The 50,592-nt window shown below is 47.9% G+C and overlaps 2 protein-coding genes across 5 annotated transcripts; one reads left to right on the forward strand and one right to left on the reverse strand.

Annotated features, from left to right (window-relative positions):
- Positions 1-17,604: 17,604 nt before the first annotated feature.
- ABHD4 (abhydrolase domain containing 4, N-acyl phospholipase B) lies at positions 17,605-36,207 on the reverse strand. 4 transcript variants are annotated; one of them, XM_053263512.1, is made up of 8 exons: positions 34,592-35,243; positions 32,322-32,490; positions 31,470-31,558; positions 29,646-30,021; positions 26,966-27,120; positions 23,651-23,762; positions 21,807-21,993; positions 17,605-19,606 (listed from the first exon to the last, which is right to left on the reverse strand). In XM_053263512.1, the coding sequence occupies exons 3-8, from the start codon at positions 31,507-31,509 to the stop codon at positions 19,517-19,519; spliced, it is 960 nt and encodes a 319-aa protein (XP_053119487.1). In that variant the 5' UTR covers positions 31,510-31,558; positions 32,322-32,490; positions 34,592-35,243; the 3' UTR covers positions 17,605-19,516. The 4 variants fall into 4 exon arrangements, with proteins under 4 accessions (XP_053119487.1, XP_053119488.1, XP_053119489.1 ...); XM_053263513.1 differs by lacking the exons at positions 32,322-32,490; positions 34,592-35,243 and adding an exon at positions 36,072-36,207; XM_053263514.1 differs by lacking the exons at positions 32,322-32,490; positions 34,592-35,243 and adding an exon at positions 35,549-35,593.
- Positions 36,124-43,417, forward strand: DAD1 (defender against cell death 1). The gene is made up of 3 exons (XM_053263515.1): positions 36,124-36,361; positions 41,059-41,214; positions 43,236-43,417. Exons 1-2 carry the CDS (start codon positions 36,124-36,126, stop codon positions 41,187-41,189), a joined length of 369 nt encoding a protein of 122 aa, XP_053119490.1. The 3' UTR covers positions 41,190-41,214; positions 43,236-43,417.
- The last annotated feature ends 7,175 nt before the right edge of the window (positions 43,418-50,592 follow it).

A 50,592-nucleotide genomic window follows, 5' to 3' on the forward strand; every position in this document is an offset into this window, starting at 1 on the left:
AAAAGGTTATTTATCATGAAATAAGGATTAGTTTTTAATTATGTAGCATGAAGTTGTATATGTGCACTGTTTAAATTTTTTGGAAAATGAATTCTATTAACCCATTCACAGTGTCATGCTCTTCCAACGATATCTGTAAGATTATTTTGGGCAATTTTTCTATCTGGAAGAGGACCAAAAAATTAACCTTCATCTGGTTGTCAATATTAACATTATACCAGCAAGAATGAGTCTTTATGTTAAAAAAAATGATTTAAGTCTAGTCTTACTGACTAGTGATTTAAATCAATTTGATTTAAATCAAATCCACCCTGGTTCTGAGAGACTTTCCACTACTCCATTTGTCATCAGAGCAGGGATATCCAGAAAGGACACTGATGAGCAAACCCATCAAAAATGATATTGCAGCTGAACGAAAATGCCAGAAACATTTCTTTGGGGACAAAGCAGCCACTAATTTTGGTCAAAGTTTGGTAGTGAAAAAGACAAAGCACAGCCAAATGAAAAAGAAGATGGTCTCTGGGTAGATTTGGGATAATGAGGTCATTAAAAAAAATACACGTCTGATTATTATGCATTACCAACATGGGCAGAAATACAGAATCACTTGTGGAAGCAAAAGGTCTCTGTAGAAAAGGCCCAATGGTCTCAGCAAAACAAAACTCCAGGGCTGAGGTCAAGGGCATAAGTTAAATCTTGTTGAATCAAAGGAAATGTATGTTTAGTCCAGCATCCAGTTTCCCAGGCAGATGCTCTGTGGGGACTGCACAAGCAGAAGATGAAGGCAAAAGTCCATCCATGCCGTTGCTCCTTAGTGATTATCAGCCTGAGGTACACTGCCTCTGAATATGGAGGTTCCGTATAGCCAGTTTGGCTAATCACTACTGACAAGCTTCTCTTCCTCCTCCATGAATCGCCTAACCCTCTTTTAAACCCTTCAAAGCTGGAGGATGTCACCACCCCATGTGTAAGCACTGTAAGATATTCCCCTTAGGGGATGGGGCTGCTCTGGGAAGAATATCTGCCTGCTTGCATGCAGACGGTTCCAAGTTCCCTGTGTGGCATCTCCAAGATAGGGCTGAGAGACACTCCTGCTTGAAACCTTGGAGAAGCCACTGCCAGTCTGTGTAGACAATATTGAGCTAGATGGACCAAGGGTCTGACTCTGTATAAGGCAGCTTCCTGTGACCCCATGTTCCACTCCTTGGCAGCATCTCCAGATAGGGCCAGGAAAGCTACCCGTCTGAAACCCCGGAGGGCTGCTGCCAGTCAGAGTAGGCAATATTGAGCTGGATGAACAAATGGCCTGACTCAGTAGAAGGCAACGAAGGTAAAGTGTGCCATCAGGTCGATTCTGATTCCTGGTGCCCACAGAGCCCTGTGGTTTTCTTTTGGCAGAATACCGGAGGGGTTTCCCATGGCCTCCTCTCGTGCAGTATGAGATGATGCCTTTCAGCATCTTCCTGTATCACTGCTGTCCGATATGGTACCAGTGGGTATTTGAACCGGCAACCTTCTGCTTGTTAGTCAAGCATTTCCCCACTGCGCCATTAGGTGGCTCTCTAAGGCAACTCCCTGCCTAGGTGTATATCTATGCAGAATTTGTCAGCCAAAGAAGCCAGCCCTGGAGGAAATTCAGAGACCAGCATCATGACATGCCTCACAAGGAAGTGACTCACTAAGCAGTCCCCAGATCACATGGCTAGGCGGAATCTGCCAGGTGTTTCTCTTTATTCCCCACTCCGGAAGCCCTGGAGAAGGTTGAGGTGGGGCAGAGGATGTCCTTCCGCCCTGATCATGCCGTCAGCCAGGTATCGGAGGGGGGGAGGGGGTGGGGCCCCCACGGCCTGATCCCCAGGCACCTCGTACCACGTGGGGGGAGGCAGATCCTCTTCTGGCACGGCGGAAGAGACCAGGTTCCCCATCAGGCGGTGGTAGCGGTAGTTCTCCTCCCGCTCGCCCCCATCTCCGGCCACCCACATTGTCAAGGAGGGCAGAGGCGGGCAAGACCTCTTGACCGCCCTGCGGAGTCTGGCACCTCGCCGTCCCCAGGAAGAGAGCATCTCCTTTGGAATGGGGTCCAGGTCCTGGTAAAATCTCTCACTGGGGGCGAGCGACAGGTCTCGGGGCTGGAACAGAAAGGTCAGAAGTCAAAAGCGATCCTGTCCACTTCATGCAGCTTCTGAAGTTGGATGGGCCCTTTTGCTAAGCAGGGTCCACCCTGGTTTGCATTTGAATGGGAGACGTGTGAGCACTGTAAGATATTCTCCATAGGGGATGGGGCTGCTCTGGGAACAGTACCTACATGCTTGTATGCAGAAGGTTCCAAGTTCCCTCCCTGGCATCTCCAAGATAGGGCTGAGAGAGACTCCTGCTTGCAACCTTGGAGAAGCCACTGCCAGTCTGTGTAGACAATACTGGGCTAGATGGACCTATGGTCTGTCTCAGTATATGGCAGTTTCATATGTCCCTAAGTCTTCCTCCAAGTGTCCCCATCTACAATCCTCACAACTGGAGAGCTGGTCATATGGTAGCAAGCATGACTTGTCCCCTTAGCTAAGCAGGGTCTGCCCTGGCTGCATTTGAATGGAAGACCACATGTGAGCATTGTAAGATATTCCCCTCAGGGGATGCAGCCACAGCTCTGGGAAGAGCAGAAGGTTTCAAGTTCCCTGCCTGACTTCTCCAAGATAGGGCTGAGAGAGAGAGAGAGAGCTGGTTTTGTGTTAGCAAGCATGACATGTCCCCTTAGCTAAGCAGGGTCCACCCTGGTTTCATATGAATGGGAGACTAGAAGTGTGAGCACTGTAAGATATTCCCCTTGGGGGATGGAGCTGCTCTGGGAAGAGCAAAAGGTTTCAAGTTCCCTCCCTGGCTTCTCCAAGATAGGACAAGATTATTTTTTTTTATAGGACAAGATTTTTTTATTGAACCAACAAACTACCAAAGCATACAGTACGTTGCCAAAGCACAATTATATATAGATTCCTGCCTGCAACCTTGGAAAAGCTGCTGCCAGTCTGTGAAGACCATACTGAGCTAGATAGACCAATGGTCTGACTCAGTATATGGCAGCTTCCTATGTTCTTATGTTCACCTCTGTAAGGTTTACCAAAACCAATATCCCCATTTTCCAGGTTGGGGTGGGTGGGAGGGCTGAGAGAAAAGCAGCTGTCTGACATACTGCACAGTGTTCCAGCTTTCTTTTAATTGAATGTGTTGATGGTTGCACAACAGCTCTCTGGTACAAACATGGGCAATTGTGCCAATGCAGCTTCACAACTGATGGCCCTTAGAAATAATGGTGTCGGTTGGTGCCACTGATTTGGTGCCATTTTCTCCGCATGCGCACAGGAGTGCTGTTGTACTACTGTGCATGTGGTCCGTTACCTGGCAGTCAGGACATTGTGCAGTATGTCAACCGCTAGTTTGACTGTTTTCTCTTCTACATTTGTTTTAACCTCATGCTGGTCGCTGCCCAAAATAAAGAAATTTGTCAACCACTGTGTTGAAGATCACCCAGTAAGTGGAGAGCAAGGTGAAATTCAGTCCAGACACTTCTGTGGAGCTCATTCTCTCTGCAAGTCTTTGACATCAAGCATTCACATGCACCACTTAAGAGTTACACAAACTTGAGATTCAGAGGGATGAATATGGTTCTGCCTAGGCTGGGGCTCTGTCTTATTACTGTATTTTCCTGAACTCAAGACTAGCTTTCCCCCCAAGTTCTTTGATGTTAGAAATCATGGGGTCATCTTAAGTCCAGAGTCTTCTTCCTTTGGGGGAAATATAGGTATACCCATGTTGTTGTTTTTTAAGGGGCTCGTCTTAAATTCAGAGTCATTTTGCATTTGGGTAAATAGGGTATTCTGTTTCTATGTAAACTGCTTTGAGGTCCCTCCACTCCCAAGTGGTATATAAATAGTAGTATTACCACTACTAGAGCCACCTAAATGGTGCAGCAGGGAAATGACTTGTCTAGCAAGCAAGTGGTTGCCGGTTCGAATCTCCGCTGGTATGTTTCCCAGATGATGGGAAACACCTATATTGGGTAGCCGCAGTATAGGAAGCTGTTGAGAGGCATCATCTCAGGCTGTGCAGAAGATGGCAATGGTCAACCCCTCCTGTATTCCACCAAAGACAACCACAGGGCTCTGTGGTCAACAGGAGTCGACACCAACTCGACAGGCACAACTTTACTTAACTTCCTACAAGTGGTAGTATCTCCCCCTTGTGGCATGTTGCTGCACTGCAGCAGCCTTGGAGTCTTTCCGTCCATATTGTGGCCCTGCCCACTGAGATCAGTTATTGGTTCTCTTCCCAATTAGTAGAATAAAAACTACCTGCCTTGGTCCCAGCCTTGCCTGAGTATCAAGGTTTTTTTGTTCTGATCTGTTTGGTTCTTCTTGGCTTCATAGGAAGATAGGAAGCTGCCATATACTGAGTCATACCCTAGGTCCATCTTGCTCAGTATTGTCTATACAAACTGGCAGTGGCTTCTCCAAGGTTGCAGGCAGGAATCTTGCTCAGCCCTATCTTGGAGATTACAGGGAGGGAACTTGGAACCTAGATGCTCTTCCCAGAGCAGCCCGAACCCCTAAGGCGAATATCTTACAGTGCTCACACATCAAGTCTCCCATTCATATGCAACCAGGGTGGACCCTGCTTAGCTAAGAGGACAAGTCATGCTTGCTACCACAAGGCCAACTCTCCTATTCCTTGCACTCTCTACTCAGCTTGACCTCTGGTGTGTTCCTGACCGCCGGCTACTCTTTACTCGGCTTGATCTCTGCTCTGCCTGGGTTCTCGGCTCTCCTGTTCCCAGCTTCTAGCCTTGATCCACCTAGCAGTTGCTGCCTATGGCTTTGCCCTGATCCAAAATAATGTGGGGACAGATAAAGGGGTGGGGTGGAGTGGGATAGGGGTGGAGTGGCTCCTGGCCTATGAGAGAAGAGTCTGGCTGTGTCTTATGCCTCACAAGTAAAGCAAAGGCAGCTTTGGGGGGCATGGGGGACAAGCACACCCAGTTTGGCCCCCCCTCCCCCCCATTTATGTTTCAGAAATCTGATATTCAGGGCACAGCTCACCCACCTATAATTGCACTTTGCCCCATCCCTGCCCCCACCCCCTAATTGTTTTTTCCCTGCACAAGTAGAGTCTGATGGACATTGGGTTGGATTTAATAGCTTCTGATTCTGGCCCTTCCACTTGAGGATTTTCTCCTCTGCATGGAAGGTGCAGTTCCCAAGCAGAAAACCTGGAAATGTTGGGCAAAACCCTGTGGCTAACTTACTGTCCATTGGCCTCTTGGAAGGAATTTCAACATGCCAAGGCCCTGACTTCCTTTGGTCGGTTCTGACCTGGGCTCTTCATCCCCAGGTTCCTCCAGCTTCTTCCTGGAGGCCCAGTTCCCCATTCCAAGGGGGCTCACCCCCTCCTGCTGGGAGATGCTCTTCTCCCCTCTTGGCCTGCTTTCCCTGTGCTACGGCCTTCAATGGAGATCAGTGGGTGTGGTGGGAGAGTGTCATTGTGACCTCAAGAGGTTGCTGCCATGGAGATGGGAGGTCCCACACAGCCCTTGAACACATTCAGGAGCTTTTCAAGATTCCATCCTTACTTTGGGGCAGTTCACATCGCCTTTGGGGATGGAAATCAGTTCTTCACTTTCCCCACCTCAGTGTCCAAGGAAGTACTGTGAGAAATTCCCAGAGTTCTGCATCCTCTTCAGTCATCCCAAATGGCTCTTGGTGAACACATGGATGAGAAGCACACTCTGCTCCTCATAGATATGTATTCACCAGAGGCCTGAAAAGCTCCCACACGTACCAATGTAGTCTGCAGGGGAGAGGTTGACACTATATGGAACCTCCACTAACACCTGCACATCCACTGAATGAGCTTTTGAATGCCCTGACAGAGTTCTCCTCAGCTCTGTTTTCCAGAATGGATATAGGCCACCATTACCGTGTTCTCTTACTGAGAACAGATGTTACCGATAGTGAAGAAAAGATGTGGAAAACACATATTAGAAAATTCTCAGATGCTTCCCCTTGGGAAGAACCTTGAAATTCCTCTTCAGAATTTCTAGTTCTCCTTGGAGGAACCATGGCATTCTCTTCACATTTCACATTGGAGAAATTTCAGTTCCAATTGAAATGCGGCCTAGTTCTCAATGACTACAGGGTATGTCGCATCTCCTCCTTGAATGTTCAGCTTCCATTTTTAAAAAGTAAATCTCCATCCTTTTAACTGTGGAGATATAAAACACACTCCCTCTGACCCAATTTCCCAGGAACAGTTGATATTTTCTGTGGGGCTAGGCCAAGTGTTTTTGGCTAAGATTTGGAATTGCCCGGTTCAGGCATTCTTCAGCACTTTCCAGGCCTTTCCCCCATTGCAGTGGCCATTTTGGAGGCCGCTGCACATGCGCAAAGGGCCCCTGCATGGCCAGGTCATGACCCAGGCCATGCAGAGGCCCATTACGCATGCATGGCGGCCTCCGAAATGGCTGCCGAGAGGGGGAAAGGCCCAGAAAGTACCGAAGAACACCCGAACCGGGTGATTTTTGGCATGAGGAAGGCTGGCGGGGGGGAGGGGAAACCTCTGTTGACACCCTCCATGACTCACGAACACCCCCCCCCCAATCAAACCAAATGGGGGGTATCCGATGGGGGGCAAAACTTAACTGGCCCAATCCAGTTTGGATCCAATTCAGTCTCGAACCAAACTAGGACAGCCAGTTTTGTGCATACCCCTAGTGGGTGGGTGGGGTTCCAAAAGCCTTAAGGTCCAGGCTCCATAATTACCTAGGTGCACGTCTGTCTACACTCCTCCACAGAAATGCCTCCTCCATAAAATTGCTGCAACAGTACATTTTCACTACCTATGGGTGACAAAAATGTGCATTTTGACAGAGGCTTAATTCTGGTCTCTGCTAAACCACATTCTGTATTTTGTCCATGCTTATGCCGTTGTTCGGATTCCCTGTGAGACTTTTGCTAGTGTGACTTGCTAAGGCTATCCAGTTTGCACAGTTTAGCTTCCACTCAGGGTTTCTAAAAGTGGAATCTCCAAGTTGGTGTATCTGGTTTCCAATGAAAAATTCTGCATGTAAATGGACACTTAGGCACTGTTTGTTTGTTTGTTTGTTTGTTTGTTTGTTTGTTTGTTTGTCACATTTATACATCACCCAAACTTTCGTCTCTGGGCAGTTCAGTGCTCATCTTGTCATTATGCACACTGTGGATGCTGAGAGAATACGTTGAACTGCTGATAACCTCTCATCAGTCAATTATGTTATCCTAATGATCTCGTCAGCTCAAAGAACAAGGCTTTTAAACTGGTGGAGGGCAGACTGTTGCAGAGTAAAGGAATGCTACCGATGGAGTAAAGTCTATATTAGAAGAGAAAGTAGGCAGGAGGAGAGCTGGCCTTGTGTTAGCAAGCATGACTTGTCCCCTTTGCTAAGCAGGGTCCACCCTGTTTTGCATTTGAATGGGAGACTACACATGTGAGCACTGTGAGATATTCTCCTTCAGGCATAGAGTCACTCTGGGAAGAGCACCTGCATGCAGAAGGTTCCAAGTTCCTTCCCTAGCAGCATCTCCAAGATAGGCCTGAGAGAGACTCCTGCCTGCAGCCTTGGAGAAGCCGCTGCCAGTCTGTGTAGACAATACTGAGCGAGTATAAAGCAGCTGGGCAAGAACTCTCTTGTGCAGAACACAGGAATTGTACAAATGGAGTTGTGTGATGGACAGCCACTGGAAATCATGTCTGTCCATTACACAAGTGCTTTTGCTAATCCATGAGGCTAGCCTCACGACCTCCAAAAATGGGGCTAAGGGAGCCCAGCCCGGTTTTCGGACGTCATGTAGAACACTGGGAGCCGCATAGCTCCTGGCTGCTAGCCCTCTAAATTGCCATCCTTAAATGAGGTTAGCGGAGCGAGCGCTCTACCAACCCCTTTTGATTGATCATGAGTTGGCATGGTGCACCTCCACGCTGTGGTGATGTCTGACCGAGAGGCTACAACGCACCTTCCAGCCTCGGAAGTCCCCCCAGAATGCTCAGCACACTTGTGCGGGGCATCCTGGAACTTCCAGGGGCCGGCTGGCCCCCCGATCCCCACTGCCCCTTCCAGCTCCGTGACAAAGACCGTAATCGAGTGGGCAGCCGATCCAACCATCCAGGGCTCACCGAATGATCCTCTGTGATTGAGCCTCCATGTGTTTTGTAGAAGAGCACTCCTGTGCCATGGGGTGCACATTCCATTATGAGGTAGATGGAACGTTGTGCATTATGTCAAGCAATACAAATAAATTATGGACGGGTCAAATGCCCCCCTCCCAATTTTGTGACCTGATTTACAGGTGTGACGGTGGGGGGGGGTGCAATCGATGTGAGGAGGCAAGAGAGATTTCCAGGAGTGAAATCTCCACTCATCCCTGTTGGCAGCCTCCATTTTTCCCATGATGCACTTGGGGGAAACGCTATCTCATGACAAAGCATTCTTCCAGATGGGGGAACAATGGCAGGGAAGAGCCATCCATGAATACTGCTCTCCAGAACTACTCCCACTCCTGAAAATGGTCATCCCTGAATGCTTCTCCTCCATTCATCCCACTATTTTTTTTTAAAAACACACAAATGAGACTTTATTTACATTCTGGCTGTTCTGCCCCTTACAGCCCCTCAGCACAAAATGTCTAGCTCTGGGCAGACATTTTAAACCTGTCTTTTAAAAGCAGCCATGTAATCAAAATTTCCTGGAACACCACCTTAGCACTCAGATCTTTATTCCCCAGCAAAAGAAGAACAATATAGGACTCCCCCCACAAACGTCCCCCACCCCACCCCAAAGATCCTTCAGTCCACCCTCACACATTTCCGCTTGCACTTGACTTCGGAGGTGGCATGATCCTGGCACGTGACATCACTGAGCCAACACTGAAACTTCTCCCATTCGTGGAAATCCTGGAAATCCTGACACGTCAGCTCCAAGAGAGAAGCCTCCAGTCTGCAGAGCATGTCACCAGACAGGAGGAGGTTCCGGTAGCGGAAATTTTCCTTCCAGCTTCTTTTAGGCGCTGGGGGTAATCCCAAGCCGAAGCCGGCCAAGTTCTGGTCAGGTGTCTGAAACGGGACAAAAACCAAGAGTTTTCTTATTGTAGGTTCCAGACTCATATTTAGGGCCTGTAAACAGGGCCAAGGTTGACTCTGATGGGCATTAACCTCTGTTAGCTGCGTTTCCATGTTGGGAAATGCTTCATCACTCAGTGGGACAATTTTGCGAAAAGTGGCCCACAGGGGTTTATTTTATTATTTCTTTAAAACATTCCTACCCTGCCCCTCCAACAGACTGCAGTTTGGGGAGGCTTACAATATAACCCAAAGAAAACAATGAACCAGAAGAAGACAGGGCCTTCTCTGTTGCTTCCCCCAGACTCTGGAATTCTCTCCCCTTGGCTATTCGCTCCTCAGGCTCCATCACAGTGTTTAGAAAGCATGTTAAATCTTGGCTTTTTACCCAGGCTTTTATATAATTGTCTCTGCTACTGCTTCTTTGTATTTTGTACTGTTTTTATGCTTGTATTTTAAATCTTTAATCAGATTTTTTTTATATTTTAGCTTAATATTTTAACTGTGTTATTTTTATCATCTTGTTATATTCTGTGTAAACTGCCTTACAATATCCTGTGTAAACCATCTTGGGATTGTTTTTAATGAAAGGCGGTATATAAATTTAACAATCAATAAAATAAAGGAAGAACATAAAAAAGGAACAGCAAGACGGGAGAGCAGACAGGGCTAAAACTGGTTAAAACTGAAAACCCAATTATTAAAACCAATTTTAAAAGGCTTCTTTTTAAAAGGAGGGTTTTCAGATTCTTTAAAAAACTAAGCAAGGAGGGAGACCAGAAAAGCCCCTCTGGGAGATAATGTCAACTATGGGGGCCGCTACTGAGAAGGCCCTGCATCTGGTCCCTGCCAATCAGAACTTCATCAGTGGCAGGGTCCAGAGCAGAGCCCAAGATGCCTATCTAAGGTGATGATGTGGCTGGTCTTTTAGTCTTATGTATCTACACTGATCTGATACACACACACACCTTTATCATAGGTTTGCATCTACTAATTTGCTATTAGTGCTAGAGTTAACAACGTAATGCCAAAACCAGGGGCTGACATACAGTGTAAGGAATGGAGCATTTGCACAGTAATGCAAGAGTGCTCTTGTGCGTGACCGTGCAATTGTGCAAATGCAGCTCCCCGATAGAGGGCCATCAGATAAAGTAGCCCTGTATCGCACAACTGCATTCCTAGGCAGATGGAGCCTTGCACTCAGCACGTGAGATCCAAAGTGAAATCCAAGATTTCAGGATTCTTCATGCCAAGGAGAAGACATCTGAGAATTTTTGAGAGGAGGCAAAGAAGTTTCTATAAAACAGAACAACTTTAGCTCTCCAGCTGTTGTTGAACTACAACGCCCGTCACCTCCAACCACAGTGGCCAATTGGGGTAATGGGAGTTGTAGTCCAACAACAGCTGGACGGCCCAAGTTGTGCAGCCCTGCTATAAAAGAAGTGAAATTTCTTAGATCTGCTCCTCCTTGGCACTGTATGAGGCAAGGGCACAATGGATTCTGATTTGATTTTGGCTGGGAGCAAAAGGGCTCTTTAGGCTTGTTCACACAATCAGTCAAATCTAGGTTTAATGCAGGTGACCGACTTTAGCATGATTGTGTGAACCCACCCCTAGATGTGTTAATTTCAGATTCATCTCGGGCCACAAACCCTCTTGAAATGGGTTCATGCAATCATGCTAATGTCAGCAACCCACTTTAAACCTAGATTCAAATGGTTGTGTGAACCGGTCCGGTTTCTGCCTGCCATGACACCCAGTGGAAGTGGGCCCCACATAATATTCAGCTTGAAAAGACATTCCTCCCCATTCACAAGAAATGGTCCCCTCATCATCATCATCATCATCACCACCACCACCACACAGGGCGTGCCTTTCCCCCATCTCTCTTGCTCTCTTTTCTGCTCTTCCCTCCCAGCCCTCACCGCACAGGTTCTTGGCTTGCAGCAGTCAAAGAGATTCAGTTGTTTCTCGGCCGTTCTGGAGCTGCAGAATCTTGCCAGGCTGGACTCTGCTTGGGAAGGACCACTCCCCATCAGCCCCCCAGGTGCTAGGTGGGGCTGAGGCTCCCTAATGCAGTGCCCTGAGGAATGAAACTAGCTCGCCCCAGGGGGTCTTCAGTCAGATCAAGCAGGCCTTCTGACTTCACAAGGCAAAGATGACCACATAGAGCTGGCCTGCCTAGCCAGCTCCCACCAACTTTAGGCTTCAGCTGTCAGGGCCCATGGTCATTCCTACTAAATCATTCCCTGTGTCAAGCCCAGCACTCAACTCAGACCTAGAAGGTTCCACGTCAGCTTGTGGTAATTGTCTTCCTTTCCTATATTCCCGCCCGGCTTTTCGGCCAAGGTTGGCTTTCAGAGAGGCTTCTAATTAAAAACCGGATATAGGGCTCCTGCTAATAGGGCACAGATGCACCTTTTAGAGTGGTGACCCGCTTATATTTAGCAGGGGGAGAGGAGGTAGCTGGTGCAGCATTATGGAAGCAGAACGCTGCTCCCCACAGCCGATGCAAAGGCAGAAGAAGCCCCGATGCTGCCGAGAAGCAGCAAATGATGCTGCTGTGTTACCCCATTGTTGCAATTTTTTTGCCGAAAGCGATATATAAATATCTGCAGTAGTGTCGTGAAAATTTTCTATAGAATTGGGTATGGGCATGAGAGCCAGCTCAATGTTGAGATGTTTGGCTCAACGGGGTTCGGGTTGAGCTGAACTTCTGGACCCGGTTCAGCTCGAACCAGCTCGCAACATACTGGTAAAGGGGAATCCAGTAAGCATCCTCCTTTACCAGTAAAGGGGGTGGACCACCAGGGGGCTTAGCTAAAAAGTGCTGAGGCAGGAGGGGAGTTAAAATTTATCTTAAAGTTGCCACTGGCAGTGGCTGTGGTGACTGTGGAGGGTGGGCGGGGTGGTAGTGGTAGTGGTGGTAGGGACTAACCGCACCCCCACTGGAGCAGGCAGTCCCATTTCGGGCCACTGTGCATGTGTGGAGGTCAATAAAATGGCCTCCACACATGCACAGAGGCCATTTGCGTGACCATGCAATTGCTGGACCAGACCCAGTCTGGCTCGATCCTAGCTGAGTTAGATTTTCTGGTTTTGTACACACCCCTAGAATCAGGATATTTTGGACAGTGTGACGGGTGCAACCACTTCTGACTCCTGGCAGATGGCAATAGAGTCCAAGTCGCAGGTTCTTTTTTTCCAAAGAAAGCTGGTAGAGGGAGTTGCAGATGGACTCAAAGGCTGCTTGCACCAATACATGCATTATAATTGAACAGAGTATTTCTGAAAATTGTTCTATCCATTCTATTAAATGCATTGGCGAATTCTCTTTTCCAAGTCTAACCCCCCAAAGAAGCCTCCCTGCTTACCTGCATAATCTTCAGGCCTCAGGCAGTCGAGGGCATCATCATCCAGATTCCAGACCCTTCCCTCCACAGGAAGAGAAAGGAGGGGGCTTCAGATAAACCAAAGGGTTGGCTGACAGCAAAGATGGCGGCCCACAGAAGCAGCCTCTCTTCTCAGTCTGCTTTCTGTTTTCCGGCAATTGAGACGCGGTCCAAGTTCTAGGCTCCTTGGAGGGAAGAGCCTAGAACGTGGCCTATGTCATCAATGGCCTGAGGTGGAGGAGAGGTGGAAAGCGCTGCAGATAGACTGCCAAACCGACCCCACATGGTTGAAATGGGGATGCGTCAAGAGCGGGTACATCTTTGCCTTCCTGACATGGTGTGTCCCCACCCCAGTTCGGGGGGGACTGAATTGGCCCAAAACGTCGTTCTGAGGAGGAAATGTGGGATGCAAGTCATGGCAAGCATTCCACTGTTCTCACCAGGAGAAACGCAGCTGAGTGAAGTGGGTAGTGACATCATCAAGCAAGCTGGGGTAATTTTGCTGACCTTTTGTCTCACAACCCTAGATTCAAGTAATGGCCTTTAAAGCCCTACTCAGCTTGGGGCCGGGGTACCTGTTGGACCGCATTCACCCATATGAATCTGCCAGGGCCCTCCGCTCATCATCTCAGGCCCTGCTCATGACCCCACCACTAACAAAGATCCAATTGGCGGTGTCTAGAGACAGGGCCTTTTCAGTTGTGGCCCCTCAGCTTTGGAACACCCTCCCTGAAGAGCTTCACCATACGCCCTCCCTCAGTGTTTTAAAAAATAAATAAATCTTAAAACACACCTTTTGAAGGAGGCTTTTCAATGCTCTTTTTTGTTTTTGTTATATATGGTAGGTTCTTTAGCTTTCTATAATTTTCAGTTTTAATTTAATTTAATTTAAAGAGCCCCTGGTGGCGCAGTGGTAAAACTGCCGCCCTGTAACCAGAAGGTTACAAGTTCGATCCTGACCAGGGGCTCAAGGTTGACTCAGCCTTCCATCCTTCCGAGGTCGGTAAAATGAGTACCCAGAATGTTGGGGGCAATATGCTAAATCATTGTAAACCGCTTAGAGAGTTCCGGCTATAGAGCGGTATATAAATGTAAGTGCTATTGCTATTGCTATTGCTATTGCTAATTTGAACCGAATAATGATTGTGGTTTTTAATGGGACAACTTTGTTTTGTTTTGTTTTTGTTTAATTTAGTTAATTTTATTACTTTTATTGTATCTTGTGTCTATCTTATTGTTGTGAGCCGCCCAGAGCAGTAGTGCACCGGAGGGGCGGGGTATAAATATTTTAAATAAATAAATATAAATAAACCCCCCATATGTGAGAGAAAGGTTTCCACCGAGAAAGTTCTGCTGAGGCCTCATTATCACCAAATGCATCCCCTCAGATGAAAATAGCTCCCTGGTTTGTGATAACTGAGATGGAACTCGGATTCTGTCACCAACTGCGAGGAGTCAGAAGTGACTCCCCCTTCACATACCCCAATATGTCCCAATCACATTGTGCCTTTCTACTACCACTGCTACTGATAATTATGTACCTCTTTTCAACAACAAAAAGTTCTCAAAGGAGGTTTGCATACATACAAAAAGATGATTTCCCCCTCCCAACAGGGATCATAACCATAACACCCCCAATTCTCAGACTAATGATCATTGCTCAAATAAAGTGAAATGGATTAAGAGTTGTGCTTCTCCACAACGGCCAATAGATGGCAGGATATGATTAAGAATGAAGACCAACTCAACACAAACAAGACAGGAGTGCTCAGATATGGGTCCCCAGCAGAGCTCCCTGTAACAGGGAAAACTCCCATCACCTCCAGCCAAAGGCCATTGCAGCTGGGGATGATGGGAGTTGTAGTCAACAAGACCTGAGAATCCCTGTTGCAGGGAACACTGGTTCCCTGATGCCATTCGACTAGAGCCTTCCATCTTCCCCAGTCACAACAGCCAAAGACCAATGTGGTTGCAGACGATGGGAACTGTAGTCCAACACCACAGGGACCCAAGTTTGAGCATCCCTGAAGTAAGACAATATAATGCATGCAGACAGCTAGCTTCCTGGTCACAATGATTTAGAGTAGCTAATCCCTTTGACAGCCTTCTGCATTCCTCTCCATCTGTGCATGGCCCATTGCTATGGTCACCCACCTATCCTTTAGGTTACCTGAACTACCTGGGGCTGTGAGAGAGGCATGAATGCCCACACTTCTGCTCTCACAAGGAGAGCTTGGTCTTTGGAGTGCCCTTTGCATCCTCAGCAGAGGCTCTTCCCTAGAGGTGAGCTAGGATTGCCTACTCTTACCGAAGCCATTCCTGGAAGTTCCTCCCCTCCTACCCAATATTACTCACAATATCAAGTCATTAAAATGTCTAGGGTTGCTTTCAGGAGCCACCTGAAGACAGAGGCCAGTTTCTGAAGATTACCAGGCTCGTTTGGGAGGATTGGCGACTCTAAAGTGAGGATGAGAGATGCTCTTTCAGGGCAAGCATTGCTCAAGTGGGGAAGCATTCTCCGCTGTATTCTCTGGTCGGCTCCCTCCTACAGTTTGAAGCTTGACATGGGTATGGAGGAAGCCAACAGTCAATGGGTGGGCAGGTGGTATTTCTCAGGGCCTGAACTCAAGTTCTAAGGAACACAGGATGCTGCCCTATACAGATTATTGGTCCTTCTAGCTTAGTATTGTCAGCACGGACTGGCAGTGGCTGTCCAGAGTTTCAAGCAGGAGAGTCTTACCAAGCCCTTCATGGAGATCCAAGGGGTTGAACCTGGGACCCAGAGGTGTAGCAGATGAGTTCAAAATACCCATTGAGCAGATGGGTTCAAAGAACCCCGGGCCCCTAGCTCCACCACTCCCTATTTTCTTCATTATTTCCCTCACTCCAAGGGGCCACCAGGAAGAAGGGCAAACATGGGCCCCTTCTCCCCTAGCTATGCCCCTGCTGGGACCTTCTGTATATAAAGCAGAAGATCTATCACTGAGTTATGCCCCCATCTTGAGTCACATCATTTGTCCAACTTGCCAGTGTTGTTTACACTGACCGGCAGCAATTCTCCAGAATTTCAGACAAGGGTCTTTCCCAGACTTACCCAGAGATGCTGCCCAAAATTAATCTGAGATCTTCTGTGTGGGTTAGGTAGGCATTTTAATTGTTAGTTTCCTTTCTATGCTGGCTTTTTTCCACAACGGAACTCAAGGCTGCTCAGACAGAATTCCTAGGGAGTCAACCATCCAGGCCTTAACCAAATCCTGATTTGCTTTGCTTCAACAAGCTTACTGCATTGGTTGCCTTCTGTTTGCCCTTATCCAGTGAAGCAACATTTGTCTGAATATGACTCTTATGTGTGGCCAGATCTCAGTTCACAGAGATATGGCCACATATAAGTTTGGTCGACTTGATCACGGATCGAACTGGACTTGGTTGAGTTTGATCACGGATCGGACCGGGCTCATTTCAGTTCATGATCGAACTGCCAAAATTGCCCAGTTCAATATGAACCCGTTCTACATTGAGTGGTTCATGGACACCCCTAGTACACAGGTACAGTCATTCACATGTTAAGTTGAATGCAGGTACAGCAGTATACTTCCTATCTGTACCATGCATCTGCAGGGCCTGTATCGTTTCACTTTTAACATGAACACAAGTGTAGTCGTTCACACAAACAGATGTATGTGTACAGTCAACTGTCCACTCGTACAGCAAAATGTCTGAATCAGGCTTTAGTTAAAACACACACATTCCATCCCTCACGTAGGACTGTGTCAGATGTTATGCTCCAAGGCAACCATTCTTGGGATTGCTATAAGAGAAAATTTCTACTTGGACTGTGATTTATTTATTTTGTTAATGGCATTTGCCTATAGGACAATATAAATGACGACATGCACACTTGATTTTTATATTGCCTTAACCAGATGGCTCAAGGTGGTTCACAAATATAACTGGTTTAAAAAAAAAAACCCCACGCTCATTAAAACAAAATTAAAACCAGTTTAAAATCATTTCAGTCCTCACTAAAGGCCAAGCTAAAATAGTGAGATCATTCACACAACCGAAAACTGTGTTGTACCCAGGTTTGGGAACTGTGTGCACTCCAATTTTTGATTGTGTGGAAGCAAGGTTAGAGGAAAACCTGGGTAGCTTTTTCTCCTACCTTGCGTGCACACAATCACTTCTACCCAGGTTTTCCTCTAACCTTGCTTCCACACAATCAAAAATTGGGAGTACACACAGTTCCCAAACCTGGGTACAACACAGTTTTCGGTTGTGTGAATGACCTCGGTATGTTTTTAGGGCTCTTTTAAAGGCTGCTAAAATTCTGAAGCCACCAATATCCACAGGGAGCACAACCCAGAGCCCATGAGCAGTTACAGAGAAGGCCGGATCCTGAGCGGCAGCAGCCGGAGACAGACCTCTCCTGATGACCTTAACGTGTAGTGGGGATCCTGCAGAAGGCGCTCTCCCAGGTAACCCAGTCCTCAGCCATTTAGGGCTTTCAGGGTAATTATCAACACTTTGTATTTTGCCCAGAAACATATTGGCAGCCAGTGCAGCTGATCTAAAATAGGCATAATATGACCTCTCTGTTAGTTCCTGGTGGAACTAATATTTCTGAGCCCTGGAAAGGAGCTAACGGGCTAATCCTCATGGAAGATGAGAGCAAAGTGGTGTCCTGTCGGGGTGGAGGATAGCACCGGGTGCTTCAGAGTGGAGCCTGATGAGACATGGGGTGTGTAAACAGTAGCTTTTGTACCTGGCCCCCTCACTCCAAGCATTTACTCCTTCCCTGGAAGACCCCAAGAAGAAAATTAAATTCTTGATATTTCACCTCCAACCCTGGAGACTTGGCAGCTCTTTCTGTGTTGGCATCGAAGAAAACGCAGCTTCCAGAGGCAGTGGCTAACATGTTACTTAAAGTAGTCCCATTGATGTTAGATGGCAGGGCTTAACTTGTCCTTTTAATTTCCAATGGGACTACTTGGAATAATTCCCCTCCTCCTATAGGCCAGCAATAGCCACCAGACATGGCCAAGGAACACGTCCAGCAAGACTAAAACACAAAGACTTTGGTTTTTTAAATAATTTTGTTTTCTTTATTAAACATACAAAATCTAGTACAAACCAAGGAGAATTTTATACAAAGCACAAGGGAGGCAGACAGGGCCACACATGTCCTATGTTAGAGAGGATGTTAGTATGGCACCTCAGAGCAGGCGCGCGCACACACGCAGTAAGAAAAGAGAAGCCCCAGCTCCCCAAAAGGCCCAAGGTGACAAGACAAATCTTTTTGCGCTGCTGTTAAATGCGTCTCCGCCGACCTCAGCCAAGGCCTCATATAACAGGAGAGCAGAGGATTCGGCTACCCTGTGGAAAATGAGATCTTCCATGAGCAAAGAGAAATAAAGAAAGCATAAGGAGACAGGATTTCTCCCCCACCCCCCAACATCCAAGATGGTAGCTAGGTGGTGTTCCATGTGTGGGGTGTGAAGGATGGATTTCCTAGGTGGGAACACACAGCATGGGAAAAAGCAGGCTGAATCACAAACCTCCTCCAATAAGGCTTTTGTCATCTGTTTTGCAACCACTAGGTGGAGAATGGAAGAGGTTCTACTACTCCGTGCTGTGAAACAGCCTCTCTTTCAATAGCAAACTCGGAATTCTGTTGAAATTGAGCTTTTGATTTTCCACAGTGGGGTTTTATATGAGGACTTGTCCAACAGGTTCAAAAGGACTGCAGTTAATTTCAACAGAATTCTCCATTAAAAAAAAAAAAGTGGAATTCCGACTGGTGTCAGTGGATTTTCCATGGTGGTGAGTGAAATGTAAGTAATGGTGGTGTCCAAGAGTTGTGAGAAGTTCAAAGGTTAGCAGCTTGGTACTTGATGAAGGTGGTGAGGCTACTGCCAGGCTGCCTCCTCAGCCCACAGCAGGTAGGGCCAAGATGTTCATCTCCTACTGGGATGCTCTGACCATTTCCTGGTTAGTACGGATCTCCAAGCTTCCAGTGCATCAAGAAGGATGCAGCTGGACCGCAGATCAAACTTGAGGTGCTATTGACCTTCTTACTTTCTTGAGCCCAAGTGAAGCTGGAGGTCAGAGTTTCCTTTTAGGCCTTTCTCCACCCCACCCACTAAGCTCTCCTTGCAGATGTCCATGGAGTTATTGCCTTGGCCAACATTCAAAATCATGGTGGGCACAGGCGGTTGTCAAGCCTCCTCAGCCAGACCCTCATCATGATGTGATCATGCTCTCCCTTCAAACAAATGTGACATACCCCAATGGTGTTCAAGATGGTGTTGATAACAGAGAAGAGCAGCATCAAAAGAAGAAAGACCCCAAATTCCATGCCCCCTCAATCCAGGCACTCTTTTTGATCTGGGTAGATTAAGAATGGCATCCACCAGAAGGAAAGGCCATGGCATCCTATCCGGCTTCATAAACCAGTTAGTTTTGACCGGTTGGATCAATGATAGTACCTCCGGTATAGAAGAAAACCAACCCTACTAGAAAATCTAGTTGCCCACCCTGGGGCTGTAGGACATTATTCCAGCGTGGCTATCATGGTAGCAGTGGTGGAACACAAGTGCTGTGGATGGTGTTACAGAGACACCATGGACCGGAAACGAGGGAAGGAACAATAGCCAAAGGAGAGGATAATCTAAAAGAGGAATGAATTGTAGGGAGAGGTTACATAAAGCAAACCAGGAGACATAGGAAATTCATAGAAAATAAAATGATTAGAGCTTAGGTTAACCCAACGCAGGCGGCCTGCAACCTTTAAGTAGAGTGAAGATTAATGGGGAAGTCAAGGAAGGGAAGCAGGGCAAGACGTCCTTCAAGACCACATTGCAACCAACTCAGGGGGAGCTTCAGTCTCCGCTCCTTTGGTGCGCAAAGGGCGGGTCTTGTGCATGTCCCAGCAACCAGATGGGGGCTGGAGAGCCGGGCGTTTCTTTCCTTCTCTGGCTCACATGCCGTCAGTCAACAGAGCTGCAGATCTCTTCCACGGCAGCGTTAAAGGCATGGGGCTGGTCGGCATAGACGTGGTGAGAGGCATGCGGAATCGCCTGAGGAAAAACAGAAACAGGAGCAGTGTCAGACTGGGGTGCCTAAGTTCCGGCCCACATCGTTATTTGCAACCCGTTTTCAGTTTGGGTTTTGACCGTCTTCCCAGGGAAAGGCAGATTAAGTTCGCTACTGGCGGCAAGGGGTCTGCTTTCCTCAAAACATACCTACCTCTGGTTTAACTTTAGCCCGATTCAGACATTATGCTGTACAAGCATATAGATGTCTGTACACTTGTTTGTGTGAATGACTGTACTTGTGTTTGTTTTAAAAGTGAACCTGGATACAGGCCCTTCAAATGCATGGGTCAGATAGGGAGTGTACCTATGTTCAACATAACATGTGAATAACTGTACCTGTATACAGATCGGTACCTGTGTACATGGTACACTCATTGTGCAAGTGTTGAACATAACGTGTGAATGGATGTTTTCTAAGGATGCTTTCCCCAAAAGGTTCCACAGAGATGAATTTATTAAAATATTTTCCAATTATGTGGCCCGTAAGGCAGCTAGTGATAAAAGATACACAGACAGATCTCTCTCTCTCTCTCTCTCTCTCTCACACACACACTCACACACACACACACACACACACACAGCATTGATGAGCAAAATTTTAAAAGACAGGTATGGAAGTCATAAACAAACCATCTAAGAGCATCAAACAGGTAGTCAGTTACCACCCAGACCCAGACCCAACACAAAACATAGCTTTGAGCATTTAAGTGAGTGCCTTCTTTGTCATGAACTCTGCCGCTTACTGAGAGCACATGGGGAGGTACAGTTATGGCTGCCACCAGCTGACGCAGGACTGGGCCTTCTCTGTGGCTGCCCCAGAGCTTTGGAATGTGCTAACTGTCCATATAATATAAGGACTTCCCCATCTCTGGCTGCCTTCAAAAAGAAAGAAAAAAATCACTCAACCCCCATTTGTTCAGGCCTTTTGCTAAGACTATTTTTAAAGTGCTTCCTGTTAAAACTATTTTAATTTTTTTTATTATTTTAAGTTGTTTTTATGCAGATTTTTTTTTAAAAAAAATAAGTTTGAGATTTAACTGCCTTGAGATTTAGGTGTTAGACAGCCTATAAACAAAACACCAAGACACCAACAAGTCACCCCCCCACCCCCACCCAAACAAACATGAATAGTGACACTTTAATAAAATGTCAGAAGAGTACAGTGAAACAACCCGCTGAGTGGAGGACAGAGTGTGGTGTAGTGGAGTTTGAAAGGGGAGATTAGAGTTCAAATCCCCACTTGGCAATGCCTAATCCACCTCACAGAATTGTTGTGAAGACAAAGTGGGGAAACCCAGATCTAGGTACACCACCCGGAGCTCAGTGGAGGAAAGGTAGATGAGAAACAAACAATATCAACAAACAACGTTTCAGACTGGAGCCTAACTATGGATAGAGTTAAAAGCTGATGAACTGGTCTGGGGAGAAAGTTCTACAGTTGGAGCACTGGTACCTCGACCGCCACTGAGAAGGCCCCGAAAGCCACCCACCTTTGTTCTGAAGCTGTGAACCCCACAAAATGAGCATCACTGGCTCTGGAGAAGGACAGATGTTTGCAGAAAACAAACATTGAGGCGAATCTCGCGATCAGAGAGACTCACCAGGAAGGGGTTTGTGGGGAGAGCGGGCTTAGTCCATTCTCCCCACCGACGAACAGGAAAGCAGCCCTGCCGGCGGGGCACACGGCTGCCGGCGACATCACAGAGCCGGTGGGGGCTGCGGGGATCGGGGGCCGTGTGGCCACCGGAAATGCCAGGATGCCCTGCGCAAGCGCACGGGGCATCCTGGAGAGACCCCCAGGGCCGGGAGACTAGTTTCAGCCTCCTGGAGGGGGGTCTCCTCGTGTGTTGCCGCGGCGCAGTCGAAAAGAAGATGGGGTAACCTCGTCTATGGGGAGGCGGAATTGGGAGGGTTTGCTGCCGGGAGCCGCGCCGCTCCTGTGGCAGCAGACAATCGGGCAAAAGCGGGCTAGGCTCCGTCAGCCCGATCATGAGAATCCCCTTCATAATTTCCCCATGTGAGCATGACAGTCATAAAGGCTATAAGCTGGCTTTTAAAAAATAAAGTCCAGAAGTGCCGAGACATTCAGGATGCTAGATTCTGTGCCAGACGCCAAGGCCTGCCGCTCCCGGGGATGGGTAGGACCACCCTTGCCCCCTCCTCTCCACGCCGAAGCTCCTACCATGTCAGAGACGTAGCTGCCCGGCCGCAGCTGCTTGACTTTCTCCCCCGTGCTGGTATCAATCCAGGAATTGGCACCATAGATGAGGGTGATCGGCAAATCACGCCGCACCAGGTGGATCCGATCCAACATGGGGCGCCGGGCCCAACCGAACGCCTCCGACATGGCCTTGAACCCAGCCTCGCCACTGGAGGGGGAGGAAAGAGAGCACACCGAGGGATTATGGGAAAAAGACACACACACCTGGACCTGTTAACCCCAAACTATTCTTTAAAAATAAAAATTATTGGTTTTAAAGATACAAAAGTGAGAAAGAAAAATGAAATTAATATAAAATCAAAAGAATAGAATGCATCTCCAAACTTACAATATCCACAAATCCAAACAGTGTTGCATACTTGTTTGGCAAACTTATTATCCACAAATAAGATACAAGCTTATCATCAGAGTGGTCTAATCCAACCAAACGTCCTTTTAAAGCAAAATCCAAGGAAAAAGGTATAATGACAAAAAAAGTGGCAACTCTATCCGTTATGGGCTTCAAATTAAACCTGAATCTCATTGGTTTTTATATCATTCAGGTATCTAGCATATTATCACCCAAAAAGTATTGAATGGTTGCATCAAGGCAAACCCCAAACCATTCTATAAGCACAGCTGCATAGAACCTGGAGTGGGGCAGACCTGGGATTGTGAGGGTGGATCCATCGGCCACCACGGAGAGGGCTTTTCCCATTATAGACAAGCCCCGTTGGGCCTGTGAGCAACAGGAAGCAAGGATGAGTGACACGGCACGGGTGGGACTTTCTCCCCCTTTGCCCTGCTTCTCACGGGTACGGCAAGCTTTCAGACTCATGTCTGAAGGGGCCTTGTGTGTCAATAGGTTCTGCGGCTGTCTGAATTCTCCGGCCCAGTGGGCTGTACTGTCTGTGCAGCGTAAAGTGAAATCTGTGAAAAACAAGGTGCAATGTTTCCACCTGACTTCGCCTGTCTCCCCTTTTTGTCACATTGATATCATAGAGGCAAATCCTACTTGGTGCTGCAGAGAATTCTGGGTGATATTCTCTGGCACTCACTATGACTCCAATGACACATTAACTCATCACATCAACAGGAGCCATGGCTTGAGCCCTCTGAGGTTGCACACATGACCAACTTACCGGGGGTCGGGTAAGGTAAGGGCTCCTCCCTGCACACGATCAACCGTCCTCTCAGAGCTCTGCCGCTCACATGTCAGCACGAGCAGCGTGGTGACAATCGGCAGAGCCAGGAGTCGGAGGAGGAAGTCCTCCGGCATCCCATAATGCACCACACAAGGAGCATGGTGCATTGGGGCATTACCCCGTTGCCGGGCGCTCTAGCTGCCCGGCTCGGTGGACACATGACATGAGTGTTCACATGACCGGAAGTGGGGTAGGAGGCATCCTAGCATCCTACCTCACTTTTAACCCAGAAAAAAAATAGGCTACCTAGCTGAGGATCACTGGGATCAGGACCAATCCCAGCTGTTCTTACAACCAGCCCTACCCAGGGTACAACTCTCCTACGCAGGTAGGGCTGGTCATGAGAATGACCTCCTTATGTTGTACGAGCACAGCAATGTCAGTACACTTGTCCATGTTTTTGTGTTCATTTTGAAGATGAACATGGGCAGAGGCTCCTCAAACACATGGCACAGGTAGATAGTGGACTGCTGTACCTGTGTTCAACACAATGTGTGAATACTTGCACCTGTGTACAGATCTGTACCTGGGTACACTGTATACTCACTTTACGAGTGTTGAACGTAACATATGAATAGGGTTTCGGACAGCGGAGAATTCTCAATGCTGGGATCCCCTCACCTGGGTGTTTGGGCATTGCAATGGTAGATGTATTCTGAGATGGTATCGTCGTCGAAGAAATCAGCAAACTTCTGCCTGAAGTCTGGACGGAAGCGCTGCACCAAACCGGGACCTGGAAGGATGGAATGGCAGCGCAGGTGAGTTCATACCAACTTTCCCTCTGAGCTTCAGAACAACAGAAAGCCCTCTTGTATGCCATCATGGCCATAAACTCTCAACCCCCAAGATCAGAGGGAAGTCTGTTTCAAACTCTCTCCCTCTCCTTTTTTGAGGTCATCTTTGCTCAAAGAAACTGACAGAAATACAGATTTCCTCCTCATATATCCACCCATTTAACATAACATGTCCACCCATTTAACATCGACCATGATATCCTTCTGGACTGCCTGAGTGAGGTGGGATTGGGTAGCTCTGTTTTACTGTGGTTCCATTCCTACCTCTCTGGTAGATTCCAGATGGTGTCACTTGGAGACTGTTCAGCTAAGCGAGAACTAAAGTGTGGAGTTCCACAAGGCTCCATACTGTCTCAAATGCCTTTTAACATCTACATGAAACTGCTGGGAGAGATCATCGAGAGGTTTGGTGCAGGATGTTATCAATATGCTGATGACACCCAGATCTATTACTCCATGCCAACCTCATTAGGAAATGGCATATCTTCCCGAAATGCCTGCTTAGAGGCAGTAATGGGCTGGATGAAGGATAACAAACTGCAGTTGAATCCAAATAAGGTGGAGGTACTGACTGTGAGGGGTTGGGACCTGGGAGATGGTTTAGATATGCCTGTTCTGGATGGGGTTACACTCTACCTGAAAGATCAGCTATGTAGCTTGGGAGTGCTCCTGGACCCAAAGCTCTCCCTGGTTTCTCAGGATCAGGCAGTGGCCAGGAGCACTTTTTATCAACTTCAGCTGATACATCAGCTATGTCCATTTATAGAGGTGAATAACCTTAAAACAGTGGTACATATACTGGAAAGCTGGTAACCTCAAGGTTTGACTACTGTAGTGCACTCTATGTGGGGCTGCCTTTGTACATAGTCTGGAAATTACAATTGGTACAGAATGCGGCAGTCAGATTGGTCTCTGGGACAACATGAAGGGACCACATAACACCGTTTTTAAAAGAACTGCACTGGTTGCTGATATGTTTCCGGGTGAAATACAAAGTGCTGGTCCTTAACGGCTTGGGTCCAGGCTATTTAAGAGAGCGCCTCCTTTGTCATAAACCCTGCTGCCTGTTACAATCTTCTGGAGAGGTCCAGCTACGGTTGCCACCAGCTCGTTTGGTGGCGACCCAGGACCGGGCTTTCTCAGTTGCTGCCCCGGGGCTTTGGAATATGCTCCCTGCTGAAATAAGAGCATCTCCTTATCTGTTTGTTTTCTGGAAGACCCTCAAGACTCTCCTGTTCTTGCAGGCTTTTAATCGGAACTAATTTTAATAATTTGTTTTAATAACTGTTTTATGCTATTGTTTTTATTTTGTCTTGTATTTTAATCTGTGTTGACTTGTAAATATTTTAAATTTTGTACACTGCCTAGAGAGGTACATATCAGGCAGTATAAAAATATGACAGATAGGCAGACAAAGGGGGAATTGAGGCAGAGGGACGAGGTTTGAAAGAACATCTGGAAAGTATGTAGCCATAATTTTTAAAATTTTGTGTTATTAATGTGTTTTTATCTATTATGATTTTATCTTTTCATAAATTTTAAATGTGTTATGTTTTATATTTTAATTCTGTACACCACCTAGAGATTTTTATACTAGGCAGTATATAAATTCAATAAATAATAATAATAATTAATAAATTATAAAGCTTCCATCTGGATCTCAGAGCAAAGTGGACGGGCAAGTTCTCTCTCCGGCATGCAGCCTAATCCTATCCTTGTTGACTCCATACAACATCTCCTTGCTTCTAAAGGGAATTACTCCCAAGTAAGTCTGGCATAAGGCTCCACCCTTAGGGTAGGTTTCACCACATTATGCAGTTGCCAAATACAGGTTTCCCTCTGTTGGCTCTGCCACTGTCAAACGCAGACTGAAAGCTCCTTGCATGAAGCTGTCTTATGAACTGAGTCAGACCAAATACAGGTCCCTCTAGCCCAGGCCTGTTTGCTCTGACTGGCAGCAGCTTCCACATGGAGACGGCAGGGATTGAACCCGGGACCTTCCACATGCAAAGTGGGTGTTCTGCCACTGAGCTATATGCTCTAGATTCCCTGTTTTCACACCACCCTCTCACTACTGTCTTCTCATGAGTGTGACAAGTAAACTGCAGTTCTCCTCCCAACCTTGGGGCTGCAGAGATAGATGGGGACTCTCCAAGGCTGGGCGGAAGGCTGGGGAGGTTGTGCTAACCAGCAACCCCTTTCAGCTCTGGGAGATGTTTCTGCTGCTTGGCCACAGCGGTTGCAGACCCTTGGCCAAGTGACGGATGAGTTCTGCACCTCCCTTCCTTGCAGGAGGTGGAGGAAGGAGAGATGGTCTTGTGGTAGGGAGCATGAATTGCCCCCTATGCTAAGCAGGGTCAGCCTTGGTTTGCATTTCGATGCAGGACTACATGTGAACACTGCAAGGTACTCCCCTCAGGGGATGGGACCATAGCTCAGTGGAAGAGCATCTGAGGTCCCAGGTTCACTCCATGGCAGCATCTCCAGGTAGGGCTGGGAGAGACTCCTGCCTGAAACCCTGGAGAGAAGCTGCCAGTCAGTGTGTAGACCAGGGCTGCTCAACTTCAGCCCTCCTGCAGATGTTGGCCTACAACTCCCATAATCCTTGACTATTGGCCATTGTGGCTGTGGATTATGGGAGCTGTAGTCCAAAAACAGCTGGGGAGCCAAAGTTGAGCAAGCCTGGGGTAGACAATACTGAGCTATATGGACCAGCAATTTGACTCGGTACAAGGCAGTTCCCTACATTCCTAGCGCCCTGCTTGGATGAGGTGCCCAGAGTGTCTCGGTCAAGCAATGGTTAAATATTTCCATGGACGAGGGGACTCAAGGCATCCTTTGCCATTGGGTGTCCAAAGCAGGGTGAGGGCACATCACATGTAAGCCATACTAAGTCTCAGGGTGAGGATGATAGCACCATATTTCTAATACTGATAAGCATAATCAATTCTACCACCACCAGTTCCTGAACCTCTTCCTGCTTCCCCTTGGTGGACTAGCTTTTTATGTGCAGGGATTTATTGTTGTTGTTGTTGTTGTTGTTGTTTTGTTGCTGCTGAGGTTGCATCCAAAGATGTAATTTATGTATCATTAATCCATTACCTCCCTACTCAAATTTAACCCACAGGGCCATTTTACTCACCCCACGGTCCAGCAACCCTCAGAACAGCCAGTGGATTGGAACGCCCCAGCACAGTCGCCACAGCCTTCACCCAGGTCGGGGGGTTACGGATCTGATTCGGGTCAGTCGGCCGCACGGGGAAGCCCCAGGGGTCTACAAGGATCAGATGCTTCACCCTGGGTTAGGAGACGCACAAAAAAAGCCACTATAATTGCAGCAGACCCATGCAACAAATCCAGATGACAGTCGTCATGTGTCTCAATTTGTTCTTCACGTTTAAAACAAGAAACAAAACATGGGCAAGCTAGCACGTCAAGGAACTGATCTTCTAAACCAAATTTCTCCCTGATGGGTTAGCTTTCTGCATGCAGGGTTGTAAAAAAGTGTTGTTAAAGCATAAACCGCCCTGAGCCATTTTGGTAGGGCGGTATATAAATCAAATCAATCAATCAATCAATGTTCAAATGTAAATTTATTCATCATTAACTTATTGAAAACAGTTATATCCAGCCCTCAAGTATGAAGGCTATTGTGGCAGGTAAGAATAAAATCAGTGGGAACAATAAATTCTGGTAAGAACTAATCTGCCTACTTTCCTTTCAGTATAACTTTCAGAATTACCATCTTCAAATGCATGCACTTTTTGTTGTTAAAAGTGCATGCATTTGCTGTTGTTATTTTTTGCATTTTTTGTTGTTAGAAGTGCATGCATTTGCAGGGTACAGTAGAACCGTAGTTGCCAGAGCCTCATCTGTAAGAAAAGGGTGCTTCATGCATAGCAGGAGGGTGGCAATGAGAGAGTGACATTCTGGAATTCATTTATGGGATATCCAGGCTTAATGTCCTCTGTCATCTTAACATGTATACCAAGCTTGGTGCAAATCGGTTGGGTGGTTCAGATTTTAACCCACTTCCACCTTAAAAGGTTTCATGTCTGCCATCTTGAACTTGGGTGGGTGACATCACAACAAAATTTGCCATTGAGGTGTTCAATGTGGCATGGCAACTGTAACAAATTTGGTCCAGGCGTTGCAAAGTTGTAGGGGAACACACACACGGACACACAGATCTCATAAGACTACGTTCCATGTGGAAAGGAGACTAACCATCCACAATCGAAATTAAAAAGCAGATTTAAAAGCACAGCAGTGGATCCAATCGAATTTCAGGTCAAAACCAGCCGTTTGAGTTGTGCTTGGAGATGGAGGAGCCTGGGGAGCTGTTTAAGCACTAGCAAGGTATGTTGCCTGAAGCTGGTCCCTGCCAGCCATTTGGCAGTGATTTCTGAAGTTTATGGAAGTCTCCAAGGGTGGCCCCAGGTATAACACATTGCAGTAATCTAATCTGGATGCTATCTGGACATGGGTAACTGAGGCCAGGCTATCACTGTCCAGGAGAGGGTCACAGCTGGCATGCTAGCCTTAGCTATAGAGGTGAAGACTTTGGCCTTCAGTTACCAGGCTGGGATCAAAGAGCCCACCCAAACTGCACACTTGATACAGTTTGATACTTGATATAGTCACGTCCAGAATCAGACAATCACCGCTGCCCAGGCCAGACAAACCACCAGCAGTACCTCTACCTTCTCTCAATCATGCTTCACGTAAGGCGTGATCAAGATATGCTGTATCCAGTGGCACAGTCCAGCAAAAGCTGTACAAATGATTCCTTTCTTAATGACAGCCTTACTCCACAGGCTTGATTATAGCCTCAGAGATGCAGGGATGAGTTCCAACGAGAACAGTAAGGACACCCCTCTGTGTGTAACCTGACGCACAGGGAGGCGTTCTTGGTGGCCTGCCTCCTGCTTCCCGCACTTTTTATTTTTACATATATAACCTGCTTTTCCTACAAGGAGCCCAGAGCAGGGTCCATGGTTAGGTTTCTCCTTACAATAACGCTGTGAGGTAAGTGATTGACCCAGAGTCACCCAGTGAGTTTTATGGCTGAATGAGGATTTGAACTCAGGTATTCCTGGTCCGAGTCTGTCACACTCTAATCACTACACTATGCTGGCTGAAACTTCCTCCCACTACAGACTCTAGACCAGGGATTCCCAACATTGGGTCCCCAGATGTTATTGGAGTTAAACTCCCACAATCCCCAGACCCAGTGGCCTTTGGTTGGGGATTATAGGAGTTGAAGTCCAACAACATCTGGGGACCCAAGATTGAGAATCCCTGCTCAGTCTATGGTTGTCTAGAGCATGGATCCTCAACGTTGGGTCCCCAGATGTTATTGGCCTTCAACTCCCATAATCTCCAACTAAAGGCCACCGGGGCTGGGGATTATGGGAGTTGAAGTCTAAGAACATCTGGGAACCCAACATTGAGAATCCCTGGTCTAGAGCATCTTCTAGAAGTGTTGGAAGACCTACCTCTTTGGGCTGCTCATTCTGGTTTTGGGTCATGCTGGTGGAATTTTTTTTAAAAAAAATTGATACACTTTTATTCTGCTCTCTTGCAATTTTCGTTACCCCAAGATTTCAGGGTATAGTGGACTAGCAGTCTAAATTAAGAACTGTTGACTCACTGGGTGGATCTGGGCCTATCACTCATCTCTCTACTAACCTTCTGTTGTTGTTAGGACAGGAAATTAACAGAATATCCCTCAGATCACAAGGGGAAAAGGCTACGGCTGGAACAATTCTTACTCAACATACCAGAGCCAGCCAGGTATCTCTTGTGGTCACAGCACTCACCTCTCCGGGTACTGCAAGCTGTAGGAGGCTGCCAGGAAGCCCCCAAGGCTGTGGCCCAGCAGAATCATGCTAGGGATGCCCATCTCCTGGCGCCAGGCCTCGATGGAGCTCACAAACTCCTCCTCGGCCCCTTGGGCATCATGGGGAAAGGGGGGTCGGGAGCTCCGTCCGAAGCCGAGGAGGTCAAAGGCGTGGAGAGGGCGGCGGGCACTCAGAGGATCCAGGTTGAGGATCCAGAGACCGACGCCCCCGCCGAAGCCGTGCACCATCACCAGAGGAGTGCGCCCCCTGCCCCGTTCTGGGGACAGGGATACCGTCCAAATCTTGGCCTGATTTGGGAGGGAGATGTACCGGGCCACAAACCGGTTCTGGAGGCCTGGGAGGCAGAAGGAAAGATGAGGCAATGGAGAGGTGAGTGCTTGCTGTCTAGAAGCAGGGAAACACACACACACACACACATGATACTCCACATATTGTGGATTCCAGGATGTTGCAGTAGGCACGAGCATAAGGGATGTGCACGGAATCGGTTCGGAGGCCCTTTATGGGCCTAACCCTTTATGGGCGTCTGAACCGGACGCGCACAGGTGTGTCAGAGACTTCCAGTGACATCAGGACCAAGAAAGCAACGAGGCGGCAGGGAAGTACGCTGCAGCCCAAACAGTCCCTTTCCAAATGGAGCACCAGCGGTGGGGGGGCGGGGAGCGGAGGGAAGAGTAAGTGCACCCTCCTCCGCAAGTCACCCCTCTGCCTTCAGACTTCCCCCGCCCGGTTCCATGCACATCCCTAACGAACCTTATGGGCTTTCAAAAAGGATTTGATAAACCCATGGCAGATAAATCTGTCATACAGTGATTAGCAGATCTGAAACACTCGGCCAATTAATTAGAGCAGAGGTTCCCAAGCTGTGGTACAATTTATCATGGCTGAGGGTGGTGGGAGCTGTAGTTCATCAACTTCTGGAGTACCACAGGCTGGGAACCCCTGAATTAGATTAATCAGTTTATATTTATATTTATATTTATATTTATATTTATTTATTTATTTATTTATTTATTTATTTATTTTTTGATTGATTAGCAAGGCAACATTTTTAAAAAAGAAAAAGACAGAAGAAGAGGATTCCCAGCAGGAGGCATACCACAGGTTCCATACCTGGGTACACAAGTGGAAAGGTGCTTAGAACACAAGAACATAAGAACAGCCCTGCTGGATCAGGCCCAAGGCCCATCTAGTCCAGCATCCTGTTTCGCACAGTGGCCCACCAGATGCCGCTGGAAGCCACAGACAGGAGTTGAGGGCATGCCCTCTCTCCAGCCATTACTCCCCTGCAACTGGCTAGTGTTTCACTAGCTTGTGCTAGTGAAACACTAGTCTGGAACACAAGTTGCCGATGTAGCAGTGCTAGCTAGCACAACCTGGTTGCAATCTGACCGCAGCCAGAATGTCACCAGCCATTCAGGCCCGGGGTGGAATTATTTCTAGTCCTTAAAAAGGCGACTCATGGCACCTTGTCTGGAAAGTGTCCGTCCACCAGGACTAATCCCAAAGGAAATGTTATCGCGGGGCAACAGTAAACTCCCTTCCAACGTTATAACTTCAAATTTGGTGGTCTGCGGGGCTCAAAAGGAAGGAGGCAAAATCATCGCACTCCTTGGAGGGTCTTAAGTGAAGCACAAGAATAAAACCCATGCATTACTTGGAACCACTAACATTTGTTCCAAGGGATGTGTCTCTCAAGGGAGACACATTTGTAAGGCTCTCGCGTGGCAAAAGGGGAGAGAGAAACGCCCTCTCCGCAACACACACAAAGGCCCCACTTACACTGTAGGATTCGAGCTTCCACATTCTTGAGATGGGACATGGAGGTGGGGCGCCAGGCAGGCAGCCAACCACCCAGCCAGCCTTGGGACCTATGGGTCAAAGACAAACATTAGGGAATATCAAAAGAAACACTGTATCACACAAAGAGTTAGAGCAGGTCTCCTCAATTTAGGTTCCCCAGCTGTTTCTGAACTACATCTCCCATAATCTCCAGCCACAAGTGGTCAATAGCCTGGGATTATGGGAACTGTAGGCCAACATCTGCAGGCGGGCCAAAGTTGAGCAGCCCTGACTTAGAGAGAGGGAAAGGACCACAGAGAGGGCTGGCTAGTTGAGCAAGAGAGAGCTACCTTCTGTGCCAATTCTGTGACATCCAAAGGCCGATATGGATTTGACAGAGGAGAAAGAGCCCTCAAGTAGTTAGGGGCTCTGTTCCTAATAGAGATCAGTGACCATCAAAGTTCTCCTGCACAAGCACAACCCTCATTTTATGAAGGAGAACTCTGTGTGGCTCAGTTGTACCCTGTGGGTCCCAGCAACTGGATTCTCATTCTGCCCCCTTTTTGTGGCATCTAGAATGGGGCTGTCGCTCCATGGTAGAAGTAACACAGATGTTGCTATTTTAGCTTGTACGTGCAAGTCATCACAGTGTTTGGTTCATGGGGTGCAATACATAATTGGCTCCACCCACTAGCCCCCATTTAGCATCAGGCTCCACCCTCAAGCTCCTATTTTACACCCCAGTCTAATTGTGGATCTTGGGATTCGAGGGTGGTTGTTGTTGTTTTGTTTTAAGTACTACGTAGAGCAAAAGGAGCCTACTTTCCACACCTTTTAACATATGATTCTTACCTAGGACACCCTCTCAAGTGCTGGGAATTTGCTTTGTATCCAACCAACAGCACATGGGTTACAAAGGGGTGTTGTTTGCACTTTGAAGGGCTGCCATCTTGAACAGCATGACGAATTGGCCAAAAGCAAAACACCAAAACACACCATCAGGGTTCCATACGATCTGCTCCTACATGTGAGAATTTGGTTTGTATCTGACTGAATGCACAAAAGTTATTACAGGGAGACACACACAGATCCTTATCTCATAAGCCTTCTTCTCTTCAGAAAGCGGGCTGAAAAGTAGATCCTACAGCCTTGAAGTCTGGCTGCCTACCTGGGTTCTAAAGCGCTTTATAAATGCTAAGTGCTGCCATTCATGAAATTGACAACCAGTTGTAACTAGGGCATAGTGCAGGTCACAGCATTCTGATTGGCCACAAGTGCCAGGGAAGTGGAACAGCTTTTCAAAAGCATGGAAATGGTTACATCAGAAATATTTCCAGCAAGGACATCAGCTGCCCTCCTCCCTGTAAAAAGGAGCCCTTTGCAAACAAAGCTATGCTGTGTGATCCTGTGTCAGGGACAGGCAGACAGACTGCTGAGTCACTTCGGACGGCCAGTATGGCAGGTACAGTGCAGACAAAGAGCCACAGACTCGCTTCATGAGCTTGCTTACAGGAACAGAGAACCAAACACCCTTCCCCAACACCTCCCCTAACTTTGCACAAGTCCATTGCTATGGCTTCCTCTCCTTCCTTAAATCACAAATATTAATAGATCTGGGCCAAAAGGCTATTACTTATTATATTTTGCAACTTTTTTGATACACCGATGCCCCTGACCAACTACTCGCTTCCAAACAGTGCTTATTTCAAGAACCTTTTGATCCCATACCTCAGCTCTAGAATGTGCACAAACCTCAAGCCAAAAACATCTCCAAGCATGTGCAAAAAGGGTTTACCCCAGATCATGAAGTACCTCCCCGTGTGCATGGCACACACACAAGAACAGCCCTGCTGGATCAGGCCCAAGGAAGCCCATCTAGTCCAGCATCCTGTTTCCCACAGTGGCCCACCACATGCCTCCGAGAAGTCCACAGGCAAGAGGTGAGGGCATGCCCTCTCTCTTGCTGTAGCTCCCCTGCAAGTGGTATTGAGAGGCATCTTGCTTCTGAGGCTGGAGCTGGCCTATAGCCACCAGACCAGTAGCCATTGATAGACCTGTCCTCCACGAATTTGTCCAAGCCCCTTTTAAAGCCATCCAAGCTAGTGGCCATCACCACATCCCGTGGCAAAGCATTCCATAGATTAGTTACGTGCTGTGTGAAAAAGTACTTCCCTTCGTTGGTCCTGATGGCTAGGAAATTTAGGACCACCAAAAAGGAGTACTTTTTCACATTGTGCATAATTACACACCCCTGGAATTAGAAGAGACAGACTCTGGCACTCTTCATTTAGAAGTTAGCCACTGCCTCTGGTGCAACAACTCATAGTTTGTCGACTTCAAAGGAGATCTGCCAAGGCATGGAAGCAGCAGTGCCTTCTAAACCACAAGCCTTGCTCCATCGTCCTAGATGCACAGGAGATTTGTTATGGTTTGTCAGCGGAAAGGAACAGACCCTTCACACATCCTAACCATGAGCCTAGCATAGAAAACAGCTCAGGAGCTAGAGTCGGACTGAAATAGATTCCCAGTGATGGATCTGCAAATTTCACAGCCCTCATTTCCCCTGTTGTGCCTTGTTTTCACATACTTCCGGTTTGCTGTTAAATAAGACCTGCCTGCTCCAGCACAGGCATCATCATTCTCCCTCTTACCCTGCCCCCCGTTTTTTAACCCTTTCATTTCTCTTTGCAAGATGTTTTTCACCAGCCCTGGCATGTGTAGATCTGCTTTCTCGCCTTCTCCTTCCAGGGTTTTATATAAAGCCAGCCGCCTCCCTCATTCCTAAGGAAAACTTCATACAGACATAGCCTAACACTTCCTCAACAGAAACTAGGGCAAGTCAGCAGCTCCCTTGAACTGCCTCGATAAGATTAAAAGAAAAATGATCCACCCATTGGCAGAAACAGTTTTCACTTCCAATCCACCTGTAGGAGCAAGCTGACCAGAACTCCTCCCTACAATAACAACCCTTTCTTTTCTTTTCTTTTTCTTTTTTTTGCAACAACAAAAAAAATAAATAAATCTTCCTTCCGTTTACAGTAGAAATCCAGCAAAGATCCAACAAGCCCAGACACAGAGCACAGCTCCACGAAGCAGCAACATTAAAAGCAATTGAGACTCACGAATGCTCAAGGTCTTCTTCCTCCATGACTCCCCAAGAAGGAATACATCACAACAGCTGGAGAGGAAGGCGTGCTGTAAGGCGGGGGGGACTTAGAACGTGGGGTCGGGGTTAAGCAGGCGAGAGGAGGCGTGGTTACATTTTATGAATGGCTTGGGGTGGGCGGGGGGAAGGCCGGTTGTATAACCTACTGCCTGCGGGGTTATGCAAGGGAAGCGGGGGACTCCCAAAGAGAGCGCGGCAGCCCTCCCTAGGCTCCCTCCGCTTGCTGGATAGATCCAGGGGAAAAGAGAGAGGGAGGAGGAGGGAGGGCTCCTTTCCCCCCCTGATGTGGGCGTGGCATCATAAAGAGGGGAGGAGCCTGGCTGGTGGATCGGGGACGGGGTGATTGATGGCTGGGTGGGGCCTGTTAGAAATGGGGGAGCAATTAGTCATTTCGCAAAAGCAACAAGTGTGAACTGCAAAATGCAAATAAATGTTGGTTGTGGCAGCACCAGAAAAACAACACAGGGGAGGAGCCGGGGGGGCTTCCTGGAGCCGACCCTAATGTGTCGGATTAGAGGAAGAGGGTTCCTGCTGCGTGTCTCCTCAAACCGAGGGTGGGCTTGACGTAAACGCAGAATCCTGCCCCCATAGAGCTGGTGTTCAGTGACAGAGTGAATGCATTCTGACACAGCAGCAAGCCTTCCTCTGTCTCTCTGCGTTTTCCGATGACTTGGCAGGGAGTGTCTCTGAGCACATGCAAAGTGTCCTATTAAGAGAATAGTACTGAAGCCACATTTACAATGGTAGAGGGTAATTTATGCGGTCCTAGCATAGAACAGGCTATATTATGGGATAGTAAGGTAATTGCATAAGCATTTTAATAAGATGGTGGCGGGTAATAGCGGTTTGTGCATAGCGCCTTGCTTTCTACTTTATGGTTATTTTAGGCCAAAGCTCTGTCCACTGCTGTTACCTGAGAGCTGGGAGTTGTCTTTGCGCATGCGTACTTATTTCCCCTGTTTATCACGGCAGTTCACTTTTATTGAACTCCGGGGTGGAGGGTTAAATAAATTTGCGCGTGCGTATTGCTCTGATTACGTGTACACTCTAGCATGTTCGAAACGCGAAGTAATGGCTACGCAATAATTTCCTTGAGTTGCGAAACCCGTTTCTTGTTTGTTTGTTTGTTTATTTTGAAGGTCAATCACACCTCTCCCCACTTCAGTAAAAGAAGCGTGCTTAAGAATGAATGTACTACACATGCGCAAAAAACAGCCCATTCCCACCATGGGTCTCTGGCGGCATCAAGAAACGAACGGCGCATGCGCCTTCCAGGGCCTTTACACATGCGTATAATGAAGTCCTAAGGAGAAACGTCCGCTCGGACGCAAAATTATCACTACGCATGCACCCTCCCAACAGCCACTCTCATGCGCATGCGCACTGGGCACGGTGAGGTGACCCGGGAAGTGATTGCTTCCTTCCGTCCAGCTCACCTCCGGCTCCCTCCGGGTCAGACTGCGAAGCGGTTCAGGCTGTGCTGGTGTGATGTCTGGCGCGGCCGGCTCCGGGGCGGGCGCCAGCTCGGTGAGCTCCGTGGTGCGGCGCTTCCTGGCCGAGTACAGCAGCGGGACGCCGAGCCGCCTGAAGGTGCTGGACGCCTACCTGCTCTACGTCATGCTGACGGGCGCGCTGCAGTTCGGCTACTGCCTCGGCGTCGGCACCTTCCCCTTCAACTCCTTCCTCTCGGGCTTCATCTCCGCCGTGGGCAGCTTCATCCTCGGCGGTGAGCGAGCAGGCGGGCGGAGAGGGGGCGCCTTGCTCTGCCGGCCGTCGCCGTGGCAAGCGCACGAGGCCGGCGAGCGGTCAGCGGTCTCGCCATGGCAAGCGCGCGCGGGGATCATTGCGGCGCCCAGCTGACACTGTCCCTTGGGGAGTGGGTGCAGGCCCCCGTGTCGCTATGGCAACCGAAAGGCCACCGCGCGCATGGGGGGAGGAGGGGGGCCTCCAACGGCCGCGGAGAGGTGGGCGGCTATTGGCTCGCTGTGTAAAGGGGCGGGGAAGTTTAGCATTCTCCGCTGCCATAGTAACAGGCCACCTGCCCCCAGGTTAGATGCAGCTCCGTGGGGCTCAAGCTGTGACCCCCGAGGGGGCTTTAGGCCTTCTCCAGACTCAGAGGCACGATGCCTCTCAATACCAGTCGCAGGGGAGCCACAGCAGGAGGAGAGAAGGCATGCACAGATCTCTTGCCTGTGGGCTCCCCAGAGGCATCTGGTGGGCCACCGTGCGAAACAGGATGCTGGACTAGATGGGCCTCCTTGGGCCTGACCCAGCAGGGCTGTACTTATGATGCACTGAATCCTCATCAGGAGAGGAGAGCTGGTCTCGGGGAAGCAAGTGTGAATGGCCCCCTTTGCTAAGCAAATCCTGCCCTGGTTTGCATTTGAATGGGAGACAACACGTGTGAGCAATATACACAGGAAGCTGCCATATACTGAGTCAGACTATTGGTCCATTTAGCTCAGTATTGTCTACACAGACTGGCAGTGGCTTATCCAAGGTTGCAGGCAGGAATCTCTCTCAGCCCTATCTTGGAGATGCTGCCAGGGAGGGAACTTGGAACCTAGAGGCTCTACCCAAAGTAGCTCCATCCCCTAAGGGGTAAGATCTTAGAGTGCTCACACATCAAGTCTCCCATTCATATGCAACCAGGGCAGACCCTGCTTAGCTAAGGGGACAAGTCATGCTTGCGACCACAAGACCAGCTCTCCTCTCCTGAGGGGATGGGGCTGCTCTGGGATGCTTGCATGCAGAAGGTTCCAAGTTCCTTCCCTGGCAGCATCTCCAAGATACTGGAGACTCCTGAGAGAGACTCCTGCCTGCAACCCTGGAGAAGTCGCTGCCAGTCTGGATAGACAGTACCAAGCTAGATAGACCCCAATGGTCTGATCGGGTAGAAGGCAGCTAGATAGGATAACTGGCCCTGTCCAGCCACTGTACCCTCTAACAGGGATTCTAGATGTTGCTGATGGCAACTCCCAGAATCCCCAAGCAAAAGCCATTGCAGCTGGGGATTTTGGAAGTTGTAGTCAACAACTTCTGGGAATCCCTGTTAGAGGGAACACTGGTCCAACGTACAGAGGGCCTTTTGATTTCCTCGAATGGAAGGGTTTTTAAGCACTTCTGAAAAAAAGGATTTGTAAAGATGCCAGCGTTCAGGCCTGGTAAGCAGTGATGAGGGCCTGAAAGGAAAGAGCACATCTGGGCATTTCCGGAGTGCTTTTTACACATGTGAACTTTGCATGAACTTGTCAGTTTTGAAGTACGACAGTTTGGGGTTAATGAACACTCAGGCTTCGAAGCCTCTTATCAGCCGTATGAATTGTACTCAAAGGACGGAGGGAAATGGTGTACAAGAGCTGGAATATCCTGGTGTGTGTTTGGCTTTTGGCCATGTTCTATACCTTCCATCCCCTCTCTCTCCATGGATTGTTTGTGTATTTTCATTATTTAAACAAGTTATATCCCACTTTATAATCCAAAGCAGCTATTCTCACATGTGGCTAAAATTGGGCTAAGGAAGCCCAGCCCTCCTGTCAGTGGCTCGGCGGCAAACCCAGGTTTGGGGTGCGAGGGCTCCTGAAAAGAAGGTTAAGTGACTGTGTGTCAGTGCGGCTTTGCACCGCACTGACTCAGAAGTAGCAGCCCCCCCTTTTGAGGCCCCCAAACCCCGCCGCTCTCACTGGCTCCGTGACGGAGCCAGTAATCATCTTGGCAGTCAATCCGGCTGCCCAGGGAAGACTGAGCGATGGTCTGCAGGGAGAGCGGGTCAAACCCACTCTCCTCGCAAACCCTCTTTAGGCTCTTCATGCTGCTCGTGTGGAGAACCTCAGACTATCAGAATGGTTCTTAGTTAGACAAACATTTTTATCGTTTGAGCAATAAAAATAGCGAAAGAACAAATCCAATGGTGAAACAAAGAACACTCAGATAGACGTGTACAGCAATTTAATGGAGTCTGGACAAACAACAAAATCTAAAACTTGGTAAATTAGGTCCCACATAAGCGTTCTGTTTGGATAATTGCCCTTCCGGTCAGTAGGTAAGCATATAGTGGTGATCTGGGTAACATCACATTGGGCTGGTTCAGGTTGGATAAGCACTGGCCACAACATGTGAACAGGGCAGGTTCATTCAAAGTGTGCCTGCTCTGCCCATCACCGGAGCACATCCTGATGTGCTGTCAGGGCATCCCTTAATCGTGTGAGAGGAGCATTTATCTGGATTGCCTTGCTCAAAACCCGTTTTAACAGAGTTTTGGAACAGCTGTAGAGGGATGATTCAGATGAACACCCCAATAATGCACCGGGGTGCATTGTTACCTCTAAGGTGTGCATGTGTGCACACCCTCACATGGTTTTTGATGTCTCTCAATTGATTTCATATCTCACTCAGGTTGAATAAGGAAGACCCCTCTCTGAATGCACACACTGCCTTGATACTGCCGTCCAGAACAAAACTCATTCTGCACCCAGATGAAAAAAATTAGAACACTGCTAGGGTGTCATCTGAACTGGCCCACAGATTTTCCGAGATATCCCAAATGGCTCTCCAGCCCAGTGCAACGGTGGCTTCGTGCCAGCTCAAGGAGAATGTGTTTTCTTTGTGCTCAGCCTTGGAAAGGTTTGATTCAGTGACAGGGAGATCCCCCACCCTACTTTGCTGTTTCCCAGAGCTGGGACAAGGCATTTGTGTGCCCTAGGCAAACTTTGACAATTACACCCCCAATGAAAGTTTAAAGTACACACTTTTACCTCTCAAAACTGGTTTCCGTGCCAGTTCCTGACTTCTGCCCGAGATGCTCCACTGAGTGATTTCACCAATATCTAAAGCTGAGTGGAGAATCTGGGCCAAAAATCAAGCAGAAGTCAGGAACTGGTGTGGAACCCAGAGGTTGGTGGGTCCAGACAACAGGCCCGCAGGGAGTGTGTACCTCATCTTTCTTTTGTGGGGTGGTGGTTGTGTGAACCAGCCCTATATATGCTATCCCTTCCAGATATAAATATCAATGTATTGGTTTCTTGAGAAGCAGTCAGGTTGTGCATACATTTCAGGCTGTAGGATTAGTGAATTACTGTTGAAAGGAGGGTGAAATTCTTCTTTCATGTTGAAGCGATGTATCTGCCTTTTGTAATAGTTTGGCTAACCCATGCTGCAAATCGCCAAATATCCATGTGGTACTGTCCACTGAGAAGTCTAGAGTTTTCATTTTAACACCTGCAACTTGAAGCATAACAAAACATATGCCTGTGATGAGCCGTACCCTGCTCACCATTCTGAGACACTGCTAATTATTATGTACATTTTATATCCCGCTCTTCCTCCAAGGAGCCCAGAGCGGTGTACTACATACTTAGGTTTCTCCTCACAACAACTCTGTGAAGTAGGTTAGGCTGAGAGAGAAGTGACTGGCCCAGAGTCACCCAGCAAGTCTCATGGCTGAATGGAGATTTGAACGCGGGTCTCCCCGGTCCTAGTCCAGCATTCTAACCACTATACCACACTGGTTCTCATTTTGTTGTTCAAATGTTGCTGACTACAACTCCCAAAATCCCCAGCTGCAATGGCTTTTCCTTGGGGATTCTGGGAGTTGAAGTCCTCAACGTCAGGGAATCCCTGTTAGAGGGAACACTTGTTCCCCCCTCCCAGAAAGTGCTGCTTCCTCTGCAGCTGCTGGCTCCCAGTCGCTTCCCTTCCTTCCCACCCACCCCTGATTCTCCCTGCTGCTTGAGCTCTTGTGTGGGGAATCGCTCGGCTCCCTCTTCCCTTTGCTGCCACCGCATGGACTCTTGCAGCGAACAGGACTTGGGCAGAGCTGGTTCCCCACACAAGAGCTCAAGTGACAGGGAGAAGTGGGGAGGGGGATAGGAAGGAAGGGTAGCAACTGGGAGCCAGCCAATACCACCAGACACTGGCGACTGGCAGGCAAGGGGGAAAGGCTGCGGGAGGAGGGGGGAGCAGCAGCCAAGGGGATACAAACTGGAGTGTCGGATGACAGAGAGAGAGAGCTGTGTACACTGCCTTGATACAGCTGCGCAGAACAAAACTCTAAATTCAGTGTTAACCCTGAAAAAATCCCCTGGTGTTCTCCCGGCTTGCCAGGTTCTTGTTTTCCTCTTTAAAAATGCTCCTCAATGGTAATCTGACAAAACTGTTTGTGGATCCCTGCCTGTGGTAGTTAAACCAGTAGAGTATGCAGTTAAATCAACCAAGTACAAATGATGAAGTAGTTTCTTTGAAATGTGGCTTACCTAATGCTATGCTGTTATATCAACATCTTGATTTACCTATGTAGTCCCCGGTAATGCCTATCTACAAGCCTTATTTAAGAGCATTATCTTTAATTATAATCTTCTACATATGCTGCCTGTTTCTCCTCCAGCAATCCATTACAGTATGTGTGTTTCTCTCTCTTGCCTCTAGTTTGCTTGAGGATCCAAATCAACCCACAGAACAAAGGGGAGTTCCAGGGCATCTCACCCGAACGGGCCTTTGCCGACTTCCTCTTTGCCAGCACCATTCTCCATCTCGTCGTTATCAACTTTGTGGGCTGATAAACAAGACTGGCCAGTCTCAGAGGTGCATATGCCAGAAAGGAGTCATGAGCTTTGAAAAAGAGAGAGCAGTTGAGGCATCATCATGAATGAACTGTACAGGCAGTCCTCAGACTTGCAGCACAGTTGGTTCCAGAAAACTGGCTTAAGTTGAAACATCTTAACTCAGAACTGATTTTCCCATAGGAAACATTATTGCAAATGGGGGGTTGGTTTGTGAGCCAAGGCCAACAGCCTGTATTTTTCTGCTGCTGTCAGGAAAGCAGTCCATGCAGACGTGCAGCATAGAGGTTGATGCTGGAAAAGCACTGTTGCCGCCCATGGTCTTCCCACCTGCTGCAAAGCCTGCCTCTTTTGGCAATGAAACACTGAGGCTCTACACACAATCCGTGTCTAGATCCTAACTGGGTTCTGCAGGGAGAGCGGGCTTAGCCTGTTCTCTCCACAGATGAGCGGGGAGCTCACCCTGGGCAGCCTGATCAGCTGCCCACATGACTATTGGCTCTGTCACAGAGCCGATAGGGGCGACGGGGATTGGGGGTCACCTGATGCCCCACATGAGTGCGCTGGGCATTCTGGGGGAGACTGCCGAGGCCGGGAGGCTTGCTGTTGCCTCCCGGTTGGGGGTCTACTCATGAGTCACTGTGGTGCGGAGCCGCGCCATGGCAACTCGCAATCAGTAAAACGGGATTAGCGGAGCACTCGCTCCAGTAACTTTGTTTAAGGGGAGGGGTTGTTAGGTGGGCTAGCTGCCATTGAATCACCGGGCTCACCTGTGAGCCTGGTGGTGCTCAGGACGGTGGGGGGGAACTGGGCTGGGCTCCCTTAGTCAGGTTTTCCCCCCGTCATGGGAATAGCCTCACTGTGCAAAGAGATGGCCATTGAGCATGCCGCCCACCACTCCTCCCCTCTAGCTTGGCAGCATTGTGGCAGCAGCGGTGAGAGCCCAGTCCGCTCACAGCCCACATGCCGCTTTCTGCTCACCCCTCCTTCCTTCCCAATCTAGCCATCGCCGAGGAGGAGGAGGAGATGCAGGCAAACTGCCAGTTGCCTGCCTTCCTGGCTTTTCTTGCTTTTCCTCTCTCCATCACAGTACAGCAGCTGAACTTGGAGGAGGAGCAGGAGCACTGACGGTGGGGGCATCTTGGACTTGCAAGTCAACCAGTCCCCCTGCAACTCCAAACATAGCTGCTTCCAGGCCTGCCAGGCTCAATGACAGTTTGAGCTGCCATTGTCAACTGCTCCTCTACTCCACACACCAGCAGCTGTCTTAGCAGAGCCTTTCTCTCCTGTGGCAAATGTCATGAAGTTGAAGCATAGTTGTAAAGTTGAAACAAGTTGGCAATTTGCCAGTGTCTTAAGTGCCATTCATCTTCAGCATTTTAAAGTTGAGGACTGCCTGTTCTAGAAAAAGTGGTTGATTCTGTATGGCTCATATGCTGTGTGCTTAGCTTCAGACAATTTGATTCCCGCGTAAGGCTTCAAATACTGATGAGTTCGGGAAATGTCAAATTAGTGTAGCATGAAAAAGTGTGTCCTCTAGTTGGCTGGCCCTTACAGGTATTTAGTACTGATTACTGTTATTATTGAGACACATTTCCTCTGATGTGGCCTCTTGCTGACTACCTCTCATACCAGTAAATCTAAAATGATTTTATCGTGAGGTGTTTTGGGAGCAGAAGCATTGAGACTTTGAGGTCACAACATGAGTGGCTTTCTCAAAGTGATGGACGGCACATTTAGATGATATTGGAAATCAGTCCTTCAGTGTGCTCTGTGGGATTGGGGTATAGCCTCTTAGCATCTTCATTGTGACGCTCCGTAATAATTTGGATACAGGATGGAATTTCCACCCCAGAAGAAGAATTAGCTTGTGATTGGGTCAGTGAGTTTGCTTTTTTTGTCAGCTGTTTAAAGCTCCAGTTAGACTGATGGTCATAGGCCTAATGTGGGTTAGTGTTGGTATACCAGATGCATATTTAACTTCTTAGCATTCCCATCTCTCAAAAAAGGGTTTCCTTCACTTCTCTCTGTCTCCACATGTAGGTCCTGGACTCTTCTCTTCTGAAGGTGCCTCTCCTGACTGAACAGGCAGACCGTGCATCATGGCTTCAAGATTGGTTCCTTCATGGGGAAAAGGGATGGCGACTGAAGAAATCCCTTGAAATAGATGGCCACTGCTGTCCATTTATGTGACTCTCAATAAACATTTTTGTTCTTTTTTGTTACATTGTTGCATCTTTTCTCTCAAAGTTGGATGGAGTGGGTAGCTGAGTTGGTGGTGCTTGGGGTGAGATCATCTTCCTACCCCATGAAAGGGCATCCTGGAGAATCTCCTGGAATATTGTTCTATCAAACTTTCTTTAGGAAGAGAGAAACAGGGATGGGACCAATTTGAATGTTCAAATATATCTCAAGCCAACACACATATCCTATCCTCCCATTTTGGCTAGCACTGCTGGACAGGCTAAATCATGGCCTCCTGGTTTCATAACTTCTCAGTCCTGTTGACTTATATGTAATTTAGACTGTTTTAAGGTGCTTCTTTGTGGCTGTTTGTAGCTTTGCACACCTGCCCTTGCTATTACTGTGCTAATCTGTAGCACATTAATGATGATGGCAGCTTTAATCCTGACAGCTGGATTACTTCAGTAGGTAATTAACCCTTGGTTGGTCGGGCAGGAAAGCGTGTGGTGATATAGCTTTGCATGGGAACCAGTTTTCACTCTCCATGGGTAACAACCAAGCAAGTGCTTCAGGACCAAGCTGTGGTGCTATGTTCACTTTGCTCAGTCCAGACATGTGGTTTCTGCTTATTGGTTCTGCATACCATCAAGGGGTGTTCCTTACATCTTGCTTGAAAGCTCTGCCCTTTGTCTTTTCCTTTATTCTGCTGCCATCTGGTGCCTGCCTCTGTGAATTGCATTGGTAGACCTTTTCTTAATAAGTACATAGGAGACTATGTATTCGAATTTTCTCCCTGGAATACACATCTCTATTTATTCCTTTAATATATATATACTACCTTTGCTTTACAAATGTTCAAGACAGCCTTTCAGCAAAAATAACAAAAAGAATTACAAAGGAGACAAATCGGTATTAAAAAATCTAGTTCAGCTTTCCCTTAACTTGCTTAAGTCTGTACATGTGGAGGGATGTTAACATCAGGAAATGTTCCATCATGTAATTCCCCCATGTAAATATCTTGAGAGAGTAATTTCCTGCATCTTGTACTGTGACCTGCTGAATACCTCAATTGGCTTTCCTTGAGTATCTCTGGCCAATAACTGTGCTTAATTTAGGGTGGGACTCAGTTATCTGCCTTCTGGGAAACCAAGGACATTTTGAGATGGATTATTAATTATGGCCTTGCTGTGCAATGTGTGAGAGGAGGAGGACCACCAAAGCAATAGAGCTCTATTCAAGAAAGCCACAGATCCTTTTAGGATCTCAGCCTTCAGTCAAAAGCAATATACATTTGGTACTTATTGCTGCAAAGATAGACCTGATAGTATGTGCACAGTTAGTGAATGTGCATATATGCTGAAATCTCCAGCTACAAGGGGCTTGGGATCTAGTGGTCATGGGTGGGGTAAGGTTTCAGTGGCCTCTTGGGATCGGTACTGAGTCCAGTGCTCTAACTTGTTCATATATGATCTAGAAGTTGAGGTAAGCAGCAAAGTGGCCAAATTTGCAAATAACGTTAAACTATTTAGGGTAGTGATATCCAAAACATTGTAAGGGGCTGCAAAAAGATCTTCAAACTGGGGGAGTGGGTGACAAAGTGGCAAATGTGGTTCAGCGTAAGCAAGTGTAAAATGATGCACATTTGGCAAAAGAATCCAACTTCACATATATGCTGAGCAGTTGGTGACTGACCAGGAGAAAGATCTTGGGATCATGGTGGACAGCTCACTGAAAATGTCGACTCAGTGCGTGGCAGCTGTGAAAAGGGCTAATTCCGTGCTAGGAGTCATCTGGAAGAGGATTGAAAATTAAAATGCTAATATAATGCCTTTTTACAAATCGATGGTGTGGCTAAATTTGGAGTACTGTGTACTGCTTTGGTCACTGTATCTTAAGGATATCATAGAACCAGAAAAGGGGCAGAAGGAGGCAACCAAGATGATCAGGGGCACGGAGCACCTTCCTTACTGAGGCTAGGCTACAGCATCTGGGGCTCTTTACCTTGGAAAAGAGGCGACAAGGGAGACATGATCAAAGCGTATAAAATTATGCATGGAGTGGAGAGAGAAAATTTTCTTTCTCTCTCACAACACTAGAACTAGGGATCACCCCATGAAACAAAATCAGGAAATTTAGGACTGACAAGAGGAAGTACTTTTTCACACAGTGCATAATTACTCTATAGAATTCCTTGCCATGGGATGTGGTGATGGCCACCAGCTTGGATGGCTTTAAAAGGGGTTTAGACAGATTTATGGTGGACAGGTCTATCAATGGCTACTAGTCTGGTCTGATGGCTGTGGGCCACCTCCAGCCTGAGATACAGGATGCTGGACTAGATAGGCCTTGGGCCTGATCCGGCAGGGCTGTTTTTATGTTCTTAATTAAGCAAACATGCCCGTGAGAGATACTGTAAACCACCACAAGATGCATTGAGTGCCAGTACAGAAATTATTGAAATAAATTTGGAAATGTCCTCTGCTCTGAGTGGCTTTAAAAGGACACTGAAGAACTTCATGAAGCAGGATAAGTCTATCCATGGTATGTCATAATAAAAAAACCCCTCAAACTTCCCTGATCAGAGACAGAATAGCCCCTCAAAAATAATTGCTGGGGACAAATGGAGGTGGGTGTCTGGTTAGCCATTGTCAGAAACAGGATACTGTCTCTGACAGATAGACCTATGGCTCTTTTGTTCTTAAATGGCAAAATGGTTCACCCAGCTTTCTGTGTATCAGGGAGAATCCATATAGGAGCTTTCAGCACTATTATTTGGTGCCCTGGCTGCTATTGGAACAGCCAGAAGAACACCCTATATTGCATAAAATCTCCCATGCCTTGTGGACTGCCCCAAATAACCTTCTCCCTACCATAGACTATTGTGGGATTCATATAAATTGAAGAAGAGCTGAGCTGGTCTGGTAACAAGCATGAATTGTCTCCTTTGCTAAGCAGGATCTACCCTGGTTTGCATTTGAGAGAGAGACTTCATGTGTAAGCACTGTAAGAGATTCCCCTTTGGGGATGGGGCTGCTCAGGGATGAGCATCGGAGGCTCCAAGTTCCCTCCCTGGCATCGCCAAGATAAGACAGAGATCTCATCTTGCCTGCCTGCCACCTTGGAGAAGCTGCTGCCTGTCTGGGTGGACAATACTGAGCTTGATGGACCAAGGGTCTGACTCAGTAGAAAGCAGCTTCCTACGTTCCTATAAAACACTATTAGTCTGCCGGTGAGCCAAATCAACGCATTTCAGACATGGGGATGAATGTGACCCAGTCACAGAGGATCGAGGAGGTCTCCCTGCCCCTTTCTGCATTTCGAGTCTGCCCACAACTGAAGCAGCCACAAGGTTATTCTTAGGTCTTTCAGGCCTTCAGCGGTGATGGCTCTATTTTTGTTGCTGCACCTGCCGCCCTGACAGCAGCTTTGCGGTCCGGGTCTCGGCCCCCGGCAGCACCTTGCCGACCCGGCCTTGCGGTGTAACGTTCTCCCCACCTCCCGTCCTGCCACGTGCTCCCTCCTCCTCCTCCTCCCTCCCCTCCCCTTTGAACAACAGCTCTGTTTGCTAGAGGAAGCGGTTTTGTGGGAAGAGCTTCAAAAGGCGACCCAGATAAACTGCACGCTCCTGACGTCAAGGAACGGAGGTGGTTGGCTGTGACCCACTTGGGTGCCAACACATTTTCCACTTCCTGCCTTGCTTATTCCGCCCCCCTCCACCTTCTTACCTAGCTGAGGGTATAAAAAAAGATATTTTTGAGAATTATTGTAAACAGCAACACACCTGTTTGTAACCCACCCGCCCGCCTTCTTACCTAGTTGGGGTGTAAAAAAAGATATTTTTGAGAATTAACGTCAACAACAACACACCTGTTTGTGCTTAAAAATAGCCGACACATATTGCAACTCTGAAACCCACAAATAAAGTCTTGACCTTTGACCTGAGATGACTGAGCTCCAAAGTCTGGCTTGCGGATGGGCTTTGCATAGATTGCTTTCTCCCCTGGACCTCAATCCCAGCTGCAGTTGTGAAGCTTCATTAATTTCTGAGTTGCTTCATTTTCATATCAGGGGTTCCGGTTAACCAGTGCCAGCAAGGGTTCCCAACCTGGGGGCCTCTGGATGTTCCTGAACTACAACTCCCATCAGCCCTTTGGGGAGTTGAAGTCCAACAACAATGGAGGACCCAAGGTTGAGAACCCATGCAACAGCGCAGGCCTGCTCAACGTTCCCCCCACCAGCTGTTTTTGGACCACATCTCCCATAATCCCCAGCCTCAGTAGCCAACAGCCAGGGATTATGGGAGTTGTAGGTCAACATCTGCAGGAGGGCTGAAGTTGAGCAGTCCTGCAATAGATGATTGACAGGTGCAGTTTCTATTACTCTGGGGCACCTTTATGCTATGACACACTGCTTCTGCCAAAACACTCGGCTTGAAGACTAGCGTAGCCTTTTAAGACAATCTTCTAAACCAGGGGTAGGCAAACCTATGTTCTAATTGGCTATTAGTCTGGGGACTATAGGCCACCTCCAGCCTTGGAGGCAAGATGCCTCTAAATACCCATTGCAAGGGAGCAACAGCAAGAGAGAAGGCATGCCCTAAGCTTTTGCCTGTGGGCTTCTCAGAGGCATCTGGTGGGCTACTGTGTGAAACAGGATGCTGGACTAGATGGGCCTCCTTGGGCCTGATCCAGCAGGGCTGCTCCTATGTTCTTAAACTTGGCTCTTCAGCTGCTGTGGTTGAACTACAACTCCCATCACCCCCAGCTGACAATTATTATGGCTGGGGATGACAGGAGCTGTAGTTCCACCACAATGTTCTAAATGGTCAGGTGTTTTGGTTAGAAGTCTCTCTTAGGCATTGGAGCATGGATATGGAATAGTAGACCTTGAAGAGACCCAAAAGGCTGCTAGCTACAATTTGCCCCCAAATATGCTTAACCTACACATCACTTCTCCAGCATAAGTTGAATTATAGGCAAAATACAAGTGCTAGTTACAACCTGTAAAGCCGTGAATGGCTTGGACCCAGGATATTTAAGAGAGTGCTGCCTTCTTCATGAACCCCACTGCCTATTAAGATAAGTGGGAGAGGTCCGGATGGGGTTACCACCGGCTCATTTGGTGGTGACCCAAAACCAAGCCTTCCCTAGGGTTGCCCCTCGACAACCCTAGAGGCAACCCAGAACACACCCTCCCAAATGAAACCAGAACCTCCCCTTCCCTGTCTGTTTTCCAGTGACATCTGAAAATGCAAGTCTCTTATTAGGCTTTTAGTTTGATGGTTTAAACTTTTATTGGTGGTTATTTTAGTTTGTTTTTGTCTGATTTCAGGTTTTAAGGGTTGTGTTTTAATCTGCAAACTGCCCAGAGATTTTATATGGGGCAGTCTATAAATGTGATCAATCAATCAATATACAAGGAAAGCAGTAGGAATGTGTGCTTGGGGCTGCAGTCCTAGACCTAATGTGTCCTAAAGCACATTGAACTCAGTGAGGCTGTTCTCAAGTCCAGCCTGAGTTAGACTGTGCATGAGAACCACCGGGATTGGAGCCAATCCCAGCAGGGCTGTGCCACCTGGCTCGGCTTCTTAGCCCAGTTTTTAGCCGTTAACCCAAGCTCCGGGATTGTGTGTCTCCTCGGACTATGTTCAGCCCAAGGAGACATAGAGATGGGTGCCTAGAACGCCCATCTCCTCAGAGAATCCCCCAATGTACTGTGCGTGGTGCGTGGTGCGTGGTGCGCGGTGCGCGGTGCGCGGTGCATTGAGGGATACCGAGAGGCCAGGACACACTGTCCCAACCTCCAGAGCTCCATACTACTTGGTGCAGTCATGGATCATCTGAGAGCATGGTCTGTGCTCCCAGCAACGTTTATAGATCATTTGTGGGGGAAGGTAAGATTCACTTAGCCTCCCCCAGCCCCGCCGCTTGCCTGTTCTCCCGCCCACCCGGTTGTGTGAATGGCCCCAGTGTGTTTTATGTCTGAGTAGGCATGTCATTCCACAGTCAATTCTAGGTTGAAGAAGGGCACATCACACAGTAAATAAGAACAGCTCTGCTGGATCAGGCCCAAGGAGGCCCATCTAGTCCAGCATCCTGTTTCACACAGTGGCCCATCAGATGCCTCTGAGAAGCCCACAGGCAACTGGCCACGCACATGGCGGCTAGAATTTTTTAGAAGATCGGCCTCATGGCGGCGGTGGCAGCAGCGGCGGGGTGAGGGGCCTGAAAAATATTTTCACCAGGGCCCAAACCTGCTCTCAGAGGCCCTGCCCACAGGACTTGGACTCCTTAGCATCTTTGTTGCCAAGGCCAGGAAAAGGGCACCATCTTCAAAGTGAGGTGTGTCCAGTGGAGAATAGAGTGCAGTGATTATGTCTCATGATCCAGACACTATGCGTCAGTTAATGCCGCCTCAAAGTGCACATTTATTTCTCCTACATAGGTTGAGTTAATGGCAGAAAGTTCTGAGGAGGTATACTTAGGATTGAATGAAAAGCAGTGGAAATTGTCTTCTTCATTCTAAGTCTCCCTGTGGTACTTCGTTTGACCCAAGCTCAATAGTGTTGGAAATTCTCTGTGGTGAGAGAATCCCTTTTCATTATAACAGAGTGCACAGAGGCACAACACAGCAGATTTAGTTAGGCATGCGTGTATGTTGAGAGTAAAGTAACTTGGAGCCAATTCATAGTTTCAAATCAATATATAAGGCATTTATTAAGGAACTCCATTCTAGATAGGAAAGTGAGGAGTTAGGATCTCTAATCTATCTATCTATCTGGATGCAGATGGATTCTGCATCTTCTCTGCACACATGGTGCAGGGAGAGAAGCTTGCCATGTTGCAAGGTAGAAGGGCAGGTAAGGAAGAGAGGAGAGGAAGGAAGTTAGTCCCTGAGATTAGCAATCTACATATCAAAGGGATAGTATCAGAGCAGTGGAGAAGGGATGACCAATGTCTTGACCCTCTAGCCCTCTGACTTACTAGTCTGTCCTCCACTGTTTGAGATGAGACAGCGCAAAGTCCTTAACTTCCAACAAATAGTCCTTCCAGAAACCATTTGTCATGTCCAATTCTCTGGCTTGCAGTGTGGGGAATCCTAATCAAGAGGAGTGCCTTTGAGTGAGCGCCAAGTGGCAAGAACATCTTGGCACTTCTGCCACCACTGTGAGGGCAAATTTTGCCTGTTGGCATGGGAGCAATTGCAAGTTTGGACT

This window comes from Hemicordylus capensis, chromosome 6 (genome assembly GCF_027244095.1).
Source record: "Hemicordylus capensis ecotype Gifberg chromosome 6, rHemCap1.1.pri, whole genome shotgun sequence".
In the NCBI taxonomy this organism is placed as follows: domain Eukaryota; kingdom Metazoa; phylum Chordata; class Lepidosauria; order Squamata; family Cordylidae; genus Hemicordylus; species Hemicordylus capensis.

What these genes read in the sequence shown, in the direction of transcription:
- ABHD4 (XM_053263510.1), bottom strand. Translation starts at nt 34,617, where the DNA reads ATGGAGGAAGAAGACCTTGAGCATTC. An exon ending in GAAGAAGACCTTGAGCATTC is followed by an intron (nt 31,559 to 34,591) that starts GTGAGTCTCAAT and finishes TTTGACCCATAG; the next exon opens with GTCCCAAGGCTGGCTGGGTG. An exon ending in GAGGGTTGCTGGACCGTGGG is followed by an intron (nt 23,763 to 26,965) that starts GTGAGTAAAATG and finishes CCATCCTTCCAG; the next exon opens with GTCCCGGTTTGGTGCAGCGC.
- DAD1 (XM_053263515.1), top strand. Translation starts at nt 36,124, where the DNA reads ATGTCTGGCGCGGCCGGCTCCGGGGCGGGCGCCAGCTCGGTGAGCTCC. An exon ending in GGGCAGCTTCATCCTCGGCG is followed by an intron (nt 36,362 to 41,058) that starts GTGAGCGAGCAG and finishes TCTTGCCTCTAG; the next exon opens with TTTGCTTGAGGATCCAAATC.